Here is a 72,089-nt window from a genome sequence, read left to right on the forward strand (position 1 = left end):
ACTAAACAAACTAATTTTATGCCTTTCCAAACAAACTTGGGTTGCAGGATAAATTTAGCTCCAACTTAGTTTCCTTTTTATTTATTAAAAATATTTTTAAATAGAGGCGCTCAGAGTATAAGTAATCCAAGTCCATTTTGAGAAAGATTCACTTTCGCTCAGCAAACGTAGTATCTTCGTAGCCAAAAGTCCGAAATAAATGGAACAAAAACTACGTGAAAAGGTGTGTGCTAAAGTTTCATAGGACAACTGCTGGACAAGGGTGTTGATGGAACGGGGAAACAGGAGGGCTAATTTCCCCCTCCTTGCTCATAAATTTAATATATTAACATTATACTGTGTACGCTGCAGCAAGGGAATAATTAACAAGTCAAGTTTCGAATGCCATAGTCAACGATGCATAATTACGTTAAATAAATGCAGGTTGTGTCAAAAAGAATACACCGAAGAAAAAGTCATGTTTTTCGCAACCACAAATCCAAAATGAGAGAGAAAAACTACGTGACAAGGTGCAATCTAGAGTTTTATATCATTGCCGCTAGAGAGGGGTGTCCGTTTAGAAGTTATTCGAACTCTACCCTGAATTTCAGATTTTGGGGGCAGTAATGCAGATTTGGAACCCTTTTGCTGAGCTAAGTCCAACTGAAAAAACTTTAAGTCCTTACACCGAATACATACGGATTTTCATCAGTTATAATCCATTTTCATTGGAGATATAGGCCTATGTTGCTCTCTTGTATATTTACAGGCCCAAGAATTTCAAAGGTGGTTCTACTTTCGAGAGCTGCTTAAAAATCTGGAAATTGGGCCTAAGCAACTTTCCAGTTTTGATCATTCGTATTTTCTCCGTATTTATTCAGTGTAAGGCCTCAAGCTTGTACTGATGGACGTTGCTTATCAAAAGATTACTAAAACTGTTACTGTCCCCAAAATCTGAAATTCAAGGTGAAGTAGGGTGGCTACCCCTCTGCCTCACTGACGCTCCTGTCTAGACTGGCATATCAAACTATCACACACCGTTTCACATGGTTTTAGTTGCATTTATTTCGGACTCTTGACTGCGAAGATATTACGTTTTGAACTAGAATTCTTTTACTGAGCAAAACTGAACATTATTGAAAATGTACTTGAATCTATTGTGCTCTGAACGCTCCAAGTAATACTTTTTTCAATAAATTATTGATTTAAGAAACAGTCAATTACATATGCTTGCAGAAAATATTCTAAAGTTAGCACAACATGAAGTGTGCTACAAACATTACTTTTCGAAAATTTATTTTAAAATAACTTTATTAGCATCAGTGTTCTGAAATAATAATCAAATGTTGCAAATAAAATCTCACCCACTTCCACGAAACGCGAACTTAGTTCCTAAGGGCATAATTACTAAATTTTCAGAAGCAGTAACTCCGAATGTTTTAATGCTAAAATAACCACACAAGCGTACATCTGATAAAATTCTAGCCTTAAAACATGTGACATGACTCCCTTTTCATTTGAAATTTCGATTACCAATCAAAGATGGGATGGCCACCAATATGCATAATAACACCACCTGTTGAGCCTGACCACCTCCAACTTTCATCATTCTCCCGCAACCCGTTCTTGACACACAATGGTGCTGAGGACTTTTATTTGAGATTGATAGATTGTGTGAAATCTCCATAGTGGTCAGATTTTTAAAATCTACCTAAAAAGCTTATTACAACCAAGAAAGTACTTATGACAGTCACTGGCAAGAGGGTGTAATAAAAGGAAGTCGTGAAATGAAATAAGTTGAGAATTACTAATCTAAACTGAAATTTTCTGTACCCAACACAGTGTAGTCTTAACCAGGTTAAAATAAATGAAAAGGTCGGTTGCATGTAAACAGCAAAAAGCCTTAACAAATAGGTTATTGCACGATGTTGAAATATAAGTTTAAAATCATGTTTTAAGTTATTAAAAATGTTTACAACATGTTTTGTGTGTGTGTGTTTTAAAACATGTTTAAAACATTTTGAACATAATTTTCATATTTTAAACACATGTTTTGTTCCTTTTAAAATTAAAAAAAAACTTAAAAAAAAACTGGTGCTCCGTCAGTCGAAAGCAGTGATGCTGAATAAGGCCGTTTAAATATGCATCATAGAGGACATAAAACTATTAAAGATTTTCTTTTATGAGTGCAAACTGAAACATTCTGTACATTTAATCACGAATACTATTAACAATCCGTTTGAAACAGGAGTGGTGAATGAACGCATCGTACGTCACTGGCTTATAATATTTCGTGCCGCTGACGTAACATTGAAAATTGGTTCCCGTTAGTTTTGAACCCAACAGCACATTTTGATGAGCTCCTCAGAAACAGCATAGAACCGAACCCTCGAAATAATGTTTGTGTAATTCTCTGTGACTTACAATTAGTCGTATATAATATTACTCTGATTATGTGGAATAACAGGCAAAGTTTTCTTTATCGGATTGTCATTCTGATGAAAAATGGATCAGTTAGGAGAACATTAAATAATAAAGATAGCAGTGGATAGTGATCAAGAATGACATCCAAAACTACCTCTCCACCCGCAGGAAACGTTGTTGCCGGTATGGCGATTTATGTTAGGGGTAATCAATCATTTTTTTCTATCGCTATCTATGGTAAGGGTGACCCATCATGTTTTTCTATGGCTATCTGTGGTAAGAGTGATGCATCATATCTTTCTCAGTTGAAACAAAACAAATCTTGCGGATCCTTACAATGCTGAAATCCATTAAACTCCAAACCGCAAACTTGTCCACAAGGATCTACCAGTGGTTAACATATATGGTTGAGTTAATTTTGAGTTTAACGTCCCGTTCAGCAGCGAGGCTATATGAGACCTGGTATCCGAACCACATGTGCTCCGCTGTGAATAGAACCCGGGTCTCCCACGTCAAAGGCACGTACGCTAACCGCTTAGCCACGAAGGAGCTCAATCAACATATATGGTGTTCTCATGTTGCACCATAGGCCTATGGACGATCACTTGTCGTCCAAAGGACGGCGACTACTTTCCATGAATTGAATTATGAAACCGCATACCCCTTTTGCATCTCCCTTCGACTACCACTCTTTTCGGATATCGATTTCGTCTTGGTAGGTAAGGCACTAACCCATAATGAATTTATTTACTATCAAAGATTGACACTGCTTCTTCATAATGAAAGCGTTTCTGCTCCACATCAAATATTTTATAAATATTCGTTGAAGCTTTTCAATAAAGCGTCCAATATTATGCTAATTTCCTTTCTAGTTGTCACATCATGTACAAAAGAAATATACTTAATCCTTTTACTACATCAAAATGTATTTTTTCAGTGGCGTACTCACAATTTCATCAAGAGGAGTTACAGCACTCAAGTTTCATTATATTTTAAGAAAAGGGTGATTTCTATATACAATCTTAAAGTACTAAACGTGTATTTTCTCTTAATATTTTCCCCAAAAGGTGAGGCTAGCCCCGAAACGCCATTTTGCATACTCCACTGCTTTCTTTCAGCAACAGATTCCTTCTCGAGACTTTTTTTATCCATTTCAAACAAAACCGGTAATAATTTGACTCAGAATAGTTAGTGCGCGAGACTTTTATCACAGCGATTCTTGGGTCAGCGGTGTTGATTCAGCGTAGGTCAACTGGAGAGTTAATACAACTAAAGCGTGGGACAAATATGATCGTGTGTCTGCTCTAACATGTAAGAGAATGAAATGAAAGCTGAATCACGGTGTTGCCATGTGTATAAAGGCTAGGGTGACCAGATTATGATAAGCGGAAAGTAGTACACAGATATAATAGTATATGATAGTTTGCTCCGACGATAATATGCATGTCCTTATATTATTTAAATTAATCTTAAGTAAATCATTCATTTTTGTTTAAAAAAAAAAACTCAATAAAAGTATTGAAGCAATTCAACATTGCACTAAATACTTTCATGAATGATAAAACAAGATTAATGAAATAATTTAAGACAATTTAATGGAGAAACATAGAAGAGTCACTTTAATGGGAAAGAAAATTTAAGTATGTTGAAGCATACAATTTTAATGAAACATGAAAATAATCTTTGGAAGAGTGTTGAGAAACTCATGGTCTACTATCATTCAGAAAAAGTGTCTCTAATTCAAATCGTGAATAAAGAATGAAACATCAAAGTATTACAAATAAGTTAACTCAGGACATTGGCAGGGCATTTTAAAAAAGAAGGACATTTCTCGATTTTCTATGGTCTTAGCAACACGCTGGACAGGTCTTTGAAAAACAGTACTCTGATGCGAGAATCAATAGGCTGCGTCTGGTCACCCTAATAAAGGTGTGTAGTTAAACAGCCGCATACCAGAGCGTGCAAGTTGCAGATACTGACGTGAATGTGTACAAAGAGGTGGTACCCTTCAAACCCCATCGGGAACTTCCCTAGAAAATTGATTGTCCTTTGAAGTTGCGTGCAAGGTCATTTTCATCACGCATGTAGAGTAGTCAATAAGCGTGTTCTCATACCTGTTGCCAGGGTAGAAAAGCAATGCAATAAGTAAAGTAGTAGCAACTTCACAACTCACTCAATCCAATATAATAATAATAATAATAATAATAATAATAATAATAATAATAATAATAATAATAATAATAGTAGTAGTGTTTCGTGGTCCGTAGAAGCAGCGGTTGCTATACCAAAGGTATGAACGTACACGCAATTGTCCACTCCCCCAGCGTTCTTGAGTCTTATCCAGAATATATTCAGGAAACATGAAGCTCTATTTGTATATTTATTGATTAACGCATATTCTCTAATATTGATTTCATATATAAGCTAGTTCATTTTTTTCAAACAACTACTATCAATGTACCTTTATACACTATTTATATACAAAGCTTCTATACTCAGATTATTGAACAAGAGATAAATGTGCTGTAAGTCATGAATAATGGCGTAAACCAAAAAGAAGAAAAAAACAAGAAAACTGCATGTACTCATGCATACAGTTAAAAAAAGTTATTTAATTAAATAAATTATACGTTATTTAAAATGGAAGGTCTTTCATCGTTCTTTTCGAACTTCACATTTTCTATCACGATTGAAATCTGAAATGTTGCTCGACAAGTCTTTCTGAATAAAAAGCATCGCTAACATAAATAGTTTCTTTAGGGTAAAGAAACATCTCTCTTCCCCGACAATATGCATTTTCTTAACATTTCTTTGTATGAATGAAAGGAACAAAAAGTTCATTTCCAATAACCACTTTTTTTTTTTTTGTCTGCCGTTCTACTATAAGGAAACACGAAATCTAAGATTTTTCCTTCGAAAAAAAAAAATTAGTTTAATATTCCACGCAAATTAGGCTAAAGGAGACAGATGATTATTGACAGTAAATGATGGTGAGATTAATTTTTGTGCCCTCCCACCGGAAATCGAACACGCAACTATGTGCACAAAAGACTCAGAGCTAAGCATTAAACCAATGATAGGACTTTTTCTCCATCGAGACATCACTAACTAAATATTAATATTTGCAATGATTTGTCAGTTTTGAATGATTGGGAATTACCGTGAATTCGAAATCATTAAATTTGATGCTGAAAACATCCTGAATATAGGAATTTCTCTTTTGGGAGTGGTAGGAGTATATTCCAAAGTAGGAAAAAAAAGCGAGATGCGATTGCAAGCACTAGATATTTTTGCTAATATCAAAGTTCGTTTGATTTAATTTGGTCTACTATTCATTCTGTACATCATATTACATGTATGTTTGTCTATTGAGTCTTCTTTATTTCAGTTCTAAACTGTAACGATGTTTTCAATTGAAGAATTTTGTGAAAATAAAATCAAGCAACCTCTTAAGCATAAAAATAATATGTATACTTCTCTGTATGATAAGATTATTATTCTTTCGGTGTCACAAATTATTTCCTAAATTATAAATTACTTGGGGTCTCTGGTTCGATCCCAAGTCGCGTCAAGTGGGCTTTATGTTGAACGAATACCATGTATGTGTTTTTTCGGGGTTACCCTGTTCCTTCTACTTTCTTCATTCTAATAATTTCATTCATTCTCATCATCTTTAGCCTACACGGTACAACTATTGGAAGTAAAACTGAAAGATTTCATTTCGTAAAATTACTTATACGTCAATAAAAGTGTTGAAGAGAGATTAATTACTTAGCTGGGGGAGTGGGAAAGTCCCGTTGACTGCATTTATACTTCAGTTTGGTGTTCCATGTAGTATATCCTGATTTCATGGCTGCAGTCAACGGGATCATGATTAGTATGACAATACCAAAGAAAGGAAAACACCTTGCTTCAGAGAGAACCGATACTGGACAGTTGTTGAGGCAGTAAGCATTCTTAAAATCTGCACCGATGTGAGCACAAAATTAAATTCGCATTCCACGTTAATCAGTAGGTGCACGACTTATATAGCCTCGCTGCTGAACGGGACGTTAACCTCAAAATCAACTCAACTCATATACACCTAATTATTCTACCTCCTATCAAAATGTCTTCATTAGGTATGTTCTTTTTCACCCTGTGGAACCCTCTCAATTGCATTCTCCTCTGTCATTTCCTCCCCTATTCTAATACTTTCTTATTGGTTCATATATACGTTCCTTACGAGTTTCTGAACTCTGATCTTTCCATTCCAACCAACGTTCTTCAATGCTACCAACAACAATCCCCAATGCACGCACTCCAACGCTTTATCTAGATCAATAAATATAACATCTATGTCTTTCCCATTTTCTGGAAACCTTTCATTGAGTATCCTTAATAATTCAATTCCATCCCCTGTGCACTTGTGCTCTTTGCTGAACCTGAAGTGTTCATATTTCCTTTGTTCTTTCATACAACCTCCTGTTCAATATTTGAAGCAAACTTTTTGCTACATGCGATATGAGATTAATAGTTCTATAAATCTCGTATCTCTCTTGGTTCACTTTCTTAGCCATCGGTATCATGATCCGTCTTCAGGAAATCTTTTGGCCACTCTTTTGTTTCATATATTTCATTGCAAAGTCGGGAAAAAAACTTTTTCTTGTCCTTGTCTTCCCTATTCTTAATGAATTCGGTTAGACATTATCTGTACGGGTTGCCTTCCTATTCGTAATTTCTCATATAGCTTATTCTAACTCATCCCTTTATCGTCACGTACTACATTCTCTAATTCAACGTCTAGGCCACACGGTCTATCTCTACTCTGGTATAAGTCCAACATATTTCTTTCATCTTCCTCAGACTTCATCTCTCACTGACAACCTTCTTATTCCTATTTTCTACTTCCATCTTAATACCCTTTGTTTCCTCCGAACTTCCATAGGTTTCATCTCCCTATACTTTTCCTCATATTTCCCAACTCTCATTGTTCCATGTCATAAAACTCTTCTCTTGCTTTGTCTGTTTCTTTCTGTAAGTCATTGTTTAACTTCCTTTACATATTATTATTATTACTATTAATAATAATAATAATAATAATAATAATAATAATAATAATAATAATAATAATAATAATAATAATGCTTACATGTGGTATTTGTTAACTGCAACATTTGGTTTTCAATTAAGTTTCCATTTTCATCACTGATTCTGATGGACGTGCAGCATTATAGCTATTATGTATTTAAAAAAGAAAAAAAGAAAAAAGAAGTTCAATAACCCGAGTACTAGAACGATCTTTGAAAAAAAAAATCTTTGAGTTTTACGTCCCACGTTATGCCGGTTATGCTAAAGGAGACTGTGATTACGAGAAATGAATTAAATGGTGGAATGAAGAAAGTGGGAGGAAACGGGATACCCCCGAGAAAACCCACGAACATGGTGTTTGTCCACCACGAAGTCCACACGGCGCGAGCTGGAATCGAACTAGGGACCCCAAGCACCGGAGGTGAACGCTCTACAACCGAGCCACCGTGCCCTCCTAACGATCTTTGTATCGTACTACATATCGTCGCATGAAAACCAGAGGAACGTGACTCCATTTTCTTAGGTTTACAGGCAAGGACAAAAATATATTCTTAGAAACGTGTGTTTTTAATAGGATGGTAATTGAGCTACATTACAACAGATGATCGACAAGGAGAACAGATGGCGTTACGTTCCATTTACACCAAGTGGGACTTTCAAAATTATGTCCAAACATTAAGAAAACGAATACCGCATTTTTGGAGTTACGTTCGTCTTGTTCTCATGTGACGATATATAATAGCTAACCGTTACTCCATCATAATAATTCGTTCTCAAGACTGGATGTAAGACTATTTAGAGAGACACAAACGTCTGTCGATTTTTTTAATAATAGGTCTATTATTACTATACGATTATATTGTTATTACTGATTCCAGTGATACTAGTAACAGGATTAAGTCACATAAAATTATAGAGTACTTAATATTTTGTATATTGATTTTCAAAAATAATATTTCAGAATTATTTATTTTTTCTATGTACTGGATTTAGATAGGAAGAGACAATTACAACATCCGGTTCCGCGACAAAGAAATTTTAACAACCGGTTCGGGTGATCCTGCTGAATGACAACACGGGTACTACTTGAAAAAACATACTTATAGAAATAGTTTATGTTTTTGAAGGAAATTACATTGCTAAAACATCGCTACAAGTTAAGGGAAGAAAGCTTATGGAATGTACCACATCTTGTGTAAAGTTTATGAAGCTGAATGAAGTTTGCTTTCCATAGCCTATAGCGATATCTACCGGTGTGACATTCCCCAAGAGCCGCCGCGACTGTACTTTTCGATATGATAAACTACGGGCATCTTTGGCATGTTAACATTTAAGAACGCAAGAGAACACAATGGTGCCAGGCCCTATTAAATGTCAAACGCGTGCCTCAATTTGAGAATTACTTGAATTACTAAGAGCTAGAGAGTGCTCTCTAGTTTCTACCGATTACAATATAATTCATCATCGTTGTTGTTCGTTATAAAAGTTCAGCGCCCTTCTTCAGCACAGAGGCTGCGTGAGGCAAGGACTTACAGTTTAAGCTTGAACACAAAACACCCCAATCCGTTCAATTGTCTCCCAACAGAATTTAACCCGGGATCCTGTTCACTAAAGGCATGCACGCTATCTGGTCGAGAAGCGAAGTCTAACTTCCCATTGTAATTATATACTAACACCTGCAATTTCTTAACACAAATTTAGAATGTTCCGTATACAAATAACTTCATCTACCTCATTCGTATTCGCATAGAAATCATAAGTTTTTTAGCCTTTAATGTAGTATCTCCCCTTCTATTTTCTTACCCTTACACCGTATCTAATACGATGTCTCTCAATAGCAATTTCTTCTGCAACAATATCCTCTTTTACCTCCAGTTACGCTACCATTATTCCCAACTCTCTTCACTGCTTTCTCTTCCCACTTTATTAAGTTTCTATGTTGCTCTTTCCTCAGCTCACACCACTTTTTTTCTGTAAATTACTTGTAAGACAATGAATAATATATAAAATTAATGTAAAATGTAAGCCAGGTAGTATCTACAAGGGTCGTTCAAGGTTGGCCGGGACTTTTTATTTCTTCAGAGGAAACAGATAGCACAACAAGCACCAAACTATGTCAGCTTTTCCAAGTATTCTCCGTGCGCGTCGATGCACCGTTGCCATCGTTATGGCAGCTCCCTCATTCCTTTGGCGTAGAAAGAACTTGGTTGTTCTCGTAGCCACTGGAGGACATCGTTCCGCAGTGCATCATCTGTCTTGAATTTCTTCCCTTCCAGCTGGTCTTTAAGGGGTGCAAACAAATGATAATCACTGAGGGCTAAATTTGTACTGTAGGGGGAATGGGCAGAACTTCCAAGTTCATTTCGGCCAGGGTTGTCACATCGGCCGTGTGAAAGCGGGCATTGTCATGGAGAGGAATGATATTTCCAGACAACATCCCAGGTCTTTTCTTGCGAATGGACATTCGTACAGCACCACCTAACAACTTGGAGTAATACTGGGCATTAATTATGCTCCCTTTGTCCAGAAAATCCACATGGATAACGCCCTTCATGTCGCAGAAGATACTTGCCATAATCTTTTCAGCGCACGCCTGCGTTTTGCTTTTCTTGGGCGGCGGGAATCCTTTATGCCGCCACTCCATGCTGCTTGTTTTGGTCTCTGGGTTTGAATTGTACAACCATGTTTCATCATACGTGATTAATGGATTGCAACAAGTCATCACCTTCGGCTCGAAACCGATTCAGAAGTTGTTCACAGACCGTCATGTGTGTCCACCTCTGATCAAATGTCAGCTGGCGGGGAACCCATCTTGCACAGATTTTGCAGAAGCGTAAGTGATCGTGAATGATTGTCTCAACACTCCCGATACTGATATTCACCTCGGCAACAATATCCCGCACTGTAACTCGCCGGTTCTCAAGAATCACTTGCTCAACACGTGCGATATTCACTGGTGTGGCTGCAGTTAGGCGAATGTGTCCATGCGCATCTTTTGTCACCAGTTCCCGTCCTTCGCGAAACTGTTCACACCATTCGTACACTCTTGTCCGTGACATCGTTTGTTCACCATACTGTGCTTGCAATCTTCTGAAAGTCTCAGTTTAACTTTGTCCTTCACAAGAAATTTGATTACATACCGCTGCTCCACAGCCACATATACAGATCTTGCCGTCATGTTCGCTGCAACTGCTGTGCATGCGCCAAATACGTCATGCCGGGCGCTAGTTACTTGAGAAGGAATACATTACGTCACCCGTAAGTTTCATCATGATCCGGCTATTCTTCGATTATTTACGTACGAAAATCCCGGTCAACCTTGAACGACACTTGTAAAAAATGCTATTAAGTAAACTATTTCCACACAATAAATTATTTTCAGAATGCTATGAAATAAACGATTTTCTTATAAACCACAACTTTAGGTGCACAGTTAATGAACTTGTCTTCAGGTTCAACCCGTTCTACGATTGTGCTCTTTAGGCTAAGAGAGTTATCAAGTAATAATTTAAATTAAAATAAACGATAATGCAATTTAGGCTAAGAAGATGGATGATTAACAGAAGTGAATAAATATATTTAAAAGCGATGGAATGAGAGTGTGCGAGGAAATGAGAGAACTCTGAGAAAAGCTACATACACGATATTGTCCACCACGAACTCACATGGCTTGGGATCGAACCAGCGACCTCAACTACTGAACCACTATGACTTGATAATTGTTGTTTACTCAAATTTATACACAAAACGAATTACTTACGCCTAACAGCACCTTGCAGATACTGTCTGCCTTATTTTCAAATTATTATTATTGTTTGTCTGAATTATTCACTTCTTTCTCTCTGTCTTTTCCTACTTATATGGAATCGAAGTTTCTGATGAGTTTTTTTCCATCAAGCCCTGTGCAGGAATTTTTCCTGTAGGACCTTTCTCTCTGAATTGTGTAAATTGTTCATTCAGATTGAGAAAAGAGGAGATGAACAAAGCTCGGAGAATTTTAGTCGTTTTTTAATAGTACTTTCCTGATGTTTTCATTTCTTCTCTATGCACTATAATACTCGTCATTTAACCAGAATTGTTACAATATTCTATCCAGCAGTACGTTCTTATCTTGATTTCTATAGTTGTCACAATACTCTCTATCACAACGGTATTGCTTTTGACAGTTTTGTAATGATTTAGACCTCTCACTCTTTTCACACCTTAACTAATATTTTCTATCGTCATGTTTATTCCCATTTAGATTCACAGCACCAATAATCTCATTTGTAGAACAAATGAATAATCAGTTCTACCCCCTACAGAAGAAAATTTTCCTATTTTAACCCTTCATCAATATGTTTATAAATTTATACTTTTGGAAATACATTTTAAAATAATTTGTAGGAATTCAAGAATAAGGTTCATATTTGGTACACAAGAAGAGAAGATACTAGGTGCTAATGGTTCCTATATTACGACCGCATATAAATATAGGATGGTTAAAACTATACTCACCTTAACATGGCATGTAACCGAAACAGTCACTGCCAATTATTCGAGCAGCTGGATTAGCCTGTTGAACATATCCTTTTTTAACGTGTCTGAAGTATGATATCCTATGTTTCATTAAGATCTTGTTGTGACTCGAGTATAGGTATTATTAGCGTCCAGCTAAGAATCAGACGTCAATCCCTCTGAATTTGCGCAATTGTCAGATACGATTTAGGTCTGGAGACTTAGCAGGCACGGTAAAAGCCGCATACAGAGTAGACCACACAGTATGCAAACGTGAGTTATCTTGCTAGTCTGCAGATAAAGTCGGAGATGAACAATAATAATTACACGAATTGTACAACCAGTATATTTCCTTGCATGAAGACCAAAGAAAGTTGAATGGTGTAGTTTATTGTCTCCAAATTAGAATGGTAGTTCTGACTTGTGTATCGCGAGGTTTGCAGTACTTCAATATGTACGTACATCGTCTGTACGGTGCATGTCATGGGACCAAAACAAGCCTTTTCTAGCACGGATATATAATGGCACTTACTGTAGTGGTGAGTCGTGTTTGTTTAGGCAACCGCAAAAATGAAGTACAACAATTTTAATTCGGGAATTTTTATTTTAGTACATGAGTTCGCCCTAAATTGGCCATAACAACGCACCTTCCGGCCAGGAAAAGCTTCAGAAACTGGCGAATTGTCTGTCATGAATGTACCTTAGCTCAAGCATAGAGACGAGTTGGTGTGTGCAAGAAACTCCTCGAATACCCATGTTAGACGCATTTTGCTCGGAATAGTTGGTTTAGATACCCAGCAAAATGTTGAGTGTATATATATATTAGTTGGTTTAAGATTTTTCGAAATCATGGAGTGCATAATGATGGCCAGATGCCAGTGCCTGTCGTAAAACATGGCTATTTCAAGTACAAGGTAATCCTCTCCGTCTGATGGGACTATGTGGAGGTAATTCACGAGTTTGTTTCAGAGGATTAAACTACCTATGCTAACAGTACTTCGGATAGCTGGTGCGTATGGATACCATTGTGCGTAAAAGAACATCCTGCGCTGACGACAACGAAACGAGCCATTCCGCAGTAAGATCTCATATCCACCGAAAGCTTCAAATAAACTCCACTGATGTCATACCCAGCATACAGCTCTGCCCTCGTACCCTTGGATTATTACTAGTTCAAAACAATGATTCACTTTCTGAGCTCGCGGTGCTTCATCAACCGAGAGTAGTTGATAACTTCACTGGTGACATTGTTCCGTCAAGAAAGAAAGAAGGAAAAGAGAAGAAACATTGAAATTCAAATAAATTTGACTCTTATACTAAAGTTGATAATCTCAAATTAGAAATTACGTATGCAAGGGTCTTTCACTTTTTCTCCTAGTATTGACGTTTGTGAAATTTATTACGCAAACTAACTAACTAACTAACTCTATGGCCTATGGAACCCGGAGGTTTAATGCCGCGTTCACAAAAGCTTTGCATTGACTTCTATCCTTAGCCAATTGGATCCAGTTTCTACTTTGTATTCCTATATCTGCGAGGTCCATCTTAATATTGTCCTCCCATCTGCGCCTAGGTCTTCCTAATGGTTGCTTTCCGGTTAGTCTTCCAGTTAAGATTTTAAAAGCGTTCCTACTTTCTTCCATCCTGGCTACATGAGCTGCCCACGTGAGCCTCCTAGACTTGATGATCCTAACATTACGCTATCTATCCTAAAATATCCTTAATAGCCTATTATTACAATAAACTAATACGTAGTTTCTTCTATGAATACCAATGGACAATAAATAGAAATTTAATTTATACCTCAAATATAAAAGGATACTGGTATTGACTTGTGCTCATAATAAAGAAAATACAAAAAAAAATCGCTTTCGGAGAGAATAAGACTAAGGTGCTCCGTAAACGTCCTAACAAAAAGGTCTTCTGACGTGAAGTTTGAGAAACAGAGTTATACTGTAGATACGTGTAAAATTCGGGGTAAATTTAACTTACCGAATTCGGAATAACCTCGTTTCCCGAAAAGAAAGTAAATATGTTAGACAGCTAAGTTACCGTCTCTCTTCGTACTCTGGAAGTTACCCGAACATTAAACCCGAATTTGTACTAACTATATATAAATTTATAGTATAGTATTTACTATTTTGGAGGCAATATAAAAGCAGAGACAATAACGAATTCCCAGAATAGAACTTTACAGGAAACATATATTATATATATATATATATATATATATATATATATATATATATATATATATATATATATATAACCAATAAACTCAATTACGTTTTCAGTTTTTGTAATCTGTACCTTTAGTTCAATACGTATATATGTATGTATGTATCATTGTTGTACAGAAAATTTTCCTAACAGACATACAACTTATAATTATGAAATATTAAGGATTTAAGGTTTATTTTTACTTACGGCAGTGTTATTCTGCGAGTGTGAAAAAGATTTAGTTTACTGTTTTCGGAGTATTAAACATAAGGCAATATTACACTGCGAATTTTAAGTGTTCGAAAATAACAAAATTTTCACCAAGCACAAACTATTTAGAATCGAGATGACAAGCGTGTTTGATCAAATTTTGAAATCTGACCTCAGAGCTAGTGTGGATCACCCCGTTCAAGTGATCGCATCAATTATTACATTAAAAATCCTAAATAAAATACAGCTAACCTTTATTCAATTTTAGAACATGCCAATATAAAAATTGTATATTATATCATGTTAAAACACCTTGACTGTGGAAAGACGAAGTACGGTGGTTCATTGGTAGAAAGCTCACAGTTAGTACGAGAGGTCTCTAGGTCGCTTTGAGATCATGTCAAATTGTAGTAGACATAATCTTGGCACTGAAATTTCACAATTCGCTCATTGCTTTTCATACCTTTACTCAACTTTTCCACAATAATTCTCTTTAAGTAATCATTCGTATTTAGACCAAAAGAATAAGCATGGGACAATAAAAGCTTTATCTTGAGCATTGAGGATTTGTTATTGAACAACTGTATGTCTGTTTTGAACATCTAAAACCACTTGCCAGGAAATGATTATATATTTGAATACTACTCCAGTATTCACACATATAGTGGAGAACTAATATAGTTCATTCGCAACAGCCGATAACGAAATCGAACCCACTGCTTTCTGATTGCCAGGCTTCAATCCTAAGGTCTCCTTAGAACACTTTCTTACAGCTTCAGTTCTGCTCCATGTACTACCAAATCTCTAGATTATCAAAACTTAAATAAAAAATGTTTGAAGAAAACAAATTAATGTGCACTAAGTTGAATAATATTACCTTTATTGCAAAACAATGCTTAATTCTGCACAAGTATCTAATGGCATAACTTGTGTTAGCATAACCTCTATCAACTTTCACATAATGGATACAGAAAATACAATAATAAAAGGATAAACGATACATTAGTATTGAAATCTTATGTAATGTAACACACAGAAAAGCAAATGATCTAACAAGTTTGATAACATTGCTGTTAAGGCTAAAAAGCGTGTTACTCTAAACAACTACTTAAAAAATACAACTGATAATACCATAATGTCTATCAAATTTTATCCTAATGGATGTAGGAAAATTAGAAACTGAAGTGATACGTTAATATTGAAATCTCGTAATGCAACACTGTGAAAACCAAGTGGTCTACCAAAGTCGATAGTATTGTTGTTAATGCAAAAATCTTAACTCGAAACAAATGTGAAATTACATAACATCTGTCAACTTTCATTATAATGGATATGATAAAACACTGAAAAACAAATGATTCCTTAATATTAAAATCTATTGTAACACTGTGAAAAGCAATTGGCCTGACAGATCTGCTGATATTATCGTTAACGAAGAAATTCTTTATATACTTCACTCTATAAGAGCTAAAAGTTCTTACCGCTATTAAGAATTGTAATAGTATATTATCAATAAAATGTTATGATAATGGATATGGTATGACCCACTGGAAACATTAATGATAGGTTAGTATTAAAATCTTTTGTAATATAACACTGTGAAAATTAAATAGTCTAACAAATTTCATAATACAATGGACTCTCTCTTATCCGATTTCTCCTTAACTGGAATAACGATGCACCTTCTAAGAAATAAAGCATTTTGTTTATCAGTTATGTCGGAGCTTCACAAAAATAAACTCCACAAATCACAAATGTTTCAAGTGATTTTTGTATTTTTAATTCCAAATATACTTTATTTCGTTTAGTAAACGCGTTTATAAAATGCAGTACTATACTTCATTCAGTCTTGTAGGTTCAATCGTCTTTGTGTGTGTGTTTTCTTCCACCAATACACGTACACAGTAAGTGTCTCAGTTGTGTGATAATCTACAGTATATTATTGTAATATACAACATTTCGTTCAATTGAATGAAACTGAAGCAGCTTGTGGTAGAAATTTCTGGTTTTGGTAACTTAAATTTATTGAACTATAATACTATAAGTCGTCTTAGCCATTGTAGAGGCGCAACAGAATTTAGGGGTTATGAAATAGTGATTTTCGTTTTAACCGACTTAGTTATCCTACTCGTGTTTGGTCCCGTGGTGTCGAGTAACAGGAAACCTACAGTATTATCTTTACAGCACAAACTCCTTAACTCTACACGAATATCTAATGTCATATCCGATGTCAAGTTCAACCATAGTGGATATAGCAAATACATAGAAAATATAAATAATACGTAAGTATTTAAATACTTTGTAACGTAACACTGTGGAAACCAAATGGTCTCACAAGTTTAATATTATTATCTTTAATGCGCAATAAAATGTATCAATTTATCATAGTTTATATAGTAAAAATATTCTGAAAATACAAAAGGTACACACATTAGTTTTAAACTCCTTTAAAATATAAAATTTAGAAAAAAACACCAGACAAAATTTTCTGCGAACTGTCATTCCTGTAACAAATTTAGGAAAATGTATTAATAGAAGCATGTACCGCTTTCAAGCTGTTGCTATTTTCTCACGCACACGTAGTATCCTCTTAAAGAATTGACAATATATAATAAGGTAAATCTCAATGAAGAATTCTGAACACACAATAACTACACAATACTTCTTTTCTGCGTGTTTATATTACAATATAGAAAATTAGGAACGCTTTCCAGTGTACGTTTACTTTATTCTCTCAGAAAGATCTACTATGTTTATAAACAGCAAGAACAGCTATAATAGCTTGCGCATGGAGTGAATTATAATGTTTATGTATTTACGCCACTAGAAAAAAAATATGGAAGTTTCCTAAATGGTATAGCGGAAATTCTGTTGAAAATTTCATGCATATTACTATTCATCATTTGTACGTATGAAATATATATTCAATTTGCACGCTCCACAACAGTTCGATGTGAAATCAGTGACCATCCACATTATACACTACATGAAAGTTATTCGTTTTTAATTATTAATATAGAATGGAAATACATCCCCTGAGAAATTTCATTCTGGTACATATTACTGACATCGGTCACATCTTTGTGCAATAAATTCGGAAACATGTTCATATTTATATTTACAAATCTCTTGAATATATAAAAGATATCTTAACACGACATTATTCCCACCAGTAAGGCACTGCAGAGGATATTTAGTGAACTAAAATTTGTCAATATCTAAAAGGAAAACTGATCAGTATGCTGATGTTACATGGAACACCTTATTAACATATATGCCACCCTTACTAAATCTACTTTGAATTAAAAGCCACACAACAAATGGCACTAAATATCATTGACATTTGAAATTCATTAGTTTGGTTTCACAATGTTGTTACTTTACCACACATTTGATTTCGAGCTTGAAAAGTTTACGAAGAATGAGTTTCATGTATCTTCCCTAACTTTATGCACTCCTGACCAATAAACGTTACATAAAACAGTTTTTACTTGATGCTGTTTCTAACTGAATCATTTAAATTCACTAAACTATTTCCCATTACCTCAAACATTAAGGATATAAAAGTTTATCCTTGCATTCTGAATTATAAGCAAATATGTAACTTCTTATACTTTCGTACTATATAAAGACATTGATATATATGACTTTACGAAGAGATGTACGTAAATTAAACTTTTCTTGTCATAAAAAAATACACGTAACTGAGTATCACAAGTTAAAATTTATAAACTAGTTTAATTATACACGATTCTAGATAAAGCATAAAATAATTATTAAATGCGTGTAATAATAAACAGTGCATTCTACTTATATCAACATAAATGCGTTAAGGAAAACACATACTAAAGTTTAATTCAAGGAAATCCTTCACTCGCAACAAAAATAAAGGAAGATAGTATATACATTCGTAGTATACACAGGTGTTTTTCGTTTAGATACAGTGAATGAGAAGTTAATACATGAACATATACATGTTATTTACAGTTAAAAAGCGGAGTGAATCTTGAGGCACTTGAGAACAATGTACCTAAATTAAAGGGGTTTATTGTCAATTCCATAGTTATTGACTTTTTCCCAATAATTAGTGTATGTAGCATGTAATGAACAAAACATAGAAAAAATTCCCATTGTTGATTATTAAAATAAAACTGTATCAGAAAGACAATTATGGCTTCATGTACTGCACTTATTCCACAAAAATAGAAAACACAACACTAAACAATAAATTCTTTATATAACGTGCAAAAAGAAAAATTACTATTCATTATAATTACTGTGAATCACATTACAACGCGCTTCCAGTACAATTGTGTTTAAAAAACACCTTGACATTGTATCTTAAATAAATTCTATTGATTTGTCTCCAGTGTATAAAGCATTCAAAAAGTTTTATAATAGCTTGAAACAAAAATAAATTTTAATTTACTATTTTTCACATTTTATTGACAAGTTCCTTTAAAAATCTCGCATACTGCACCTATTTCCCACATGATGATTTACTGGTCTTCAGAATTTAATGTAGTGTAGGTTACTTAAGACTGATTCATTCTTAGTATTTTCACTATATTAAAAACTGTAATTTTGATAGTGATACATAGAAATGGAATTGATCAAAATGACGTAATATTAAATATTGTTGAAACAAGTAAGCGGCGATGGTGGATGGTTTATATCAAGAGTTTTTGATGGAAAAGTGAGAATTCCGTACCTTTGGTGCTCTGTTCTAAAAAACAAATTATTTTAGATTTTTTGGTTCAAGGTTTACCTCAGCCCATGATGACAAATACACATATTCTTATATATAAAATTGGTTTGATAGTACAATGAATGGACTAAACACAATGTCGAGAGGATACTTCAAGTGATCCTAGTTCAACATGAGCTGCTTCAGACTAAGGATCAAGCAACGATAGATTAACTGGGACTTATCAACGTGTGAAATGGTTTTCAAGAGATAATAATCTTAAAACTCACAGAAAGCAAATAGAAATGATATGTATACATACGGATCGCTTCGATCTAAAGTGGTGTAACTCAAAATTGGATTTTTGCAGCAGAAATCTTTGAACTTCAACATCTTACGTAAATCACATCAAGAGAATGTTATTAACTGTCAGCATTACAAAATAAACTTCATAAGTATATATTTGGTTGGAATCACAAAATAAATATGAATTTTTCATGAGAAATTGAACTTCAAAGTCCTCGCTGTCCGTCCATATATCCTAAATCGCACCAAAAGGCTTCGATCACAGAAATATACATGAGATATTTTCTTACCTTGCTGATACATTTAATTTTATACAAAACGAATATCCTTGAGTTCGAACATAATAACTTCAAACATTTTCCTTGTTTAACAAGCATAAATTATTGAGTTTTGAGACTTCTCATCTCTATTTATTATACATACACGTAAATGTCAAGTTTATTCACCATATGAATCCCGGTTAGAAATGAATCAATCAATATTCTAAAAAGTTTCAATATGAACTTAATTACTTCGTGTGCAGATAAAACTCAGAGAAATAAGAAAAAAGAGCTTAATGAACACATGCAAAACATCACTTTCTTTAAGAGTAACGATTATTAGGAAATATCGTGATGCAAAGCATACATAATTGTACAAATTACATAAAAAAATATTACATAACATGACTATAGGGGTAAATACAAGCTCCCCTTTCTTTTCAAGGAACATAATATATGAATTTAATGTAAGGTTTTAAGAAAATTGCAAGAAAAATGATTTAGTCGGGTGAGGATAATTTCTTGCTTTGACGATTAGCATTGCGTTCTTTATCTCTGAAAACTGTAACAGTTATTTTAGGGCAAACGCTATGCCCGCTTAGCATCATTGCATTTCCTCTTCTTATAATTAAGTCTTCGTTAGTGGAAATCATCTCAACGTCTCCAGTAAGTGAGGCTGTAGTATTCTCCCTTTCTTCATTTATTGTAAATCTAAGCTTAGAAGCTTCATCTGATATACCAACTAATTGAAGAATGTGATGAACTCCCTTATAACTGTCACTGTATATTCTTCTATATAAAAAGATACCCAAATCTTTTATATTCCACATAGAAAAGTGATCACTCATTGGGTAAATTTTGGGACAAAAGCACGTCTTTGCGTCGCTTACTTCTTCCACTGCCACTATTGAACTATGTGCTTGTGATACGTGTTCTTGAAAGTTCTGGATGTGCACCTTGACTATGCAATTTAAAATTGGGCAACTGAAATCCTTATATGAACATTCTGAAACATGATGGTCCATGTCTTTGCTTTTTAAAGTAACTTGACAACCATTGCCTCTGAAATCGCAGGGAAAAGTCATTGACTCTTTCAGTGCTTCAAAAAATTTGTCAACATAAGCAGGCTCTTTATATCGGCCATCGTAAGAATCAAAAGGACATAAAGTACACTTACCCGAAGAACAGCAGGAATTGCAGAAACGATGATTGGCTTTGCACTTGTAAATGTTTCCGTTTCTAACAATCTTACTACATTTAACACAAGTAATATCTTTCCACAAATGCTGATGTTGCAAGTCTGTGCTTTTATCAGGATTTGTACTGGTCATTTCGTAAGTTACCTAAAAGCAAGAAACAAGAGAATAAGTCACAAAGTACATTTTCTATCAGGAGCTCGGGGGGGAATTAAGTTATTAGGTAGAATGGGCTGAGATCGGACCACAGAACAATATGTAGGTAGATTAAGTTCGGCACTATAACTACATACGGTACCGAAAGGTTGTTTAATATGTGTCATTGTTTGTATTATATGGAAATATTGAATTTTGGCTTCCCTCGCGCCTCTCTCTCTCTCTCTCTCTCTCTCTCTCTCTCTCTCTATATATATATATATATATATATATATATATATATATATATATTGAGAGAGAATTTTTATTGATGATCACGTCACTTAAACTTCATTCTTTAAATTTCGATAAACTTACTCCCTTGCAGACAAATACTGGTTGTTTGGGTTGGAGCTCAGTGTTCCTTTAAGACAGAGACTACATAAGACGTAGACCAACAAGCTCTAGATGGGACCCAAAACCTACTAATTTCTTCAAATTTTGACTCTCAAACCAGGAATCAAACCATAAACTTCGTGCACATAAGGAGCGGGCGTGCTAGCCACTTTCTCGCTTCAATCCGGACATTCATTTTGACTCTATGATCATATTTTAAATCTTTTTTCTACTATTGTGACATTTAATGGTCTTCACTAATCTCCCCATCGCTTTCTTACTTATATAAATAACAAGCATTAAATTTCTAGAATTAGTCCATTTAATATTTAAGGGAAAGCTACATAAGAGTAATCGTTAATCGCAAAACCTTTCATGAAATGTAGAAATCTGATTGTCACAAAATTACTTTATAATCTCCACGCCCAAATTACTGATCTATACGACCAGCAAGCAGATATTGCTATATTCATGAATATTTTATGGACTTTTAAATAAAGTACATTCAAATTTATGGTAACCAATTTGATAGCTATGTAGCCGCACGCGTGAATACGCCATAGAATTTATTGAGAGTAGTTCAAAAGTACTCTGTGTTGATTTGCAAGATGGATGTGAATGATCATACGGGTCCGAAATGTACTGGAGGGCTGCATTGCTTATAGCGAAATAAGTAAACAGCGTATAATAAAATGCTTCCATGTGTCAAAAAAGTTGTCGAGACTGTGTTGAATCATAACAAACTAGCCGCACCATTCTATTGCTCGTCCCTCTAATAGTGGCCATAGTAGTTATTGAAAAGCCAGGCGTACACCCAATGTGTTGCAAAAAGTAATTTTCACGGTGCGATTTGAGAACCACCGTCTCAAATAATAATAGCGCAATGCAATGTTCCTCCTCTCTGTAAATATATAATTGTGCAAAATTTACATATGGTAAAGAAGCCTACGCCTCGGATTCGTATGCTCCGTCCCTCGCATATCATGAAGAAGAGTAAACACTCGAAAGCCAACTTGCAGGGTAAGGTAAAGTTTCACAGACTGAACAAGCCTTGGAAGTATCTGTGGGAATGTGATAAGAACATTGCCTCTTCTACCATCTCAATAATTTCAGAGGGCATTCTGAGTGGGATCGCGATTGTTTACAGTTTTCCACACGGCTGTATTGTTGTTGCTGGTTACAGCTATAATATCGAACATAAGCTACGAAGAGCGGACACAAACCTTAAAATCAATACAGTTTATTACCAAAGGATTTCGGAACCGCTATCATGATATTTCATTTCTATACAACGCCGACACAGCTCGCATTGTTGTTCACAGGATAAAGCGTCAGTCATACGGCGAAGCTAACGTTTACGTACATGAGTAGGACGGCATATGAAGCAGGAATTCATTTACTTCTTCTTACATATATCCCCTGATGCATGTCCCATGGACTTTTGTGTTTTCTTGTTGATGCGAGCCGTCGACAGCCGTATGCACACGACGGTCTTTAGAAAGTTCAAGAGAAACAGATTTAATCAAACTGCTTCAGCGCATCCTTGTTGAATGGAAACTAAAATGCAGGGAGTTATCTAACCGACAAATCTTACAAGGTGAGCACAATCACTGGTAGGATTGCGATATTTGTTAACCTGGTAAGGATGTTAAATTCGATGCCATAAACCTGAAACAAACTCCTGTACTTTGCTCGCATTATTCATTAAAATTCAGAATCGTGCTGAAGCTGAAGGGCTTTAAACTATATATTCCGGTATCTACACTTTCGCATATAGTACGCAAAACTTTCCACAGCTTTCATAACATGCGCCAAGTCGGCTATATCGTTATGGTTTCATTACATTCGGACGCCTCAGTAATAACAAAATTATCCACATGTCTTGAGATATATATGTCTAAAAGTTGCAGTTTCTAAAACGGACACTATATTCAATCCAACTGCAGGGAATTGAAATTAGAATCTAGTTTACCGAGGATACGCACATTAGTTAGTTACTTTATTATTTTCATTTTAAGCAAAAAATGAAGCACTAAATGTACCGATCTTTTCTTTTTACTCGCTTCACTTTGAGGTTCTTTTTCTCATATTTTCTTTCAATACATTGGCTTTATTCATTTTGTTTACTTTTCATATTATGCAAATGAGAGGGGATCACAAATAAACACCGAGAACAGTTAAAAGAAATACGCAGTTTTTCAGTTAAATTCGAACCCAGGATAAACTCCGTTCTGCGGTCGAACACTACAGACCACTCATCCATCTGGGACACCAGCGACAAGATCAACGGGAAAGCGTTTTTTACTTATACTTTAAATTTTGTTTCTGCACTTCTATTTTCTGTTTTAATTTTTTTCAAGCTGTTCTTTTAATTTTAGTTCTGCATTCTTAATTTTCGGTTTTACAGTTTTGTTTTTACTTTTCTTTTTAATTTTGTGTCTGCATTTTTATTTCAGTTTCGCATTTTTGTTTTACAAAGTTGCACTTTTCAGTTTTACATTTTTGTTTTTCTTCTACTTGTACCTTTAATTTTGTTTCTGCATTTTGTATTTCAGTTTAACATTTTTGTTTTCCAAAGTTTCACTTTTAATTTTACTTCTGAACTTTTTTATTTTCAGTTTTACATTTTTGTTTTTACTTGTACTTTAAATTTTGTTTCTGCGTTTTTAATTTTCGGTTTTACATTTTTGTTTTTTCAAAGTTGTACTTTTAATTTTAGTTCTGCATTTTTTTTATTTTCAGTTTTACATTTCTGTTTTTAAATTTATATAATACTGATTACTTCTGATATTGTAATACAAGTAACTTTTATGAAACTAAACTTTTCAGTCTGACAATCATACAATTAAAATTTCAAATGTTGTAAAATTTGTAAATTTTTATGGTGTTTCGTATTTAATGTGGATACATGATGGTATTGTAGTAATCAAATATTGATCCATAAGAATTCACATAACGTATCTTATTATAAAAGTTAAATTAGCAACTATCATGAGTGCTTGTCATATTTAAAATAATATAGTTATTGATACTAGATGTGATATCCCGTATCTATTGCAAATGAATAATACGAATATACGAATAAGATATTGTTCTGTGATCTTATAAATCAAATACTTCTTATTATAACCCAAAACACATTAGTACGTATGCCAATTAAACTCTCGATAGTTCATAACATATCAATATTTATTGTTAATTGTAATGTGCTGCATCTACCGATAATAAAAATTCTCTAACATATCTTTCTTGATGTCAACTCCTAAGTTTAAACTGTCGAAATGTATCAAAGTACCAATGGTAGACTTAGTAGCTACCGATAATACCTGTAATGTCTCCCGCCCGCACACATCTAAATAATAATACTTTGTAAATGTTACATTAGCCAACATAATCAAATATATAAATAAATTACTTCAATCTGGTAGTTGTATATATAATGTTCCTACTGTGTCAATCTTTGTCTCCATTTCAATTAAACACGTGGCTAGCAATAATCTAGCATAAAGGAAAGATTCCAGGCATAAATATAATCATAATCTCTTTAGCAACAACCCGTATGATTTGTGTCAATGCAGGCAAAACATATGGCATACCATTTCAAACAAATCGCAGCAAATATCATGGCTGTTTCAAACAAAATACAATTTTACCTGTTGTTATCCTAGTAGAACATTTTAAATGGTTATCAAACTACTCAAAGCATATGTAATAAAGTATTGGACATGTTTAAATATCCTTGATATATTAATTCGTAGTTGTAGTAATGTGGTCATCCTCAATAAGCTGTAACCGTAGACCTCTTTATAGATTCAATGGTTATAATATATGTCTAAATTAATAATCATACTACCATAATCAATTCTAAGTTTCAAGTCCAATCATTATAATTCGTTCTACAGCTCTGTCTATCACATAAAATGGATAACTTTCCGCTGTGCAATTACACTGTCCAATAAAAGTTTGGTAAAAGTGGTGGGGAATGGGTGATTCTGTTCGATACCACATTAATAGCTGCAAAATACGTAAGGTTTCCGCCAATCACAGTATTGTTGGAGGTGATAAATTGTAAAAAAGTTGCGGTACCGCGAAATACTATAAATATGACATTTTTAAAGAAATTGTGTGTATCTTCCATGGAAATATAACGACAAATATATTTCTTTAGTTGTCGGAGGTCACGTTAAAGGATGGTCTTTCATAAGACACCGTTTTAAAGGAATTTGCAATATCTTGTTTTAGTGCAAAAAATAGTTCGTACTGTCTGTGTTGCGTAACTATCCTTCAATAGTATAACGAACGGCTTCCAGGAAACAGTCATGGTGATAACTACAAACTATTCAAATTATCTTGGTACAAAGTATGGTCTATTAAAATACTGGATGTTATTAAAATTACACTTCGTTCATTGATACTTCAACTACTTCCTTTACAAGTTAGAGTCAGTGGCTGTTAAACAATAAAAACTACTCCACCGACAGATTTTGCAAAATGAATTAACAATGCCTGAGACAAAATCTTACTACTGTGAGGAGATGTGTTGTTGGACTTTTTCTAAGAGAAAACAAATATAGGAAATGGTCCTTCTTTACCAAAGAAATGTTCCAAGTACATGTCATAGTACATGTTCACTGTGTTCTCCAATGCATACTTCCATTCACACATATGACATCCCTAAAAAGTAATATTGGTTGTACTAGCACTACTGCATTTTTGCGTTTAGTAGTATTTCATAAACTTTCTTATTTTCATAGTATTTAAAACATCATGTAATGACAAAATGCAGAGTGCCGAAAGTTTTGATTACAATGACAAGAGTCTTGAGGCTGCAAATAACTAAAATCACCCATCAGTGTAGCTTCTATCCAGCAAGATTAAAATTTGATAAATACTACTACCAGTAATTTCACGTTGATTTCTGTTCAAACTGATGGATATTTTCTATTCTTACTTATGCCTAGCTGGTAAGCATTCGTTTCTCCTGCATATGTGGTCCCTGATTCACTGCTAATTCCTAAAGTAAATTTGTAGCGGGCATCATTATGTTTATTGGTTTTCTAAAGTAGTATTGTTTCCCTCTAATTTCTCATTCAATCAGTTCTTCCATCAGCATTTATCTCCGTATCACCTAAACATATTCCTGTAACGCTAAACTCAATAATAGTATTAAGGGATCATCTCTACTTCTGAAACATTGAATTCAAAATTCAATTCGTGATGAAACTGTCTGCAAGCAATTATTTCCGTAAAAGTGTTTTATTCCATCTGTGTTGCTATTCCATTCATCTGCCAGAACAATAATTATCCTACAATAAGCATTTATTCTGTTCAACATAATAACGTTTTCAAATAGTCATAAATATATAAATAAGCTTTCCCTGTATAAATAAAGGAAATTAATTTCAAAGGGTAGACCTATATACGTTTATCGGTGAGCAATTTGTTAATGTTAATTTCGCGCAAGCCGAATAAATACATTTAAACTATTGTTAATCATATTAAATTAAGGTTTGGTCATATATCTACCACATATTCTGTAATGTATTCTCTGTTGTAAATATAGAGTTTAAATATTAAAATTATGTCCAAATATCCACAACGTGTATTCATTGAACACGTTTTGTATGCATCAACAATATATGTATCTCTACTACCAAACAGTATATTCAACATTAAATATAACAGATCTTTATAATTGAAAATGAGTCATAACTCTATATCCCAGCCGTGATATCACACAGGAAATCGAGAGGCACTTAGACATCACCGAGCACTCGAGCGCACTGTTCACAATTATGTGAAAGCCTTTAAATTAAGAAAATGGATAAAAACTTGCAATTCTCTCTCCGAAACCTCTCATCCTACACGATATTGGAAACGGCTAAACGCTCTCTCTGGCAAATATACCAAAACTTCATATCCGCTCATCATCAATGACTCGCCTCTAGACTCTGATCTGGACAAAGCAAACACCTTCGCCATTTATCTCGAAGATATCTTTACACCGTTCACTCCCGAACATCCAGTTCGCAACTACCCAGTGGATCACTTCGACTTTTCTTCACCTCATCTTCAGCCAAACAGTACTCATCCGCTCAATACATCACGTCCTCTTACACAGCTCATCAGTCCAGAAATCAGCACAGCCATTGCACGAAAACGAAACACCGCACCTGGCACTGATAATATCTCATATCGGCATATCAAGGAAAGTCCATACGCAGTATTATACATTCTTTCTCTCATCTTTACATTCATCCTCCTGAAAACTTCGAAGGTACTGATGTTTCTCAAACCCAATAAACCCGCCGACTGTGTATCCTCATATCGACTTATACAATTGACTCGTCTTCAGCAAAAATTTAGAAAAAATTCTAGTACCCCGTCTTCATACACATCTTTCCAGATATAAAATATTACCATCACATCAAACAGGTTTTTGCCCAAATTTCAGTATTAATGACAAGTTATTCTGCCTTCTTAACTAAATCACAAATCACTATAATACTTCCTGGCCATCTTGTTTAACTCTCTTTGATCTTGTAAAAGCTTTTGACAACATTTGGCACCATGGCCTTGTATATAAACTTTTTAACTTTCGTCTTCCCCTTACTTACATCAGATTCATATATAATTTTCTGTTCTGTCGCCTAGCATATGTTACCATTAATCATACTTTCCCTCATCCAATATTTCTTCATTTTGGTGTACCGCAAGGATCGTCTCTTTCTTCACTATTATATCTTCTCTATGTAGCAGACTTTCCAACTCTGCCCGATAATATACATGCTTTCCAATACGCAGATGACACCGCCTCCTTAGCGCTGGACAAAACCATCCATCAACTAAATTATGCAATCCGCCATAGATTCATTTGGCCAATGGTGTAAATTGTGGCGCCTAAAGATCAACGCTCAAAAGACGCAAACCATAGTTTTCCTACCCCCTAAAAAGCGCACAAAAGTACAGAGAAATCCCAAACACCTTCATCTCGTAGTCAGCGATACACGTCTTCCACTAGGAAAAAACAGCAACATATTTAGGACTTGTCTTAGACACACATCTCACCTGGAAGGCTCATTTGCATCATATCACCACCAAAGCTTACAATCGTCTTAATTTACTTAAACATCTTACAGGCACTACTTGGTGTCTCAGTCCAACAACTGTATTCAATACTTATAAAGTATTTCTACGTCCGGTCATCACATATGCTCATCTAGCCTCGATTGCCGCACCCCTCTCATTTTATAATAAACTGAAGATATAGGAACAACATGCACTCTGCATTGCTTACAGAATCAAACTACCCAGTCCGACATACGAGCTTTATCAACGCATGTCCTTTCCACATATTCTTTTCCATCTTGAGTCTCTCCATCTTAATTACATCACTACTCGTCTTGAGGATCGCCACCCACTCTTCATCGATACGATGCCAGCACACATTGACTTTCCACTTCATGCTCATACTCTCCATACACCATTGAAGCTGCTTTTTACACTCTATCACTACACTCTTCCTCCAAATCACCACCATCTCCTCTTAGTCGCAGAATAGAAGTCCGAGGTCATCCCACTCTTCATATGTCCATCATTCGCACAGTAACTCCTTTGTAACTAATCTGGCTCCCACTGTCTTTTCATCAATACTTGGAGTAGCCCCCAAGCGAGAAGAATAACATGCATCTGTCCACTAACACAACCCTGTATTTTGTTTGCTGTGTATCGCACTTCATCACCTCCATCATCACTTTATGGTTGTGATGTGAAGATCACAATGTCCCTCCCAACACTGTGAATAATAAATAAATAAAAATGCAATTCACAATTTTCCTTCGCTGTTTCGCCATTTCCTTCCTCTTTATCCTTAACCATCCACACTTCAGTATTCAAATATCTCATAGACCAACTCCCACTGTTTCTTCTAGCAGTTCCCATACATCTACCTTCCCATAGAGGAAGTAACCCTCGTACGGGTGGCTAGCCGAAGCTAGCAAAAAAAGAAAAAAAAGAAAACGCAACAACTGTGTTGTTCTGCAAACCATGCCTGTATCAAGTATAACCAAAAATCGTGTGCTTCATATTGTCCAAAGATGGAGCCATGTATATTCAGAGAATTCGTTATTCCTACCGGTTTCCGTGTAAATAATTACAACATTATACACCCTCCATTCCGAACGAAACCGAACTTTTGAAAACAAATAGTACCACTAGTGCCATCTGTTGTAATATTCTACCGGTAGATGGCGTAGTCCCTCATTGACAACTGGTATAAATGTCATGACATTTGGATGCACGGCAACAAAGTTATTGCGTTTCAACTGTCAGTGTGTTGTGTACATCGGTCGGAAAATGAGTTTCAAACAACGAGCTGCAATTGAGTTTTGTGATAAACAGGGTAAAACTTTTAGTGAAACGCACCAAATGCTACAAAATGCATATGGTGATGAGTGTCTATCCCGTACGCAAGTTTACGAGTGGTTCAGGCGATTCAAATCGGGTAGAGAGACGCTGGATGATGATGAAAGATCAGGCCGTCCCAGAACCGGATTATCGGAAGAAAACATCGAAAAAGTGCGTGAATTCATCAAACATAACAAAAAATCGTCACAGACAGTCACTGGAGAGTTTTAATGAAGCGTTTGCTGGCAAGAATTCGTCATATTCGGCCCGAATATCGCGAAATCGGCAGTTGGACTCTTTTGGACGATACTGCACCATCACATCGTTCGCGACTTGTAACTGAATTTTTGGTCAAAAATCACATTATTCGGTTGCATCATCCGCCCTATTCACCAGATCTCGCTCCGTGCGATTTCTATCTGTTCCCGAAACTGCATTTGGCGATGAAAGGAAAGTGGCACGCATCGATTGATGCCATTGAGAAGGCGACGACCGCCGTCCTAAAGACCATTCCAATAAACTACATGGAGAAGTCGTTTGACAACTTGTTGGAGCGTGCAAATATGTGTATCGATGCAGAAGGGGAATACATTGATTAATAAAAATGATTTGTTCCAAAATGTACATTGCTTTTTTGTTTTTTTAAAAAGTTCGGTTTCTTTTGGAATGGAGGGTGTATGTAGTAATTCATAAACAAAATAAAAATGGAATCTAAAATTCTCTCTTGTAACTAGGCAACAATCTTAAATAAGTAAAATTGTTCTGTCTACAACATTTTTTTTCGCATATACGATCTCATATTTTAAGTACCATGGGAATAAGCTAGACATCTAATCAGCTGCTGTCGTACCAGACGCCTATCCAGCTGTATTTTGTATTATCTTTCTGCTCCTATTCCTGGATATCAAAAGTGCCAGGCATATAACTCACATCCTACTTCCGCATGCAAAACTTCTTTCGTGTGTAGTTACTGCTCCTGTCCTCATGCCACCCGCAATTGTCCGAATATGCAGCAGCCCCCAAAGTGTCACCAACACTCTGCTTACAGTTACAAGTGCAAGCGAAAACCATCGGCACAACAAAGAAACACACCCTGAGCTTGTTCCATTACGCACCCCAGAATCTTCCGCTTCCACAAACCAATCTGTAAACGAACCTGTCACTGTCAATAAGTTGTGAGAGTTTCTCGCTCTCACGCTCCAAAGCATCCATCCATCTCAACAACACGTTCTTCATCACATCATTCAAGCTGCCAAATCCGTTTCTCATGTCTCTCTCCATGCTATCTATTCGAACAACTACGTATATTTTCACACCAGCAGACTCAAAACACCAGTTTAAATTCCTTCATCATGAATATTGTCCTCTTGTTTCTGAATATCCGTTCTGTACCCAAGAACAAAGGAATCTTTGAAATCTTTTGAGGAACATGTCTTCTCCTTTCTTCTTAACGAAATCTTTCTTAAACCATCTACCCCATGCAGCATTTCGCGCTATATGAAGCAAGGTTGAAGAAACAATACTGGCTACAACCAGTTTCAGGCAGGAGTGAATTTGTTTTGGTTGGTGGCTTTGGATTCACGGAAAGAATCCTGTTTACAAGCTCAGCTGTATCAAGTATAATTCAGGAACTACATAAGGGTTTTTAGAATTAAAGGAAGAGCCAAGAGAAATCGAATTAATTGTTATTTGACTACCCAATAAAGCGTGTGGTAGAGGATATCTTCAAATGTCTTTTGCATGGGAGTTTCAGATATTAAGATATGACCATTCCTAGTACAGAACGAAAGTTCGTAAAATCACCCGATGTACTTCAAGACGTTAGTACAAAACTTCTTCAGTTAGCATCACCAAACAAAAGTTCACCACTACTAGTCTGTGGGGGTCTGTTTATAACTTAGTTCGCGATTTGGCTGTTAAGACCATCGGCACTCGTAATTGAAAAGACCAGCAGTTAATATCTAAATGCAAAATCAAGAGGAAGCCTCCATAATCCATTGTCATAATTCAGATGAAAACTTATTTATCACTTCAACAAAATGCTCATCATTTTTAGTGTGAATAACCTCAAATACCTTTTGCTCTGATATTTTGGGGGTGAGGCTTTAGCCCCAAAGTCCCACATAAATCCGCTACTGCAGCTACCGATCATACATTTCTCATGTCTTAAACAACATTGAATCTCCAACCAGTGATAGCGACCTTTCCCATCAGGAAACTGTAATCACCAGTACTATACAACAGGCTTCTGCTTTGTATATCCCGCAAACCGAATCTATTCCCTACCGCCCAAAACTACCACTTCATTATTTAGCTTTAGTTCGTTGCTCTCGTCAATTCTACCGTAACTATCTTCGTACACGCAATCCCGACTCTCTTAGGCTCCATCATCAGCTATAACGAACAGTGCGCAATTACATCTCTGCTTATAATCTTCGACAATGGGTAAAAACTTGCAATCATCTCTCCGACATTTTTCATCCGACACTATACTGGAAGAGATTTTAATGCTCTCTGTGGTAAGCACACCGGAACACCTTATCCGTTACTACTCAGCGATGCACCCTTGCAGATACAGAATTCGGTCGCAGTTCCATTCTTAATCTTACACAAATCGTATTTTTCTAATCGTCTGCTTAAATGAAATCTTGCTTACGTTTCTATGTTCAATTATGCCCGAAATCTATGAAAACAAATATTTCCAGTTAATAGGAGTTTGTCAATATTATACTGTAACACATGATTTACATAGTCACGTTAGTTCACTGGCTGATCAACAAAGATTAATGCCACTATACATACAGATATCTATGAACACATGAACGGGTAGGTACAGGAAAATCTCTCGGGTAGGTACAGGCAAAAAATGTGTCTTCCATTTCGGAGTTCAAATAGTCTGAGACAAACGAAACCAAATGTACGTTTCTCTCCTTCTGACAAATTTAACTTCACTAACGTAAAATGAAGAGTGATTCATTAAGATTCGAATTGTGGGATTCACCAAGATTCGAAAAGTGAACTACGTCAATCAAAGGCAAATATTATAACGACTCACCAAGGGTAGTCGTCAACCTGGTTCGATCGTTGATATATGAATCTCGAGTGGTAGCAATTGTTTGCATGAAAAAAATATCTTTAATAATTACATATACTATTCTCACCTTTTCTATCAGAATTATAAAGTCGATGAACGGTACTAATTGGTTTATTAGTTGATACACTTTATAATATATTTTCGTTCAAACTGTCATGCACACAGACATGATGATTAGGTATCCATAAAAACTACATAGCAACTAACTACATAACACTATCCCATAATACCTTTTTTTATATGTATTAAAAACATTCTTCTTTTGTTATTATTAAATTAACATTCTATTAAGTATATTGCTTATGTATGAGCACTTTCTGTCCAAGGTGCAGGTAATTATTAATCTATCCAAAGTATTTCGTTATATAAAATGTCGCCCGACAATTGGACTGAATATAAAAGTCATAAGTAAGCTTGGCTTTTATCTTCAAGAACCACTGGTCCGATTACAATAATGGTCTTACATTACATATGTTCATCACATTTTGATCGCCCCTCGTATGTATCTTCATTACATATCATAGATATAGATACATTTATCACAAATCTTTCATTTCATTAATACTTATCTTTTATTACACTAATTATATTTATTTCATTATCATTCATTACATTATTATTATATTTTATTATTAAAATGTCGTCGCCTATTTATTTAATCCTTGAAGGGTGCGAAGTCAAAATCGTAAGAAGCAATTACAGTTAAAACATGAGTTACCATTATCCAGGGCGCATTATATAATAATTATATTAGGTGATATTTTAAAATAAACATTGGATCAATAAGGCATCAAAATATAGAAGAATCTCATTCAAGACAGTCGTTGAATAATTAACTTAATAGAATGAATCTTATACTTAACATAATCTTTGGCAGTTAAGTTTTCAACACAAGTCAATCTAATATAAATAATCTTTGTTTTTAATCAATTATGAATCGAATTATAATTCTTCATATTGTCTGTATAGCGAACTTATAAGAATTGTTTTCATTATCGATATTAACACATAAACTTAAAAATAAAAGTTCACAAGAATCTATAACGGATATGGGTTTAACCTAATTTCATTAACGGTAATCAGCTTACATTCGTACTTGCATATGATTCTAATAAAGTACATTGTACTGCACAATCATGATTAGGTTCCACAATATGTTGTACATGTATTTCATCGTGATTCTGATTTTGATACGAAGTGCCATCTCTTGACCTCCAATTACGTCTATCCATGTAGCTTGTTGTATTCCTGTAATTTCGCCCTATATTTCGATTGTTTTTATGTCTACTTCTGTAGGGTGATTTGATATCAGGATTATCACGATTAATTAGGTTAGGCTGATTCCCTACATAACTTTGCCTATTTCGTTCGTTTTGATTGCTAGAATTTACTCGGCTTAGGTTGTGTTCCGTATCGTTCACACTTCTGATATTCAGATTCCGAACAGGTACAAAATGATCTGAATTATTCTTATTTTTACCTACTCCTGCTTGTTGACTCATAGCATGGTATTGAGTTTCATAGCATTGCACAAGCATTAATAAATGGTTGAAACTCATACACTGTGTAGAAAACAAGATCTGTTGTAACTTAAATGGGAGCAAATTTCGAATCGATGCTATTATTCTAGATTCCGATTGCAAAGGATTAACGACTTTTAATTCGTTGTATGTATTTACAACAAATTCAACAACAGATTTGTGAAAACGAGGATTGAAATGTTGATTTCTAATGGTGGCATCTCTATTTGCAAGCAAAAAGTCATTTTCATAATTCGCGATCAGTGCTGCCTTAAATTCCTCATATGTATTGATGTGATCACGTACTGCTTTAAACCATAAAGAACATGGTGGGAGTAATACATGAGGGATTAATTTCATATATTGTGATCTATCTATACACATTATATTGCATTCGTCCTGAAATTTTTCCAGGAAAGAAGTAGCGTTCTCATTACATTTACCACTGAATTTACTCATAGCCCGTATTTCACTCATCTTAACACTTAATTTTACCTTCCTTTTATCATTCCGTGTACTTATTGGGTGACAATTCCTATCCATGACGTGATGTGTCGTTGCACCATCCCTTTTCCGCACATCTGTCCTCTTCGGATGAATTTCTTCCAAAATAATATCCTCATCAGACACAGGTGAAGGCGAAGTCATCTCTGGTGAGTGGGGAAACTCCAAGCGATCACTACCCATATTATTGTGGTATGTGTTGTCCTTAACCTGTAGCGTTCTAATTTCTTCCTGTAGAATAGCTATCAATTGCGTATTTGCACGTCTGTTGTTAGAATTATTGATGACCTGAATCTTTTGCTGTTGAACAGAAAATTCTATTACTTCTAAATCCTTTTTTACACCACTGATTTCTTGGATTTGGTGGTTGTGCTTATCCTGACAATCCTCGGATATTCTTTTTAACTTTTCCTCGAACTGCGAGGTGATGTCATTCATCGCCTGGACAATTGACTGTTTCGTTTCATCTGATTTCTGTTCCATTCGTCTACTTAATTCCTCATATTGCTTGTTAGATTCTTCGGACTTATGCTCTATCGTCTGCTTTAACTCCTCGTATTGCTTGTTAGATTCTTCTGACTTATGCTCTATCGTCTGCTTTAACTCCTCGTATTGCTTGTTAGATTCTTCTGACTTCTGTTCTATCTTCTGTTCTATCGTCTGCTTCAATTCGGTAGACATCTGAATCAATTGTCGCTGTAAGGCTAGCAAGATTCGGTCTTCTGATGTCATTCCCGGTGTTACACTATGTTCACCGTTGTCACTATTATTGGATTCTTTCTCAATTGCCTCACCGTTCATTTTTCTTATAATTATTCTACCACTTCTTAGTCTGGTGAAATTTGTATTCATTAACTTTATTACAAAAGTAAATTCACCCTTACTTTGCTTCGGGATATGAATTTATGAAAAGTCCCGGGTGAGGTAAACCAAAATTTTTAGCTAATCCCGGTATGAAGGCACCAAAATTTTATAACGACTCACCAAGGGTAGTCGTCAACCTGGTTCGATCGTTGATATATGAATCTCGAGTGGTAGCAATAGTTTGCATGAAAAAAATATCTTTAATAATTACATATACTATTCTCACCTTTTCTATCAGAATTATAAAGTCGATGAACGGTACTAAATGGTTTATTAGTTGATACACTTTATAATATATTTTCGTTCAAACTGTCATGCACACAGACATGATGATTAGGTATCCATAAACAACTACATAGCAACTAACTACATAACACTATCCCATAATACCTTTTTTTATATGTATTAAAAACATTCTTCTTTTGTTATTATTAAATTAACATTCTATTAAGTATATTGCTTATGTATGAGCACTTTCTGTCCAAGGTGCAGGTAATTATTAATCTATCCAAAGTATTTCGTTATAATATTCATATTAATCGATAGATCTTAGCGGCTCTCATCCTAGAACTTTTTGTTGATTTCTTTCCTTCGGCATAAATAACACGGGTCCTGGTTCGATTCACGATGCATTCAATCACACACACATATACACACACACACACCTGTTTGTGCACCCTGCAAAAGGTGTATGCAAGCTGGGCCATAGGAAAACCGAGTATGCACTCATATCTGCTTTACTAATGGAGCTATTTTCCTGATACGCTCCCAAAAGTTGCGCCAGCGATAAAGCTACATTTCCAGAAGCACCAGAATGCGGAATCTCGATCTTGACTGGGTACGTACATGTGAGCACCCAAACCAACTGGGCATTTGCAAAACGAGTAAATGTAACAAAAGAAGACACTAACTAACAAACAAAGATATTATGTGTAAAATGTGTAAAAAGCAAGTTCAATGAGTAAATGTGAGCAATGGAATTAGAGCAATTGCTTTAAACACTAGTTAACGTTGTAGCAAATGAATCACATGGATAATTGCTGTTGACTTTCTTGGGTCCTCCGATTTCTTTCCACATTTTCCTTTCCACCAATTATTTCATAATCATTCACTCTCATTGATCACCCGTCGATTATAAGCTATAGAGGATAACCAAGGGATGTAAAACTAGAAATTTCATTTCAAATGGAATAGCGCATTTATTCAATTCCCGGAGAAGTTAGTTTGTGGTGGACAACATCGTTTCCATGCGTTTTCTCGGAGTACTCCCATTTCATTCCACATTCTCATTCCACTAATTATTCCATCGTCATTCATTTGCCTTAATCACCGCCTTCCGTAATCTAACGGGCATAATCGTGGGATGTTAAACTACAGGATGCGGCACGTAAAACCGGCCCGTCGTAATATTCTGGTATATTGTGTTTTTGGCAACACTTAAATAATCTACCTTCCTACCAAGAGATGGCGTGTCGAGGTCGGGTCGACTTACGTGACCTGCAGCAGTCACGTGCAGCCGCAGCCAATGAAACTTGTCGAAACCATTTGAGAAAAAGGCCTCGTTGTGTTAAGCCGGGTGAGTGTCAGTGTGTGATAATGCCGTATTCGATACCCGAGCGTGTTGCCATTGTTGAAGGGTTCATTCTCACTGGATCTTTTGTGAAAACAAAGAATTTGTTTCGGGAGAAATTTCCAGGACGTTCTGTGCCAGCAAAAAGCACCATTCAGGAATTGATTGAAAAATGGCGGCGTACAGGATCGGTTCAAAATGCTCCCAGGAACAGACGACCATCTGTCTGCACACCTCAATTAAAAATGCAGGTGGAGGAGATAATGACAAGAAGTCCTCGAAAGTCAACCAGGAGATTGAGTCAACAGGTTCATGCGAGTGAGACAAGTTGCAGGACGGTGAAACATGCCACATATCAGCTGCATCATTGTCCCTTGTGCATGAGATGTTTACACCAGAGAGGACAATCAGCAAAGGCTTGTGGCCTCCTCGGTCACCAGAGTTGTCCACGTGTGACTTTTACTTATGGGAACTGTTAAAGGGAAGAGTATACGAAAGAAATCCACACACAATTGAAGAACTCAAGACCAGGATCCAGGATGTCACCAATAGCATTACAACACAAGAACTGACAAGGGTATATATGAATCTCCTCAATCGTGCTCACATGTGTGTTGAAGTGGGCGGAGGACACTTTCAGCGCCTGCTTTGAAGGCTGCTGTGAAGGTCAGTAATCATATTCAATACATTACATTTCATTTATGTGTTGTAGTTAATCATATTCAATACATTACATTTCATTTTATGTGTTCACTTTACGGGCCGGTTTTACGTGCCGCACCCTGTATAAGATTTCATTTCATTTTGAAATGGAATGGCGAGACTAAAGTAGGGTTATATCTGTTTGTTTGTTCGATGAAGGTTAGTGTTTCTTTTCAGCACCGAGGCTGTATGAGACAGAGTCTTATAGGTTAAGGTGGAATCCGAACCACTATAATAGTTCAGATTTTATTAATGCTTCCATGAGACCATGTGACCAAAGAGGCACGTGCTAGCTACAAGGCCAGCGGGAGAACAATATTATATGCCTACAAAATATACGAGACAAGATACATTATTCATACCAGGTGGGAGACCCGGGTTCGATTCCCGGTGGGAGTTCATGTGGTTCGGATTCCATGTTAATCAGTAGTTCCCGTCTCATATAGCCTCGCTGCTGAAAGGGATGTTAAACTCAAAATCAACTTAACTCAATTATTCGTACCATCGAATTTAATATTTTTGTTATAACGTTGAAAATGAAGTACTAAATGGCAAGAATACTGCAAAACAAGATAGAATATAAAACAATAAAACGAAAAAGGCAGTAAGTTTAAAATTGACAAAGGGGGGAAATTAAAAGGTTAAGACATTATCATGTTACTTGCATTAACACATAGCAACAACACACAAATATACTATTATACTATTGAACGTCGTAATCTTGTATCAATTAAAATTTTTGTTTCTCTGGAATATAATAATATATTTCTCTAATCGAATCAATTTATCTATTTTACTGTTTTTACTGTAGTAACTATGAAACAAACCATAGTTTAAGCTAATATGCAATGTTGTCAATTTTAATGCGAATGGTTAGCAATAATCTGTGCCTTCACTTTTCTGATAACATTTTTATTCATTTGTCTCACATATTTACAGTACTCTCACAGAATTTTTTCTATTTCGATCTCTTCATGAAAACCATACATATGCTCCCAAAGAATTCAACTGTTAATTTAATGACAGAATAGCGAGACCATTGCAATCCAAAATTAGTAACCAACAAAACATGATCCGTGGCTTCCACGTGTGCACCATTGTTCTCTCGGTTTTCTGTTTACCGACATGCTTCAGACTCACTACCTAGCCCATCTTAGGCACAAAACAGTCCACAAAACAAAAGAGGTTCAAGGTCATCCAAAAAATACACAGGGCTGCAAGCACTACAAAGTTATAATGTAGAAAAAATATAATCCTATAGCCAGCCTAATCCACGCTCAAAAGCGGCTCAGACATCAAGCGTACATCATCCCTATCATCCCTTTACTTACTATAAAAAAAGTTGTGCTTTTAAATGTCGTGGTATCAATACCACAAGACAAACGAAATGGTTCAAATTTTAAAAAAAAACTTTTGTGCTCAGGGTCGTGCACATTCACTAGTGGGCCAGGACCCATGCGATCATTATCCCTATCATCCCCTTACTTACGATAAAAAAAATTGTGTAGCTAAATGTCGTGGTATCAATACCACAAGACATAAATCAAATGGTTCAAATTTACAAAAAACTTTTGTGGTCAGGGTCGTGCACATTCACTAGCGGGTCAGGACCCATGCGATCATCATCCCTATCATCCCTTTACTTACTATAAAAAAAGTTGTGCTTTTAAATGTCGTGGTATCAATACCACAAGACAAACGAAATGGTTCAAATTTAAAAAAAAAAAACTTTTGTGCTCAGGGTCGTGCACATTCACTACCGGGTCAGGACCCATGCGATCATTATCCCTATCATCCCCTTACTTACGATAAAAAAAATTGTGTAGCTAAATGTCGTGGTATCAATACCACAAGACATAAATCAAATGGTTCAAATTTAAAAAAAACTTTTGTGCCAGGGTCGTACATGTTCACTAGAGGGTCAGGATCCATGCGATCATTATCCCTATCATCCCTTTACTAACGATACAAAAATTTGTGTTGCTAAATGGCGTGGTATCAATACCACAAGACATAAATCACATGGTTCAAATTGACAAAAAACTTTCGTGCCCAGGGTCGTACACGTTCACTAGCGGGTCAGTACCCACGCTATCATCATCCCTTTTCTTCCTATACAAAAATTTGTGCTGTTAAATGTCGTGGTATCAATACCACAAGACATAAACGAAATGGTTCTAATTTAAAAAACTTTTTTGAAGAGGGTCGTGCACGTTCACTAGCGGGCCAAGACCCCTGCGATCATCATCCCTATCATCCCTTTATTTACTACACAAAAAATTGTGCTGTTAAATGTCGTGGTATCAATACATCAAGACATAAACGAAATGGTTCAAATTTTTAAAAAAAACTTTTGTGATCAAGGTCGTGCACATTCACTAGCGGGTCAGGACCCATGCGATCATTATCCCTATTATCCCTTTACTTATGATACAAAAATTTGTGTTGCTAAATGTCGTGGTATCAATACCACAAGACATAAATCAAATGGTTAAAATTTACCAAAACTTTTGTGCCCAGGGTCGAACACGTTCACTATCGGGTCAGGACACATGCGATCATCATTCCTATCATCCGTTTACTTACTATACAAAAAATTTTGCTGCTAATTGTCGTGGTATCAATACCACAAGACATAAATCAAATGGTTCAAATTTACAAAAAAACTTTTGTGGCCAGGGTCGTACACGTTCACTAGCGGGTCAAGACCCATGCGATCATCATCCCTATCATCCCTTTACTTACTATACAAAAAGTTGTGCTTTTAAATGTCGTACTATTAATACCACAACACATAAACGAAATGGTTCAAATTTACAAAAATTTTAGTTGTCAAAGTCGTGCACGTTCACTAGCGGGTACGAACCCATGCGATCATCATCCCTAACACCCCTTTACTTACTATAGAAAAATTTGTGGTGTTAACACAAGACATACACGAAATGTTTAAAATTTACAAAAACTTTTGTGACCAAGGTCGTCCACGATCACCAGCGGGTCAGGATCCATTCGATCATCATCCCTATCTTCCCTTTACTAACTGTACAAAAATTTGTGCTTTTAAATGTCGTGGTATCAATACCACTCGACAAACGAAATGGCTAAAAAATTTACAAAACCCTTCGTGGGCAGGGTCGTGCACGTATACTAGCGGGTCAGGACCCATGCGGTCATCATCCCTATCATCCCTTTACTTAACATACAAAAAATTGTGCTGCTAAATGTCGTGGTGTCAATACCACAAGACATAAAGGAAATGGTTCAAATTTAAAAAACTTTTATGACCAGGGTCGTACACGTTCACTAGCGTGTCAGGACCAATGCGATCATAATCCCTATCATCCCTTTACTTAATATACAAATACATATGCTGTTAAATGTCGTGGTATCAATACCACAAGAAATAAACGAAATGGTTCAAATTAAACTAAGTTTTGTGCCCAGGGTCGTACACGTTTACTAGCGGGTGAACGTGCACGACCCTGGCCACAAAAGCTTTTGTAAATTTGAACCACCTTCTTTGTCTTGTGGTATTGATACTACGAAATTTAATAGCACAAAATTTTGTATATTAAGTAAAGTGATGATAGGAATGATGATCGCATGCGTCCTGACCCGATAGTGAATGTGCACGACCCTGCCCACAAAAGTTTTTTAAATTTGAACCATTTCCCTTATGTCTTGTGGTATTGACACCACGACATTTAACAGCATAAATTTTTGTATATTAAGTCAAGGGATGATAGGGATGATGATCGCATGGGTCTCTACCCGCTAGTATACGTGCAGGACCGTGGCCACAAAAGTTTTTGTAAATTTGAACCATTTTCCTTCTCTTGTGGTATTCACACAATGACATTTAACAGCTAAAATTTTTGTATAGTAAGTAAAGGGATCATAGGAATCATTATCAAATTGTTTTCGACGTCCGACATCGGATCATGTTTCACTGACCGTCACGGTTTTGGAACTTCAGGTGATAATGCTTGCAATTATCACTTTGATGTTTATAGTTGTTTATATTCCGCATTCTCATTATGTAAGCGTCTATTTGTCAACTCGTTGATTTGAATGGAAGTACCTCACTCTCAGTTCCGCGAACATCTCTCTCTTTCTCTCTTTCCGTTTCAGAGATGATGATAGACAAAAGGGCAAAATTGAATAGAAATTTTACGGTATTTCTGGCAAAATGGTCTATGCGATAGGCACATTTCTGAAGAAATTTGCCTATCGTAAAGACTCACATGTGCGAAATTCGGAAAAATCTGCAGTTTTTGAGATTACCACCTTCTGATACATACCCCTGATTAAATATACCTGCTTCCTCGTTTTCATTGTTTTACTTCTCAAATAAATTTCACCGAAATTGTTAACTTTTTCACTTAACGTATTAAACGGATAATATGTTCTCTTTCACCACCGCTCATGTGGTTTATGCATTATTTTTAAAACCTAAAAAATATACTCCTTGGAGCAATTCGAACCGCCGTCCTTTGTATTTGTAATCTAGCGCCTTAACCACTATACGAAGATCGTTGCGTGGTAAACGTTTAGTTGTTGGAATATATGTTAGTATTTGTATTTCATGTTCCCACGTCGACAATTTCTACTTTCTTTTTCTCCGCTTTCTCTGTATTGATTTAATTATCATATTCTAGATGGTTAGAACGCAGGAATGTAGTGACTAAGACGCTAGATTGAAAATACAAAGGACGTAAGTTCGAATCCACTACAAATAGAATGATTATTTTAATAATGCATACAGTACGTGAGAGGTGGTAAAAGAGAGCGTATTAACCGTTTGAGATGTTAAGTGAAAACTTGGTAAATATTCCACTGGCGTTTATTAGAGAAGTGATACAATGAAAATGAGGAAGCAAGTATATCTAATCAGGGTTATGAATCAGAGGGCGGTGATCGATAAAACGAAATTGTTCCGAATTTCACACATGTGAGTCTCTACAATAGGCAAACTCCTTCAAAAATGTGCCTATTACAGAGACCATCATATTCCGCCGATTGCGCTAGCCAAAGTTAGTTTAACAATAATGGTGTAGTGTATTTTCCTTAGAACGATAAATTAAAAAGTGCATACTGCAAATGAACGAAGTGTTTCGAATGTCCTAGTAATTTCCTTGCCCTTTCCCAATTAACATGCGTAAATCGTCTTTATCATGATACAAGTGTTTGCGTCCACTTTCTTAAGGATTGCTCATTTAGTATGAGAAGTCACTCTTTGAGTCTTCACGATTGCTTTGAAAATAAAATAACTTGAAAAGGATTTGAAGCTAATTGATTAGCTGTATTACTCACAAGTCCAGCACTTCACCCCTACATTATCTTCTCATGCAACATCATAAGCTAAATATTGCTAAGTTCAGCTCTGATGTTTGGAACGAACCGGTAATGCTCCTGTAATGATATTTCCACCAAAGTGCATGCCGAAGTTAATTTATTCGATGATCTGGAGACAATTTAGTGCCCATTAATAAACTAAATAATATACAATGGAGTAAAATTACAGAAATGATATCGTATTATACAGTAATTTCGTCGTGCAAGTTCAATAGTACAATAATAATAATAATAATAATAATAATAATAATAATAATAATAATAATAATAATAATAATAATAATAATAATAATAATAATTTTTCATCAGTCCTGCGCGGAAAGTGAGAATTAAATCAATCACATGTGTAGTCAAGGTAAGGAGAAAAGCCTAAACTGAATAAGACATTGAAGCGGGTCACAAGCTGGGAATAAGAATAGTGGATGGTGTAAATGAAGGACGACACCGACAGAGAAATCCAGAAACAGTAGGTAAACGGAGAAAAAAAAGAGTAGAAATTGGTGAAGTGGAAACAAAATACGAATACGGATGAGCACGAGTCGAGCCAAAATTCGACTCGACTCGAGTTCAATCCGAGTCGAGTCAAAGGTAGTTTTCTTGAGTTGAGTTCCGAGCCAAGGCGCTCTTTCCGAGGTCGAGTTTCGAGTTGAGTCGAGTTTGATGATGGCTAGCTCGCTCGTTCAGCTCGTTTTGAAATAATGGCCTGATTAGACTGGAAAGCGAAAGCCATGAGAAATGTAAGAAGTAATGTGGAATATTTTAAGTGTTGCTCACGACAGGGGTGCATCTCGTCTCGTAATTTTAGTGCATCTCGTGGGGCAATTTTAGTGTATCCGTCTCTTCTAGATAACGAGGGGACAAGAGTTTTTTTTTTTATTATTACGAGACAGCCTCAAATGTCGTAATCACCAATATAAGTATATACTGTAGTTCTTAAAATCAAGGCTGAGACCATCACGGTCGAATTTTTGAGCCCACGCAGAAGACCAATCCGGGTAGTGATATCAACCGGCTCGGCTCGTATCAACTGAGCGAACAGCTCCAGTCGGCTCGGTTGGGATGAGCCGTCGGCTCGGCCCAATTAAGCCGATGACCTGAGCCGGCTCAGTTGGAAGGAGCCATCGACTCGGCTCAATTGAGCCGATGACTCAACCTTTCTCGGTTGGGATGGGTCACCTACTCGGGTCATGTGAACCGATTTGAGCCAGTTAAGTTGAAACTAGTTCATCGGCACGGTTCGACTCAGTTCAACTAAGCTGATGGCTCAAATCGGCTCGGTTGGGTAAGTTGTTGGCTTGGCTCAGTTCTGGGTTCGGTTCGGTAGTGAATGAACTATAAGCCGAGCCGCTTGAGCCGTTGAGAAGCCTGAACCCGGTCCCAGCTGTTTTGAACATGTTTGGCTGAAGCCTATAACTTTTAACAATTTTTGGCTCGAGCCCGAATACTTGCTCCTTCGGAACTCAAACCCAGAACGTGACCTATGTCCTTGTCTCCTGAAGACTTCTCGACGACCGAGATAAACAGTCAATTAGCTTTTACTATTCAGATACAAACCGCCTATCTTTTAAAGAGTATACATGGTGTTGATATAATAATAATAATAATAATAATAATAATAATAATAATAATAATAATAATAATAATAATAATAATAATAATAATAATAATAATAATAATAATAATAATGGCATTAAAAGTTTTAAACTTGCCCTAAAATTTGGCAAAACTTACTTAAATTAGAGATTTCGGGGAAAGGGTTCTGTACCTTCAAGACACTCCTCTGCAACTACCAAAATTTTAAACTAGAGTATTCTACTGTATGTTTTAAGGAAAATAACTGTAATAAAAATAACTGAATATCACGCAACAGTAAGGCATACAATATACTAATTTTTAGGATATGCAGAGGTAAATATAAAAGCTTTGCTACAAAAATACCTACACAGACCATAATTCAATGAGCTCTGAAATACAATGTAACGAAATAGACTATGAGATTCAGTCTACAGAGCAATTGTTACTTAAAGAATGGACATACACTATTTCGGGAATCAAGACAAGACGGGAAAAGTTTACGATATTTTTCGTCTTGTCTCGATGCTCATCTCCAAAGCGAGACGAAAATTTTGAGTTACCTTGTCCCGTCTCGAATGTAAAATGTTAATTCTCATGTTATTTTGTTTGTTTTAGAAACGAGATGAGAAATTCCTCTTCTCGTTGGCAACATTAAACCAAACCAAAATATTCTTTCCAAATGTCACGTTTCTGCTTGTAACGGTATGACCTGAGCGATAATTAACTCCTAGCTTTTAATTTTCAACGAGATAATAATTATTATTATTAGTTTATAATTATTATTATTATTATTCCTGAAGATTTGATAGTTCAAGTATTGAAACATCCGAGTATTCAAATATCTGAATATAATAAAACGTATGTCATCGCCGATCAATCGCCATCAAAAATCCTAAAGTAAAAAAAAAATGCGACGTGGATTCGCCAAAGCACCTTGACCACTGAACCGTGATCGCTACGCGGTAAACAATTCGTCTTTAGTCTGATTACGTTAGGTTTCTTTGTCTCCGCTTGCAAACTTGTATGTTATATTTCTTCGATTCAAAATGTCTTTCGTATTTCTTTCATGATGTCGGCAAAGTTTACATTAATAACTTGAGCTGTTTTTAAACCGAAATTGAGGAAAACTCCAGATTTCGAAAAAATCAGGATTTTTTCGAATTCCGGAATGTTAACGAAATCACAAATTTCTAAATTTCGGATTTTTCTGAGTTCCGGAATTATTCCAAAATTGGAATATTCCGAATTCCAGAATTTGTCCGCTTTTACTTTCGGGAGTCCGGAAAGTAAAAATTCCGGAATTGGCCATCCCTAGTTTATACACAACCTTTCAGAACAATAAGCAAGTAGCTGTGTACAAACAAGTAATGCAAAGCATTTTGTATCCTGCAATACGTCATGTATTAAAATCCGACAGGAGTTTCAGTATCTAACGAGAAATTGCATGTATCTTGCTATTGGAAGCTGAGGTATGAAGAATTCTGTAGCGTAGCCAGGACGTGTTTGGGGGGCCCAAGTGCTGTTATAGGTACATATAGAAAAATTAAAACAAAAAAATATATAAACATAAAAATTTATCAAAAAATTACAAACATCAAAGTACCAAAGTACATTGTTGGACCTTTTTTGGGGGGGGCGGCCCCTCCGGCTCCCCCTCTTCCCTACGCAACTGGAAGAATTGTATTGTGTCTTATCTTTTTGTGTCTTATACAACCTGCAAACCAGTGAATATCTAAACGGCTTTCGTTAAATCCAAGTTGTAGTAGTTTCATCCATTTGTGTCTATATGATCTTGTTATTAAAGCTTATTATATGATAACGTTAGAAAGTCTTTCTCTGCTCTCCCGTAATGCTGTGATACGATCTACTACATGATACAGAACGAATTATCCATTTAACCAAGTTGTTGAATTCCTACACATCTGCTTCCACCTTTGTCAACTCTGGTCGATCTCGTTGATCTCGACATTATTGCTTTTTTATACGCCTTTCTTCGTTTACTGAACTAAACAGTAACTATTCTGAATTATACTGCTGCGCATGCCTCGTAGATAAATAATTCTGATGCCAATAGTTTCCGTTTTGTCCAAGCAGTGTTCTTTTTCTTATTATTTTTCTTATGACTCTTTTATTACATTATATGAAGAGCATGTAGGTCTAAATACCTCATGTATTACATAGAATGTACGTTTAACTTTTCCAGCAAAGAAGGAACATGTGATCATAGTATACAATCCACAGAAGTGATAGCTGGCAATACAGTGGTCGAAATCCCTAACGACACAGCGGGTGAGCGGTGTCCTACCAGCTGGTTTAGTAGCTAGCGCGTGAGCCCTTGGTGTATGGTGTCCCGGATTCTATTCCCGGCGGGGCAGCATTTATGATTTTTAACTGTCCTCTATGTTTCTGTGTTCGTGTCCCCGCGTTATAAGTTATTAGAAAAAACAAAGTTAAACGAGTGAAGCAAGTAAAATTAGCAATAGGTAAGTTACTGAAACACGTTCTGTGAGTCAGTTAAAAAAGAAAAGTGGACAAAGCATTGGCTTTTCGCGCCGTCCACGCGAGTTCAAATCTATCTCGGCTTGAATTTTTTATCCATTTGAGATAAAGTATTGTTTCTTTTCGCTACAGGTAGTCACTCTTTTCGGATTTTTGGCCGCCCTTCACAGTTAAAGTAACTGGCTATTCTTATTCTTTCTTCGAATGATGTATCTTCTCTTTGGTTTCATGTCAAACATGCACACGTAATGAAAAGACATTGTTAATAATAATAATAATAATAATAATAATAATAATAATAATAATATGAAATATTACTAGCTAACTCGTGTGTGTATTTCGACAAAGTAGAATTTATTGATGATAGAGTTATGATGTTAAGACTTAAAGGGAAAACGAAGGATCTAGTGGTGATACAGAGATATGCACCGACGACTTCGCATGCAAATGAAGAAGTAGAGGAAAATTATGAGAAAATAGAAGAAATTATAGATAGGGAGAAGAAGGGTGCATGCATAATTCTAATGGGAGATTTCAATGCAGTTGTGGGAGAAAAACAGGAAGGTAGTATCGTAGGCAAATATGGTTTAGGCGAAAGAAATGAAAGGGGAGAGGGACTGGTGAATTTCTGTAGACAGAATTCACTAGTAATTGGGAACACTTGGTTCAATCAGCACAAGAAAAGAAGATATACATGGAAATCACCAATAAACGGCGGGAGATATCAGATAGACTATGTTATGATTCAGGACAGGTATCGGAATAGCTTAAAGAACGCGAAGACCCTTCCCGGGGCTGATATTTTCTCTGATCATAATCTTGTGCTGGCCGAAGTAGATATTCAACTGAAAAATGTAGGCAGAAGAAAAGTAGGTAACAAAGTGTTGAATACTGAAAAGTTGAAAAACGAGGAAATAAGAAATCTTTTCGCTGAAAAATTCGAAGAAAAATGTTCAAACGAGGAAAGGATAGGCGCAGGTAGTAACGCACGGTGGGAACATATTAAACGTTGCTTACAGCAGGCTGCAGAAGAAGCAGTAGGTTACCGCGAACACAAAACTGCTAAGAAACCATGGGTTACAGAGCAGATGTTGCAGAAAATGAGGGAGAGGAAGATGTGGAAACAGGTTGATACAGAAGAGGGCAGAAAGATGTACAGAAAGTTAAATAATGAATTACGAAGAGAAACAGACAAAGCGAGGGAAGAGTTTTACAAAAGAAAATGCGAGGACATAGAAGAATTAGAAAGAGTTGGGAAATATGAGGAAATGTACAAGGAGGTGAAATCTATGGAATTTCTGAGGAAACAAGGGAGTATCATGATGGCAGTAGAAAATAAGAATGGGAAGGTAGTCAGCGAGAGAAATGAGGTCATAGGAAGGTGGAAAGAATACATTGAAGACTTATATAAGAGTAGGGATAGACCGTGTAGCCTAAATGTTGAAGTGGAAAATGAAGTAGGCGAGGATGATAAAGGATTTAGTATTCTTCGGGATGAGTTTGAAAAGGCTATATCCGAAATTAGGAATGGAAAGGCAACAGGAATAGATAACATACCAATTGAGTTCATTAAAAATATAGGAGACAACGGAAAGAAAGAATTGTGGCGACTATGCAATGAAATATATGAAACAGGAGAATGGCCAAGAGACTTTTTGAAAACGATCATGATACCGATGGCTAAGAAATCGAACCCAAAGAGATGTGAGGATTATAGAACTATTAGTCTCATATCTCATGCAGCTAAAATTCTGCTCCGAATACTGAACAGAAGGTTATATGGAAGAACAAATAAAGATGTTGAGGAAGAGCAGTTCGGGTTCAGAAGAGGCAAGGGCACAAGGGATGCTATTGGATTATTAAAGGTGATCGGTGAAAGATTTATAGAAAAAGGGAAAGAGGTGTATGTTGTATTTATTGATCTAGAAAAGGCTTTTGACCGTGTGAATTGGGAATTGTTGTTGGGAGTTCTAACAAAAATAGGGCTGGAATGGAAAGATAGAAGACTCATAAGAAACTTATACATGAACCAACAAGTAAGTGTTAGGATAGGGGAAGAACTGACGGAAGAGAGTGCAATTGGAAGGGGAGTTCGACAAGGATGCTGCCTCTCGCCAACACTATTTAATGTCTATCTAGAAGAGATAGTGAAAAAGAGCCTACACGATGATGATGGCATTTCGGTAGGAGGTAGAATGATTAGATGCATAAGATTTGCAGACGATATTGCCCTTGTTGCAGAATCTGAAAAGAAAATCAATAAAATGTTAGAAAAAATGAGAAGGGGCTTTGAAGAATATGGGATGAAAATAAATGTTAGAAAGACAAAAGCCATGGTGATTGGAACAAAAGGGTCTGTGTCAAATATAAAAGTAGGAGGGGAGAAAATAGAACAAGTGAATAGTTTTCGATACTTGGGTAGTGTTCTTAGTAATGACATGAAATGCGAACGTGAAATAAAAGCAAGGATAGGAATGGCGAAAGAAGCCTTTAAAAGAAAGAAAAGTCTGTTTTGTGGGACCTTGAACAAAGAGTTGAGAAAAAGACTCATAAAATGCTTCGTATGGAGTGTTGTGCTGTATGGGGCGGAAACGTGGACATTGCGTAAGGGTGACGAAAATCGACTGGAAGCCTTCGAAATGTGGGTGTGGAGAAGAATGGAAAGAGTGGGTCGAACGGAAAACGAATGAGAGAGTGTTAGAAATGGTGGGTGAGAAAAGAACACTTTTAGATATTATTAGGAAGAGGAAGAGAAACTGGTTGGGACATTGCCTAAGAGATTGTATCATGAGGGACGTCCTAGAGGGTATGGTGGCGGGAAAGAGAGGGAGGGGGCGAAGGAGACTACAATTAATGGATGATATTAAAACAGAAAGATCATACGCGAAGACGAAAAGTTTAGCGGAGGACCGTGGAGCATGGAAGCTTCTCAGCTGCGGCAAGTGACCTGCCAATAAAGGCAGAATACCTATGATGATGATGATGATGATGTGGAAATAAGTAAGGCTGTCTAGCGCCCCCCTTCTAATTTTTTCGATGCGCCTTATGGGTCCACGGTGTCCAACGTTAGTGCCATCCCACTATCATCTCCTGTTTTCTCGATATAAGTTATCGACATTTTGCCTAAAGAGGGCTCTGCCGTGGCCCCATGACATGACTCCTCGTTCATTTTGCATTGAAATCGCTTATTTTTCTGAGTACTATGAGTGCATACTATCCAACGTTGTTCCCATCACTATACAATTTCCCGTTCTCACGATATAAATTGCTATTTTGTTTGTAAGGGAGATACGGCGTTACAATCATTACGTTTGAAGAAGAATTGAGGAATAGATTCCCTTGCCACAAACAACACCTATTATTATTATTATTATTATTATTATTATTATTATTATTATTATTATTATTATTATTATTATTATTATTGTTTTACTTACCACTAATGTTGCCTACCTTTATTTGCAATGCAATGTGTTACTAAAAGCAAATCAAATAACACTCCTCGCCATTCACGCTCCCGAACTCGAAATACATGATTTACAGTTCTCTGTGTTAAAGGAAAGCACATTTATTATATTATTCTTTCAAATAACATTTCACAAGTTACTTCATTTTTCAATGTGTAATTTCATATCGTCACTAACAATCATCTTGTTCCGATAGGAAAATATTTCCCCTCCTGCAAAAAAAGCCTGACCGTAGCGAAAGGGCGTGGACCTTCTTTAGGAGATTAATCGGGTCCAATATTTCAATAAAAGAGGATAAGTCCCTGCACACAAATATTTCAGTAAAAGAGGAAAAGTTATTCAAACTTTCTGAATACCTATTTATGGGCGAAATTTGGTTCCTTTGGAAGTTTTTAAGAGTTTGTAGGGCCGCCATTTTGAACATTTTTATCTGATTATTCTGGTTAACGAACTCATCAAGATATTTCAACAGTTAATGTTTGTGCAAAGTTTCGTCTCGATCCGCTGAAAATTAGGGTGGTTATAGCATTCTCAAATAGCGTTATATATATACAGATAGATAGATAAATAGACACACAGAGGGAGAGAGAAAAAGTGTTTTGCTCCCTTCTCCCTTCTCGCACCTGTGCTGCGTCAAAGGTAAACCGGGCCTCTTTGCAAAACGTATTGACCAGCCTAACCTAAACACAGGCCTGTTATTTGTTAAAGTATAAACATGGTCGAGAGGTGTAAGGCATGTAGAGATTGCATTTTTAATAACCATGAGTATAAGTTCGAACCCCTCTACTTCCATATTTTTTTTTACTTTTTGCAGCTAAGTCGGAACGTTCAATTTTTATTCTTTACTAATTGCAAACGGCGTTTACATTCACAATAAGAGGAATTTTTGTGGCATTTGTTCGGATATTATTCTCTTTCGAAATGAAGACAAGAATAAAAGCAATACGCAAAGACAAAAAATATCATCAGTACTAAACATTACCAATAATAATTGCTACGTAAGACTAAATACGATCTCCTTTACCATCTCTCATGAGCTGTATGTATTATTAACAAAAAAATTTAAAAATGTCCTTACCGGGGATTCGAACTGGCGTCCTTTGCATTTGTAAGCCAGCACCTTAACCACTACTGCAAGATCATGGCGTGGTAAACGTTTAGTTGTCGGCGTATTTGTTGTATTTGTGTTTTATGTTCCCACTTCGACAATTTTTACTCTTTTTTTCGTTCAGCATCTGTTTATGGCTTTCTCTTTGGGTGTCGTCCTTTATTTACGCTATGTACAATTCGTATTCACAGCTTTTGCCCCTCTGCAATATCTTATTCAGATTAGATTTTTCTTCTTACCCCTCAGTAAACATTTGATTGATTTAATTCTCATACTCTCCACGGATGGAGCACAGGAATGCCAGACTCGAAAAACAGGTGTACATTTACTTTTCTCACAGATAATATAGTAAGTAAAAAGATGGTAGGGATGACGATCGCATGAGTCCTAACCCGCTAGCGAACGTGCACGACCCTGGCCACAAAAGTTTTTAAATTTGAACCACTTCCTTTATCTCTTGTGGTATTGAAACCACAACATTTAACAGCACAAAATTTTGTATAATAAGTAAAGGGACGATGATCGCATGGGTCCTGATCCGCTAGTGAACGAGGAAGACAATGACCACAAAGGTTGTTATTTTTAAATTTGAGCCATTTCGTTTGTCTTGTGGTATTGATACCACGACTTCTAAAAGCACAAATATTTGTATATTAAGTAAAGGGATTATAGGGATGATGATCGAATAGGTCCTGACCCTCTAGTGAACGTAGAAGACCCGGGCCACAAGGGTTTTTGTAAATTTGAACTATTTCGTTTGACGTGTGGTACTGATACCACGACTTTTAAAAGAACAAATTTTTGTATATTAGGTAAAGGGATGATGATCTCGTGGGTTTTGACCCGCTAGCGAATGTCTACGACCCTGGGCACAAAAGTTTTTGTAACTATGAACCATTTGATTTATGTCTTGTGGTATTGATACCACGACAATTAGCAACACAAATTTTTGTATAGTAAGTAAAGGGATGGTAGGGATGATGATTGCATGAGTCGTGATCCGCTAGCGAATGTGCACGATCCTGGCCACAAAAATTTTTGTAAATTTGAACCATTTGATTTATGTCTTGTGATATTGATACCACGACATTTAGCAACACAAATTTTTCTATCGTAAGTAAAGGGATGATAGGGATGATGATCGCATGTGTCCTGACCCGCTAGTGAACGTGCACAAACCTGGCCATAGAAGTTTTTGTAAATTTGAACCATTTTGGTTATGTCTTCTGGTATTGATACCACGACATTTAGCAGCACAAATTTTTGCATAGTAATTAAAAGGATGATGATCGCATTGCTCGCGACCCGCTAGTAACGTGCACGAAAATGGCTACAAAAGTTTTTCTGAATTTGAACCATTTCCTTTGTCTTCTGGTATTGATACCACGTCATTTAACAGCACAAATTGTTGTATAGTAAGTAAAGGGATGATAGGGATGATGATCGCACGAGTCCTGACCCGCTAGCGAACGTGCACGACCCTCGCCACAAAAGTTTTTGTAAATTTGAACCATTTCCTTATGTCTTCTATTATTGATACCATGACATTTAAAAACACAAGTTTCTGTATAGTAAGTAAAGGGATGATGGGGATGATGATCGCATCGCTCCTGATCCGCTAGTGAACGTGCACGACTTTGGCCACATAAGTTTTTGTAAATTTGAATCATTTTCTTTGTGTCCTGTGGTATTGATATTACGACATTTCAAAGCACAAATTTTTGTATATTAAGTAAAGGGATTATGATCGCGTGGGACCTGACCGGCTAGCGAACGTGCACTACCCTCGCCACAAAAGTTTTTATATATTTGAACCATTTCCTTTATGTCTTGTGGTATTGATACCACGACATTAACAGCACAAATTTGTGTATAGTAAGTAAAGGGATGATAGGGATGATGATTGCATGAGTCGTGATCCGCTAGCAAACGTGCACGACTTTGGCCACAAAAGTTTTTGTAAATTTGAACCAACTTCTTTATGTCTTGTGGTATTGATACCACGACATATAACAGCACAAGTTTCTGTATAGTAAGTAAATGGATGATGATCGCAAGGGTCCTGACCCGCTAGTGAACGTGGAAGACCGTGGCCAGAAAGGTTTTGTTTTAAATTTGAACCATTTCCTTTGTCTTGTGGTATTGATACCACGTCCTTTAAAAGCACAAAATTTTGTATATTAAGTAAAGGGATGATAGGGATGATGATCGCATGGGTCCTGACCCGCTAGTGAACGTGCACGAACCTGGCCATAAAAGTTTTTTGTAAATTTGAACCATTTCCTTTATGTTTTCTGGTATTGTTACCACGCATTTTAACAGCAACAATTTTTGCATAGTAAGTAAAGGGATGATAGGGTTGATAATGGCATCGGTCCTGACCCGCTAGTGAACGTGCACGACCCTGGCCACAAAAGTTTTTGTAAATTTGAACCATTTCCTTTATGTCTTGTGGTATTGATAGCACAACATATAAAAGGACAAAATTTTGTACATTAAGTAAAGAGATGATAGGGATGATGATCAAGTAAAGGGATGATGATCGCATGTGTCTTGACCCGCTAGTGAACGTGCCCGACAATGGCCACTAAAGTTTTTGTAAATTTGAATCATTTCCTTTGTCTTGTGGTATTGATACCACGACATTTAACAGCACAAATTTTTGTATAGTAAGTAAAAGGATGATGATCGCATGGGGCGTGACACGCTAGTGAACGTTTACGAACCTGGCTACAAAACTTTTAGTGAATTTGAACCATTTCCTTTGTCTTGTAGTATTGATACCACGACATTTAGCAACACAAATTTTTGAATATCAAGTAAAGGGATGACCCGCTAGCGAACGTGGACCACCCTGGCCACAAATTGTTTTTGTATATTTAACCATTTCCTTTATGTCTTGTCGTATTGATACCACGACACTTAACAGCACAATTTTTTTATAGTAAGTAAAGGGATGATATGGATGATGATCGCATGAGTCGTGACCCGCTAGCGAACGTGCACGACCCTGGCCACAAAAGTTTTTGTAAATTTGAACCATTTTCTTTATGTCTTGTTGTATTAATACCACGACATTCAACAGCAGAAGTTTCTGTATAGTAAGTAAAGAGATGATGGGGATGATGATCGCATCGCTCCTGACGCGTACGTGCACGACCCTGGCCACAAAACTTTTTATAAATTTGAACCATTTCCTTTATGTCTTCTAGTATTGATACCACGACATTTAAAAGCACAAATTTTTGTATAGTAAGTAAAGGCATAATGATCGCATGGGTCCTGACACACTAGTGAACGTGCACGAACCTGGCCACAAAAGTTTTTGTGAATTTGAACCATTTCCTTTGTCTTCTGGTATTAATACCACATCATTTAACAGCATAAATTGTTGTATATTAAGTTAAGGGATGATAGGGATGATGATCGCATGCTTCCTGATCCGCTAGCGGAAGTGCACGTCCCTGGCCAAAAAAGTTTTCGTAAGTTTGAACCATTTGGCTTGTCATGTGGTATTGATATCACGACATTTAACAGCACATTTTTTTGTATATTAAGTAAAGGGATGATAGGTACGATGATCGCATCGGTCCTGACCCGCTAGTGAACGTGCACGACCCTGGCCATAAAACTTTTTGTAAATTTGAACCATTTCCTTTATGTCTCGTGGTATTGATACCACGACATTTAACAGCACAATTTTTGTATAGTAAGTTAAGGGATGATGATCGCATCTGTCGTGACCCGCTGGTGAACGTGGAGGACCGTGGCCACAAAGGTTTTGTTTTAATTTTGAACCATTTCTTTTGTCTTGTGGTATTGATACCACTACTTTTAAAAGCACAAAATTTTGTATATGAAGTAAAGGGATGATAGGGATGACGATCAAGTAAAGGGATGATAGGGATGATGATCGCATGTGTCCTGACCCGCTAGTGAACGTGCACGACAATGGCCACAAAACTTTTTGTAAATTTGAATCATTTCCTTTATGTCTTATGGTATTGATACCACGACATTTAACAGCACAAATTTTTGTATATTAAGTAAAAGGATAACAGGAATGATGATCGCGTAGGTCCTGACCCGGTAGTGAGCGTGCAGGACCCTGGCCACAATTTTTTGAAATTTGAACCATTTCGTTTATGTCTTGTGGTATTGATACCACGACATTTAACAGCACACATTTTTGTATATTAAGTAAAGGGATGATGATCGCGTGAGTCCTGACGCGCGAGCGAACGTGCACGACCCTCGGTACAAATGTTTTTGTAATTTTGAACCATTTCCTTTAAGTCTTGTGGTATTGATACCACGACATGTAACATCACAAATTTTTGTATATTAAGTAAAGGGATATTAGGAATGATGATCGCATGAGTCCTGACCTGCTAGCGAACGTGCAAAACCCTGGCCACAAAAGTTTTTGTAAATTTGAACCATTTCGTTTATGTCGTTTGGTATTGATACCAGGACAATTAAAGTATAAAATTTTGTATATTAAGGGATGATAGGGATTACGATCTCATGGGTTCACGACTCTGGCCACAATTTTTTTGTAAATTTGAACCATTTCGTTTGTCTTGTGGTATTTATAACACAACATTTAACAGCACGAATTTTGTATATTAAGTAAAGGGATGATAGGGATGATGATCGCTCTTTCTGACCCGCTTTTGAGCGTGGAGTAGGCTGGCTATAGAATTTTATTTTTCTACATTATAACTTTGTATTGCTTGGAACTGTTTGTGTTTTGTGGATGTCCTTGAACGTCCATAGTTTTATGGCTGGTTTTGTCGCTAAGATGGGCGAAGTTACTAATTGGCTCCTCAAAGATGAGGGAAAGTTGCAACTGTAAAGTGCTGAAAAGTTGATTTGTTATTGTTTTATATTGCTGGCATATTCAAACGAAAGTAACCGTAGTTAATTTGTACTCCAACAGAAAACAAAAGTCGTGCTTTTGTGCTGGATAAATAACTCTACTGATTTTAATTTTATAACATGTTTTCACTCGCTGCAGCATAGGCCTACCTGTGATTCCTGAGTTAGAGAGGAAAGGAAACAAACATCTTCGCATTCATTACCTCTTTCTGTATGAAACGTCATTAAAGCCAAGTTCGCATGAGATGGAACTGCATGTCACAGTGAGAACAATCTCATTCCTATTCGTTCTTTTTATGTATACGAATTACGAGTAAGAACTCACCTGTAGATTAATCTCATTGAAGAGGTAAGATTATAATCACTAGTACTTACTCATCTTTATGCATATTACCCATTGTCCCTACAATCATAGATTACAGCATGCAATTAATACTTACCCTTTACTCCAAGGATAACTATCGGTCTGGTCTGGTGCTTCCTTTAGCTTAATCTTGGGTTTTCAGTCTCTGGCTTTGAACTTGAACATCATACGCAAAACAAAAGGTACGGTAAAGGAATGATGTCATCAGACAGGGTTGGAACTTCTTTGCTCTCAAAAGTACTGTGAAAAATTGTCGTATTATAATAGGTTAAGTAGGGTTTACATTTTGCAAACCAAGGCAATTGTAATCAATCAAGAAGAGTTGGAAAAGAATCTCCAATTTGAGTAAAGTTCAAAATTTAAACTATGACTCATTTAGACTAGAATGTTAGAACTTAACAATTCTCTCTCGCTCGCTACTCTATCACATGCTGTTGCGGTGGAACAAAATAGGAAAGGTTCTGGGTAGTGTTGTAAAAAAAAAAAAAACTTTTTTTGTGAAGTTTTTTTAAATAAAAAACATCATTCTTTTTCATGTTTTTTTCAAATGTCTGTTTTTTTTCTGTCAACTATTATTTATTGATTTATGTTGCACATTATTGAAATAATCAACAGAACTTGAGTCGAAGCCCTCGTAACTTACAAATCGTTTGTTTCTTTGCACTAGGGGTGTTCGATAAGGCTGAGGACCTATCGAACTTCGGGAGTGAAAATTTATCGAGTTGTTATCGGTTACTCGAAACCGTTCGAGTATTTGAAATTATCGAAGTTTCGGGTATTATCGAAGTTTCGAGTATTATAGAAGTTTCGGGTATTATCGACATTTCGAGTATTATCGCAGTTTCGGATATTATCGAAAGTTCGAGTGTTATCGAAGTTTCGGGTATTATCGAAGTTTCAGGTATTATCGACATTTTGAGCGTTATCGAAGTTTCGGGTATTATCGAAAGTAGTGATGGACAGTTCGGCTCTTTTACCTCTCCAATGATTCCTTCTTGCAGCCAAACTAGTCAAACAACTTTTTTTCATCTGATAAGTTATTGCAAAGTTGTATTTGTCTTAATCATATGTAAAATTATTTTTCTGCCTGTCCCGTTATTGGCGCAATCGGCAAAGTGACTATTAGTAGACTAATGGTGTCTTGGATTCCGATTCCATTCGGGTGATGCATGTTTTCTCTTCCTTTTTCTCTCTTCTGACAGGCTGCTTAAACCTTGTACAGATCTATGGGGAAAAAACTTTTCCTTCACTTCATTGCTAAGGAGAGAAGTTTTAAAATGAACACCCTGCATTATGTAATACATATTATATACAACTATGATAACCTCGAATACATTGTTTCTTCCGAACACTCCGATAATCCCGAACTTTTCAAAATATTCAAGCGACTCGACAAATGCGATCATATTGATATATTTCTGTATTTGCTGCTTTCAAACAATTCGAGACTCTCGAACAGTTCGAGTGTCTCGAAGTTGTGTAATGTTTATTACATTTCGAGTGCCTCGAACATTTCGGGAGTCTCGAACATTTCGAGAGTCTCGATCATTTCGGGAGTCTCGATCATTTCGAGAGTCTCGAACATTTCGAGAGTCTCAAACATTTCGGGAGTCTCGAAAGTTCGATAATTCGATAAAATTAAAATTCTTTATCGATGAAACGGTTTTGAAATTTTATCGAATTGTTATCAATTACTCGATTATCGGAACATCCCTACTTTGCACCTATACGAGCAAAATTGGGTGATTATTCCTTTCGGAACCAGGTCATTTTTGGCGTTTTCCTACATTTTCAGTTAGTGACTTATTGCTCAAAAACCATTTATTCAATTGATATGGTTAACGCCTTGTTTTTTAGAAAATGGATTTGGCTATTTTTTGGTGTAAGTTACATTGCAGTCTTGCCAACGAGTGGGAAATTATTGAAGGAAATGTAGGGGTGAAAATTTACAAAAACATTCCCTAACCGAATTTCAAATTCTTTTGTATCTAGCACCACTGCTGCCATATGGGTTGAAGCCACCTAAAAACATTCTTTGGTGTGTTGACAAAATACAGTGAAATCCTGAAGTCGCTGGCTTCCATTCAAAGAATAAACAAAAAGTTCTCTTTCATCATACACATGAAATTTTGACACTTTTTACTCCTCAGAAACAAATATCAAAAGATATGCCGGGGCTACAACTTCTCTAGTTATCTTATTGAAACTTTTTATGGTGCGTTCTGTAGGCCAAAGAGGAGGCTTTCAGGTAGTGGTACGTTCATTTCACTGTAGCCAGCAAGAGATAGATAATAGCGGGCAAAGGGAAATTTTCCAAAATTTTCACCTAAAATCGGGAATTAATTGTTTTGGCAGGAAACACTGCCATCAGCCAGACGAAAACTAGCTGAAAATAAACCTTGGTACCCCAAGAATATATCCTATAAGTATAATGGCGATGTCTAACAAAGTAAGCATGAAATTAAAAAGAAAAATATCTCATTCTATCTCAGAAATTCACCTTTATCTTGCCATTTACAGAACATGGTTTATTGTAATCCTCAGCTGTACTTTCTCTAATTACTCGAGTGAAACGTTTTTATGGTGCGCTGTGTAGGGTAACGACGAGGCTTTTTGACACTGGTACGTTTGTTCGAATGTAGTTAACAAGAGGGGAAATAATAGAGACAAAAAGGGAATTTTTCAAAATTTCCACATAAAATCTGGAATTAAAATAAGATTTGGTATCCATCCAATATATCCTACAATTATCGTGACGGTATTAGTAAAGTAAGCAAGTTATTTTAAAATATCTCATACTACCTAAAAAAAAAAAATCACAGTTATCTTTCCAATTAGAGAACAAGGTCTACTATAAACCTCAACTGTACTTCCCCTAATTATCCTATTAAAACTTTCTATAGTGCGTTGTGTAGGGCAAAGACGAGACTTTCAGATACTGATACGTTTGTTCCGATGAAAAAAACATTGTAGTCATTTGCGAAATTGGCACGTAAACCGTAGTCTGTAGGCTTTAGACCTTTAGCAACTTAAACGATAAGGACATAGTTGCAAGCGTCTCCTTAATATTCTTCACACAGAAGGTTGCACAGTAACTACATATTCAGTCTTTATTAAAATACAAACAGCTTTCTGCTCTCTAGTCTCCATCTTTGCTACTAGCTCTTTCTAACGGCAGACAGAAGAAACAACGCATGTGCATGCGTGCGTACAAAACTGTTTGAGTTGCTCTTTTATTTGATAATATTTATAATTGAAAGTTAATTGTAATAGATACTACAAAGTTTCAAAACCCTAATATTCATTCTGAAACACCCTGCATTACTTCAAATTGCTTCATCCTATATTCATGTCTTGTATATGCATATCATCAGGGCCAACCCTAGGAAATTTGTCGCCCCATGCAATGGCATAATTTGCCACCTACCCCTTTCTCCAGAAAGAACAAATTTTAGAAGTCACGATTTTAGGTATGCCACTCCAGCATGAACAACAAAGGGGAGGGTCATGCCCGTAGCCAGCCCAAAAATGTAGAGGGGGCCCGGTAAAAGTTAGGGGGGCCCCGAGCCAACCATATTATAGTTTCATAAAATAGTAACATCAGCAATTCATCATATCTGCTCTTGATTGTTTAAGTATTTAGCTTCTACTTAATTCTATTATCCCCTCTTATGCACACACATTAAATTAACATTCTGTAATCTGCATAAAAAAAACTTGAATTTTATTAAATGGGTATTACTAACTACACAAATTAGAATTAAAATATAAATGTTTTAATAGTCCCACATGTAATACTAACATTAAAATCAAGAACAAGAGATGATATACTGTGAAATAAGGAAATTCAACTTTACTTAGGCTCTTGTTTAAGGTTAACTTGCGAAGTTGTCCTTCCGTTTTTATCAAAATTTTGAAAATTTACCTAGAAGAAATTGATAATTTGATTGCTTGTGTGCTTGATAACATATAAGTGAAGCGTAATTTATGTGTAATACCTTTTGATAAGCGGTTATAAAGACGGGACTAATTCGCAAGTAGAGGGAACTACTTGTTTCTAGGTTCAGGACGGTTGGATTGTGGATAATTTTCGAGTAAACATGCCTGCAAGTGTACAGGGTCTTTGCGCTGGATGTGAATTGACAGTACTAACATTTGTAAAACATAATGTTGATAATGAGGTTAATCTTTTGAATATTCATGGCTCTATTAGTGAAGACCACCAACAATCGTTCACGAGTTTCTGCTTGAAATAGGATAGCTCTACACACCTAAGTGCATACTAAGGTAAGTGCGAAGTAGACATAACCTAACCTAAGTAACTAGTAGTGCGTTATCCCACCTTACTTCGGCTGCTCGCTTCGCTCGTTCTTTCCTCTCAACTCCGCACTCCTCATTAACTACCCATAACCGTGCTCCACGCGGCTCGCCAGTCTCCCCTTTAGGTTAATAATGGATTTCCATATGTAATTGGTTTTTCCCGTACTCACACCCTCGAGGTAACATAACAGAACATAAAATGAGTAAAGTTTAAGTAGAAATTGATGGTTGTAGATTTTATTATTTTTTTTTGTTGAAAATTAGGTGGACGTGTAACTTTGAAGTAATTCCCTTGTTTACAAATTACAATTGTATTTTTTATTTAATATTTTATACTAAGTTCTCGTTTAAAATCTAAAATTAAACTCGTTTTATAAAAATGAACCACCTGCACATTATACCAAGAAGACATATACCAAAACAGCTAAAACAAAAAATACTATAATGTTATTCAAAGCCACACTGAGAAAAAAATGTATGCGGCATACGTAATATCGTAGGTTACATTTGTAAATCCTGTAGTTTTTGGACAACGTACAGCAAGCGTATAAATGAAAACGTATGTTTTATATTATTTTCAGTATAAGTGTTTCATCTACACATACTTTCCGTATGAAACAATATAGGCTGTCAGGATGTCACATACAAATGGACGTATATAACATATACCTGACGAAGGTAACATACATATATGTATGTAATATAAGGAAGACTGTTAGACTTCAGACATCCTACAACGGCATGATGTAACACCTAAGGGCAGTGCCTATGTAGCATACGATAACGTATGCTCCGTTCTGATTTTTGTAGTAAGCAACAGGATTCCGTATATTTGTACAATATACCACTGTCCGGAAAACGGATTTTTCTCAATGTAAGTAAAGCGCTCCACCCATCTAGTATCGAGTAAAAGCATCACTGCTTCTTTCATGTTGAATTACAGCATTATTACGCGTACGCGACTAAGAAATAGTTCGAATTTACAACGTTTTTATATGAAAACTAGCTACTTCCACGGGATCCCCCACCCCAAGTACAATACAAAACATATTGCTTCTTAATTTCTCCTCTAAATCTTGGAAATTTTTACTAGTCCTGGCTCCACAACCCGGAATTTAATCTTTAAACTTAAATATGTTCACTTGCTCAGTTACTCATCTAATTAAGGTAATTTAGCTTAACTTTATTCTTCTACGAGAACAAACATATGAAAGTCTTTGCAACCATTACGTTTTCGGTGAATGTTTCACCACAGTTCTTGTTTTACATATCACACCACAATAATTTACTAGAATCAGTTGCCTTTAACGGAACCCGCTCTTAATTCACTTCACAACTAACCGTTCCACAATTAATCTAAAGTTTGCTGTTGACGAGGATTTTGCAATACATGTATGTACTACTACACAATAGAATAACAATAACCTACCGCCGTTACTGCAGTCGACAAAATATAAACGCTTTGTTCCTGCTCCTGTTTTTATGATTTGGCTTGCAACAAGCACTTCACACTTCGTCTCCTACCTCCCAGATCGCTATTACAACTAATGCTGTCGTATTTTTGTGACATTTGCGGTTTTCGGTTTTTAAGAAAACCGGTTTTCTGAAAACCAAAAACCACAAAAGCGGTTTTGAAAACCGAAACCGCAAATGCGGCTTTCGAAACCGAAACCGCAAATGCGGTTTTCAAAACCGAAACCGTAAAAGCGGTTTTCAAAACTGAAACCGCAAAAACGGTTTTCAAAACCGAAACCGTAAAAGCGGTTTTCAAAACTGAAACTGCAAAAGCGGTTTTCGAAACCGAAACCGCAAAAACTGTTTTCAAAACCGAAACCGCAAAAGCGGTTTTCAAAACCTATATTTCGGTTTTATGAAATTTCACTTTTTTCAAAAACCGGTTTCCGATTTTTTCGAAAACCGATTTCGACAGCACTAATTATAACTGTGGCATGAAGTATTATGAACATATTCCTTCTTTTCGTATAAAGTTGCTTTAATATGTATTGTGTCATTTCATATCGAGATTCGAGAAGACTGATAAATTTACTTTAACTCCTTTAAAATATCGTATGTTTAGAAGTGTTCATCAAATAGTAAAAACGGAAAATTCTTCGAAATGAAATCTTTAAGTTTTACGTCCCACGGTTATGCCAGTTAGGCTAAAGGAGACGGTGATCATGAGAAATGAATGAAATGGTGGAATGAAGAAAGTGGGAGGAAACGGGAGAACCCCGAGAAAACCCACGAGCACGGTGTTTGTCCACCACAAAGTCCACATGGCGCGAGCTGGGATCGAACCAGGGACACCAAGCACCGGAGGTGAATGCTCTACCACTGAGCCACCGCGCCCCCCTCAAAAAAATTCTTGGAATAATCTCATTTATATTGCATTTTATTCTTAGTGTTTACACATAGAATTAATCGAGATTGTTTTGCAAGCCTTACATGAAAATTTTAGGGGAGTCAAGAAAAATTTAGGGGGGGCCGGCCCTCTCTTGCCCCTCGTGGATACGGGCCTGGGGAGGGTAAATGCAGTCGCACTCAGAAAGGCTTAAATACTTACTAATAGTACAATCTCCTTGTGGTTGGTTTTTTCTTTAAATATTAATTTGTAATGTTAGTGAGAGACAAAGGAAACGCACCTGCAAAGGAAAGATGGTAATCCTTTTTTATAGAATTCAATATCGAGCTTCAATCACAATGTATCGTCCGCAATTCCAGTCCAACTAGCTCTTTTATCTTTATTTCTAGATTTTTCTTCTACATCTGTTAACATTTAAAAAAAAAACTTGTTTCTATCTTCAATGATAAGGAACTTGTTTGTGACAAAAACAAGACTAGTTGTCATATCAAAACTGTGATAAGTAACTAAATGGAACAGATATTCGCTTCTATTCGAGAATTGAGTTCTTGCATTTGACAACAATCAAGCAATTTGTGCTGGGGTTTATTTGACCATTTGCTTTAACATTGTCCATGTGACAAACTAATGCGACCTAAACATAATTTATGAATGTAGTATTCAAACAGAATGTCAGCTTAGTAAATGTAACTACCATCATCATTAAGTCTGTTTCCAAGAAGAAATATTTAGTTTAAATAACATACTTATAACAGATTTTGCCGGACCTTCCAAACTTGCCGCTCCATGAAAATGCACGTATTGCACATATGGTACAGCCGGCTCTGCATATCATATATATCTAGTCGACAAATTATTTATATATGATATTTAGAAAAATACTAGTTGGCAAATTATTATTAGCTTTAACCTTTAGACAAGTTATTTGAATTTTATACTGTTCGTGACATTATTTTTATGCTTATTAAAGACCTGCTTTCAGGAAAAACAAAATTTAATTTCTACTTTTATTTCTAAGTTGATATTGATGAAAACTGCTGAAACCCGAATTGTTAGTAGGTATGCTATTCATATAAATTGTAAAATATTTGTAGCGTATCAATATCTAGCTTTTAATTTATGTTGCATTTTACGGTAATTACACCTACATAAAAATATTTCATACTTAAATAGACGTAAGATGCATTACAAATGACTATTTAAAAAAAAACGAAATTTAGAAAAAAACAAGAGGCAATGTATTTTTTCTACTTTTTTTTTTTTTTTTTTTTTTTTTTTTTTACACTAGTTCTGGGTTATCGGCTCGCGTGTAGTTTGCCAACATCCTCTCGATCTATTTTCATGTTGCGTAAATCTTTTTACCAGATTTCGTTAACAATTTCCAAACTTTAATTATGATCGAGTTGATTTACGACCATAGTTTAAAGGAGTTTAAAGGATCGTACTAATAAAAGAGTGGGCTTCTGCAGAGTGCTTGTATATACCTTTATTATAGCCACGCATATTGGGTGTAACGAGACTTAGTACGATCCCATTAGATGGCCAGCGCGGAGCAAATCTCTCCAGTGGCGGATCTAGCACGGATTCGGGGAACTAGAACCCCAATATTTTTTTTAGTGACAAGAATAATTTAAGCTATTAATTATATATATTTTTGAAAGCTTATAGTAAGCTCATGATATACTGGTACTTATCATAGACTGGCTTCTGGCTGCCCCCACCCCTTCCAAGTTTTTACCTTCTGGATCCGCATCTGAGCCTGTGTAGAAGTTCACAGCATACTGTATCTCCTATTTTTCTAAGCTCATCTAAATGTAGTGTTGAAAAATCCTTCCCAGTATTTAATTTTTACATTTAAGTAGGCCATTTTATAGTCCAATATTGCATTTTTGTTAGCGCTTAGGACATTGCTGCGTGCAGTTCCTGGTTCAATTCCCGGCCAAGTAAGTTTATGATAGATAAGATTTTGTTCGTGTCTGTTTTGTCGGAATACCCCCGTTCCTCTCATATCCTAATTTCAACAATTCATCCATCATCATTGCCTTAATCATCCGCCTCTCTTAGGATGAGAGGCATAATCTGGGACATTAAATTAAAGATTCCACTTCATTCCATTTTTCTTGCTTTCTGTATTATAATATTTGTATATTGTGTCTCAGGACTATCTAAACAACAAGTTTTCAAAAGTCGTATGTGTGAGACAGAGGAGTATGTATATCACTCTTACAAGTAAACGTCACTGTTAGAAGTACGTGTGTCACTGTTACGGCAGGCACGTAGCCAAGGGGGGTCCGGGGGGTCCGGACCCCCCTTCCTTCGAGACCAGAAATGAAAAAAATTAAGGAAGGATGAAACAAAATGAAATGAGAAAAAGAAGGATCAGCGTTAAAAATTAAAAACTACAGGAAGCTTTTGGTTACTCTTCCTTCTGAGGAGATTTGTATTATTTGCAATACATGATGGCGAGGTGAGCGAGATATCCTGGAAGAGTCAGGGAATTTGAAATTTCTAGAAAAGTTACGGAATTCTCAAAATTTCTGCTACTAATCAGGGAGAGTTCAAGCTTCCGAAAGCATAGTGCCGTTGTGTAATAGCGTTGACATTTTTTATCATAATTTTTCTTCATCGCATCCTTGCAGTGTCAAACATGTTATTTCAAAAACAATTTTCTATTACTCCTTTAACCTGTCATTTGGAACAGACAGTAGTTGGCGGAATAATAAAAACAAAAATTTATAAGGAAAGAAAGTTCTGTAAACATCTGATTCAACAGAGAGAAAAAAAAAACAGACATTGTAAAATAATTTACAAAATATTATTGAGTATGTACTTTTTATAATAGTGAGTATGTACTTTTTGTAATAGTTGAGGTCACGATGAAAGGAAAATTGTTATATTTAAATGAACAGAGGAAGAACGTAAATATTGTAAAATCTTTTTCAATACATTTTTTTTTTAATTTTACTCGAGATTTCTTCATAGTTTATTAAAATACTTACCAACATATCCTCATTTTATTGTAATAAAACAATACATGTTGATAGTAAAGCAGTTTAGATTGATCGAGCTCCTGGGCCTTCAGAATTGCATGTCACTCCCCCCCCCCCCGTTACGAAATCCTGGCTAAACGAACCAATATATGTTGCCAGTAAAATAGTTTAGAATGATCGAGCCCCTGGTGTGATGATCACAATATTTCATGTGACGGACCCCCCCTTTCACGAAATCCTGGCTACGTGCCTGGTTACGGGCATATGTGTCACTGATAAGGGTATGTGTGCAAGTATGTCACTGGACTGTTAGGAGTAGGACATTGTGTATCACTGTTATTACAATATGTGTCACTTTTAGGAGTCTATCCGTCACTGTTAGGAGTAGATGTCACTGTTAGGAGTAGATGTGTCACGGTTACGAGTATCTCTGTCGTTAGGAGTAGCCTATATGTGTCACTATTAGGAGTAGATATGTCACTGTTAAAAGTATGTATGTCGTTAGGAGTATATGTGTCACTGTTAGGAGTACGTGTATCAGTATTAGGAGCATATGTATCCCTGTCAGGAGTATATGTGTCACAGTTACCAGTATGTGTCTCACTGTTAGGAGTAAATGTGTCACTGTTAGAAGTATGTATCTTGTTAGGACTATGTGTGTCAGTGTTAGGAGTAGATATATCACTGTTAGGAGTATCTACGTCGTTAGGACTATGTGTGGCACTGTTAGGAGTAGATATGCTATTGTTAGGAGTATGCATGTCGTTAGGAGTATGTGTGTCACTGTTAGGAGTAGATGTGTCATGGTTAGCATTATGTATGTCGTTAGGAGTATGTGTGTCACTATTAGGAGTATATATGTCACTGTTAAGAGTATGTATATCATTGTTAGAAGTAGATGTATCACTGTCAGGAATATCTTGTTTGGAGTTTATGTGTCACTGCTAGGAGTATATGTGTCGCTGCTGGGAGTATTTGTCACAGTTACGAGTAGATGTTTGACTGTTTGGAGCATGTATGTCGTTAGGTGTATGTGTGTCACTGTTAGGATTGGATGTGTCCGTGCTAGGAGTGTGCATGTCGTTAGGAGTATGTGTGTCACTGTTAGGAGTAACTGTGTCAGTATTAGGAGTACATGTGTCACGGTTAGAAGTATGTTTGTCGTTCGGAATATGTGTGCCACTGTTAGGAGTTTGTATGCCGTTAGGAGTAGATGTGTCACTACTAATATGTGCCACTATTATTAGTAGATATGTCCCTGTTAGGAGTATGTGTCACTGTCAGGAGTATTATGTCATGTTAGGAGCATGAGTGCTACAGTAAGAAGTATATGTGTCACGGTTAGTGTTGTAAAGGCCTGGGAAAAAACCGGAAATTTTGGGTTAAAAAAACAGTTTTTTACCTTTTTACCCGAGCTTGGAAAAAACGGAAAAATTGGGAAAAAATTGAAATTTCGGAATATTTTACTACATTATGATTTTAAAATGAAAACTATTTTATATTTACTAGTTTACAGTTAAGATCATTGAGTAATTATGTTTCTTGTATTAGAATAGGGAAATTTTGTGGCAACAAATATATTTGTACCACTCCTTCAAAGTTAGCACCGTGATAGAATGGAGTTAATGGCTATAAAAGATCTTAAAATATAATCCTAGTTAGACTAATTAATATAGACGCATTTAAATTATCTTAAGTACTCATATAAAGTTACCGTTTTATGGCAGGGAAACGTTAAAATAACAGGGCCAGAATCATTTTAGTTAATACGAGTATGTTAAAATCAAATTATATTTTATAGAGATGCGTATCTTCCTTGTGCTGTGTAAAATTTCCGAAAATTTTGAACCAATTAGAAAAAATCTTCTGTTCGGAAATATTGGCAAAACAAGGAAAATATAATTTGGAAACTACTACTACGCCCGGTACTAATCTTTTTGCTCTAACGTGTTTGTAGCATATATATATATATATATATATATATATATATATATAACGTATTTCGCTAGCAGGAACAATACTTAAAGCAACAGCTTTTAATTTTACTTTTTAGTTTTCTGATTTCTGATAAAAATCTCTTTATTATTTGTAATTATATTTTTCGAACAACTCAAAAAGAGAGATTATCTTATTTACATATACATATACTGCACAAGTGCGTAAACTTGAGCAGCAATAAATATATTAAAGAATTTAACATGTGAAATTGCCGTTCGTTATTATTAAAGACTAGCAGAATACCCGTTCTTCGCACGGAGAGAATACGTTTCATTTTGGGTGTAAGGGGTACTAGAACTGTCACCAATGAACATAGGGACCCCAAAAACTATGCATTCGACACTAGTATCAGTCATTTTCAATTACTTTTACATGTCACTCTCCCCCTTTAGGAGTAATTAATTGGGGTTGAATTTGGATTTAAACGGCATCGGAAGTGTCACTATTCACCTCAGCCACCCCGAAAACTATGGATTCGACACTCATATCGGCCATTTTCGATCACTTTTATATATCCACCCCTTCTCCCGCCCCCAAGCTGCGGCGCTGAATTTGGATTTAAACGGCATCGGAAGTGTTACTGTTCATTTCAGCGACCCTAAAAACTATGGATTCAACAGTACATATTCAACTATGGATTTTTGAACATATTTATATATCTCCCCATCCCCAAGTTACATGGATGAATTTGGATTTAAACAGCATCGGAAATCTCAACGATCACTGCTCATCTCAACGACCTCGAAAACTATGGATTTGACACTAATATCGGACACTTTCAGTCATTTTTATGTATCTCTTCCTACCCAAATTGTGGGTCTAAATTTGGATTTAATTGGCATTGGGAGTGTTACCCCAAAAACTATGGATTCGACACTAATATTGGTCATTTTCGACCATTTGTATATATCCCCCAGGGAGCGAATTACGGCCAGGGTTGAGGGGGAAAGTTTTTATCTCTGGCTGAAAGTGAGAAAACAATTCCCAGTGGAGGGATGCTATTTTCCTCTCCTATCATCACTTATATTTCTTACATCATTCAAATTCTTCATTTCAATGTGCTAAACGTAAATCCGTTTGTAAATTGTCAATAGGAAATTCGTTGTATAAAGTAATTTTAACTCATAGCCATCACTTAATTTTAATAGCTCGTGAAGTAGCGTATGAGATTGATAGGATCTGGCAATACTAGTTGAGAACTGACTGTGGACCAGCGCGACACGAATGTGAACATCTAACGAATGAAGACTAGTGTACGTTGTATCATTGTACTGTGTGCTTCCGATGCTTTTGTTGTCAGCAGGGTTGGCACGATTATATCAAGTTGCTTTAAACGGAATGTTTTTTAAAGTTTATCCTCCCCCTGGAAAAATCCCCTAATTCGCATCCTGATCTCCCCTCTCCTCCGCCTCCAGGTCACGACGCTGAACTTGAATTGAAACGGCATTAGAAGTGTCTGTTAATCTCAGCGACCCCGAAAACTTCTGATTCGACACTAATATCAGTCATTTTCAATCATTATATATATATATATATATATATATATATATATATATATATATATATATATATATTTCGCCCTCCCTAAAGTTTCGGGGTTGAATTTGGATTTAAACTGCATCGGAAATGTCACTGTTCATCTCAGCAGCCCTGAAAACTATGGAGTCACAGTAATATCGATCATTTTGGATCATTTTTATATATATATCTCTCCTCCCCCAGTTTGCGAGGATAAATTTGAATTTAAACGGCATCGAAAATGTCACTGTCCACCTCAGCGACCTCGAAAACGACACTGATATCGGCTGTTTTCATTTTTATATATCTCCCCTTCACCCTTCCCTAAGTTGCGGGGCTGAATTTTTATTTAAACAGCATCGGAAGTGTCACTGTTAATCTCAGCAACCACGAAAACTATGGATTTGATACTAATATCGCTCATTTATGATCATTTTATGTATGTCCCCTCCCCCAAGTTGCAGTGCTGAACTTGGATTTAAACTACATCGGAAATGTCCCTGTTCATCTCAGCGGCCCTGTAAACTATGGATTCACACTAATATCGATCATTTTGCATAATTTTTATATATCTCCCTCCTCTCACAGTTTGCGGGAAGTAAAATGGTAAAATCCATTCCAGGCCCGAACCTCATCTGTGTTGAAAATGTTTATCGAGAAGAGTGAAGTTACAAATATAGTCACTTTAATTTTTATATATGTAGATAATTTGCCGCACTAGAAAACAGGTATTTGTTTACATACAAAATTTTGTACATAAAGTTTATTTTAAAGTCTGTATTTGAATATTAAATAATAGTAATTATATATATATCTTGGTGCATCAGTATTAGTGAAATTTGCCTACTGTTCTTCCCTTTTAGAAGAAATTTGGTTAAAATTAAGAAATCTCTGGCAAGTGGTCCATTGTCAGTAAATTTTCAAAATTAATTTAAAACTATGATGTTTATGTTTTTCTATTCAGAAATAGTGTAACTATATACTGAGACATTTAAAATCTTTTCGTAAAATATATTTTCAAGATTTTTACCACATAAACTTTATCTGTTCTACATCATGCTCAGTGCTGTTCACATATCCCAATTTTCAAATAATTTTCAAACTAAATTCTAAATCTGTAATTATATGAACAATAGAAAAAAATATGAAGTGGACCTTTGGCCAAAATTTGACAATTTTGTTTTAATTAATGTTTGATTCTGGTAGGCAAAAATCGTAGTTTTCTCATGTCATGTTTTGCTGTCCCGTGCGTTCCGGAAAACATGTATTTTTCGTGTTTCCTTTGTAATTGTAGAAGATAAAGTATTAAAACTTTTGCCCCAAAGTAAAATTATTATTAGCATGTTAGTGGTACTTATTAAATTTGTTTATTATCCTCCTTATTTATTGTAAGAAGTATAGAAATGTTGTCCCGTGCGTAACGTTACGCGCGGGACATTTACAGATATATGCAAGAAAGTTAATAAAACAAGTTGTTAAGATTTCAATGCGTGTTTATTGTTATTGAGATTAAACAATGAAGAATAAACTTTTATATTAACTCAAAAGAAAAGAAAAAAAACATGAATTTGGTGACAGAAACTAAACCAAGCATAACTAAACTATCAAAACT

General features: G+C 35.9%; 1 long non-coding RNA gene across 1 annotated transcript; it reads right to left on the minus strand.

Annotated features, from left to right (window-relative positions):
• Window positions 1–15,254: 15,254 nt before the first annotated feature.
• On the minus strand, window positions 15,255–57,469 carry LOC145681085 (uncharacterized). Its single transcript, XR_014130720.1, has 2 exons — window positions 57,366–57,469; window positions 15,255–20,996 (listed from the first exon to the last, which is right to left on the minus strand). It is a non-coding gene; the product is annotated as an uncharacterized LOC145681085 (long non-coding RNA).
• Window positions 57,470–72,089: the final 14,620 nt, after the last annotated feature.

This window comes from Thermobia domestica, chromosome 3 (genome assembly GCF_964235325.1).
Source record: "Thermobia domestica chromosome 3, izTheDome1.hap1.1, whole genome shotgun sequence".
In the NCBI taxonomy this organism is placed as follows: domain Eukaryota; kingdom Metazoa; phylum Arthropoda; class Insecta; order Zygentoma; family Lepismatidae; genus Thermobia; species Thermobia domestica.